Genomic DNA, 72089 nt, shown 5'->3' with positions numbered 1-72089 from the left:
CATGTCAAACCATCTCTGTTTCTTCCAGAACAGCTCTCTCTACAGTCCATCATGACTGACTCCACAGATGGGGGAGTCCATTCATTCAGGGCAAATTAAGACATCTCTTTTGGAAACTCTGTTGCCAAAATTAACCCTGAACATTTCCTTCAAGGTGTGGGTTTCCTGAAATGGAAGTAGCTCTTTAAACCACACTCTCAAATTCAGCATTTCAATTCCACAGGGGAAAACTGAAGACGGTTTAAACTTGCTCATACTGCACCCCATCAGTTTGGCAGCAGTGGGAGGACCTGACTGCAGGGTGGTGAGCTGGAGGGGTTGTTCCAGGTGCAGCTGCAGCCATGTCCTAAGCAGACTCGCCTGAAACAGGGTTCTCTGAGTGTCACAACACGCAGTGAGTCTCAAGGTAGTATGGTTGTGCTGCAACTTGTAGAAACCTCGGTAGACCTCTGCTTTCCACTGTGAAAATGAAGAAAACCCTGTGGGACAATGCTACACAAATCCAGGAATGGTCTCCCCAGTTCAGCTTCACAAATGGCCCCAATCTCCTACCCGCTCGTGCCCCAAACCAAAATGCCCTCCTGGACTCCCTTCCGGTAAACACCCATCTGCCCGGGTTGCTCTTCTCTGCCCATTCAGCTGGTGTCCCTGTGCAGGACTGAGTGAAAACTCCGCAATCCCTTGTATCCCACACTGGTCCTGCTCAGACCTCCTGCGGATTCAGGACACATGTTCCTCGGTCTACCGCACCCTCTACCTCCCCATGTCTGCATGTCACCCCCTTTCACTACCTATCTCCTCTGGAGTACTGCTCCCAAACTCCATGCACCTTGCCACTTAGGGTTGCTGCAGGCACTCCTCAGAGAACACCTCCCTCTACAAACTAGTCCATCGCCCAGTCCCCTCTGTCCATCCCCTGAGCTCACACACTCGTCCCAGGAGTCACCGACATTGCTTCACTGCACTGTGATCTTTCTCTCAGAATGCTACCTCCATGAGCCCAGGGACGGATCCCCTCCATCTGTTTAGTGTCCAGTAGGCCTTTGGCACCAGTGAATGCACTGCTCTCGAGGGAAGTCACATGGGAAGAAAGAATCCAACTCAATCTAGTTGTATGCAATATGGAGTAATATTTGAACAGTAGCTATCCATCCAAGAGTCCCACATGGACCCCCAAATCTTTACTAAGTGCTTCTTCCCTAAAGCATTGTCCTGCTGAGAAGGAGATAGTACTCCCTGGGACCCAGACTGAGCCTGCTTTGTTGCTGAGGAAACCATGCACTGAAACCAAAAGCAGATGAGAACTACAGCAGATAGAGCCTCAGGACAGCAGGACCATGGTAGGGGGCTGGGGACTAAAGCCACAGTGCTAAGAGACCCATGGCCCCACAAGTTGGGAACCTTTCACACCCTCGATGCTTCACACACACATGAAGCATGCACTGCCCAAACCCACCTTTCAGCCCATGCTCTCCTGGTCAGCAGGACTAGTGGGGATGAGGTGAACAATGGTGTCCTCATGTCCCTCATGAGGGTTCTGCAGCCATCCCCAGTTTCTGCATTCAGGGCCACTGCAGGCTTCTGCAGACAACTACTCTGCATAACTGTCTCATTACGCCTCTGGTCCAGGGGCAGAAGAGCCTGCCAGGTAGAGTGCATTCAGGGCACCCTGAGCCTCAGGCTGGCTGGCCGTGGGGAATGCAGGAGTACTTTGTGCCCAGAGCCCCTCAGCATCACATGGGGACCATGCACAACACAGCCTCTGGCTTGTCTTGCAGGTGCACTTGGAGGCCGTTGGGGAAACGGCTCAGTCAGCGAAGATGGCTGTGAGGACACTGCAGACATAGGATGAGGCTGGAGAAGTCTCTGTCCTGTCGAAAGCTGTCATGTCTCCACATCCCAGGCTTACTGGTTCCTTCTACACAACCCAGGGAGCAGAACAGGAACTTGGGATAAGGGGGGTGGGACAGCAGGTTAATTGGCTTCTCAACTTTTGTCATGAACAGGTAGCTATTTTTTTTTTTTTTTAGAACACCTTAAATTTTTAATCCTTTCTTTACAGGTTACCTAGACCACGACTGATTAAGAAAACTGTAGAAAGTTAGTACCTGCCACAAGCAAACGCCAGGCAGCAGTACGTGTCGATTTTCCGCAGAGTCCTGCTTTGCGGGGTCTCTGCTCACACTCCCTGGAATCCGTCGCGGCAGAGTTTAGTCCACAGGTCGCTTCTCCCCGTATTTCTTTGGAACCTCTTCAGCGTTCTTACAGAATTTTTTACGGTCCTCAGAGTATTTCTCAGCTAGGTCAGCTCGAAGTGGGTGCTCGGGCTGGGGGTCGTTCACCAGTGCTGTGAGGGACTGGATTACTTGGCCGGTTCTGGTTGCTGGCTTCCAGTTTTCAGCACTAATTCCTGGCAGACAGACCTGCCCCTTTTCATCGATGTTCCAGTGATAGATCTTTGTTTTAAATGTGATCTTCAGTGCTTTGAATGGGGACTCTGCTGGAAAGCTGATTTCCATTCTGAAAGCCCCCTTATCATATGGAGGGTTGTCAGGAATTATAAGCCCTCGCCAAGTCAATAAATTAGCTTCTTCAACCTGAATGTTACGGAAGTCTTTCATTCCACATTTGTGGATTTCTTCAGCTCCTTCATCAGCCTCCTGCTGGCCGCTATCTTGGATCTGGCGCGGCTTGAACAGGCAGCTATTTTATCTACTCTACTGCCTGTTTTACATAAGCTACACTTCCCCTGCTTGTCACCATCTTGGATCCCAGGTTTCTTCAACTGCATGATCATGTGGGAAAGTTCTTGGACACTCTGTGACCTTTCAGGCTTCAGCAGGCCTAAGGTCAAGTGGCTGTTAGCAGCTGTGGGGGTGAAGAGCTTGCTGGGCAGGGCAGCCAGCCCACATCCTGGGGGATCCACTGCCAAACCTGACCCCTGCTGAGCCCTGCTTCTGGAGGGAAGGGATCTCACAGCCCTGAGACCCAAAGACAGAAGCTCACATTCCCAGAGCCAGGGTAGCCCCCCGGCTCTCCTCATTCCTCACCTACACGTCCCCTAACAGAGCCAGCCAGGACCCCACGGGAGATCCAGCACCAGCAGCCTCAGTAGGAGGAGAGTCAACTACTGAATGAAAACTCTAGTCCCTTTCTCTCCACATCTGGAAAAGCAAACACCGTACCTGGGGTTATCGTGCAGTGGGCAGCGGGCAGAGGGTGCAGGTGGACTGCAGCTGAGACAGAATTAGCTGGATTTCTTGACATTGCCGTTTTCTTTGTCTCTGGAGGAAAAGAGAGGTGATTAACTGAGGTTTTAGCATTTCTCATTTCAGCAGATATAATCAAAAAAATAGTTGGAAATGGTCTTTTATGTGCACAAAGCTTTCCACATTTCTAGAAAGGAAAATGCTCAATTGACAGGGACTGGCCGAGCAGAACTGGATAGAGTCCAGGGGTCCTCAGGCCTGACATGCAGTCTGGATACGACAGAGCTTGGAACTGCTATGGAGTGACGTTGGAGACCTTTAAACTGTATTTCCAGGTGATAAATTTAGAGAGAAAGTTATGTTTCACAACCTAAGTTTGTGGGTATTATACTCTAACCCTGTTCACTAACCCCCTTTTTTTCAGTTTTAGAGGTAGAATTTACTGATTCATCAGTTGCATATAACACCAGCGCTCATTACATCACCTGTCTCCTTGACACCCATCACCCAGTTACTCCGTCCCCCACCCATCTCCCCTCCAACACCCTCAGTTTGTTTCCTATAGTTGAGACTCTCTTGGGACGCCTGCGTGGCTCAGTCCATTAAGCGCCTGCCTTTGGCTCAGGTCATGAACCTGGAGTCCTGGGATCCAGCCCCACGCTGGGCTCCCTGCTAAATGGGGAGACTGCTTCTCTCTCTGCCTCTGCCCCTCACCACGCTCATGCTCTCGCATATAAATTATTTTCTTAAGAGTCTCTTTTGGTTTGTCTACCTCCCTGACTTACTTTATTCCCCCCCTTCCCCGTGTTCATCTATTTTCTTTCTTAAGTTCCACATGACTGACATATAATTGTCCTCCTGATTGACTTATTTCACTTAGCATAAAAACCTCTAGTTCCATCCCCCTGGTTGCAAATGGCAAGATGTCTTCATTTTTGATGGCTGAGTAGTACTCCAAGTGTAGATAGAGCAGATCTTCTTTATCCATTCGTCTGTCAATGGACACCTGGGCTCTTCCCATATTTGAGCTATTGTGGACATCTCTGCTATATACATTCAGGGGGTGCAAGTGCCCTTTGAATCACTGTATCCTTTGGATAAACACCTACTAGTGCGATCCTGGGATTTGGGTAGCTCTATTTTCATTTTTGAGGAACCTCCATGCTGTTCTCCAGAGGGGCTGCACCAGCTTGCGTTCCCACCCACAGTGCAGGAGGATCCCTTTCCTCCGCATCCTCACCAGCACCTGTTGCCTCCTGTGTTGTTAATGTCAGCCATTCTGATGTCAGCCCCGTGTAAGGGGACCGGGACAGCTGCCTGGTAATTGGCTAGGCTGAGAGGGGCGGGGACAGCTGCCTGCTGATTGGCCAGGATAAGAGGGGCGGGGACAGCTGCCTGCTGATTGGACAGGATGAGAGGGGCGGGGCCAGCTGCCTGGTAAGTGGCCAGGATGGGAGGGGCAGGGACAGCTGACTGGAGACTGGCCAGGATGAGAGGGGCGGCGACAGTTGCCTGATGATTGGCCAGGATTAGAGGGGCGGGGATAGCTGCCTGGTGACTGTCCAGGATGGGTAGGGGGGGACAGCTGCCTGCTGATTGGCCAGGGTAGAGGGGCTGGGACAGCTGCCTGGTAACTGGCCAGGGTGAGAGGGGCGGGGACAGCTACCTGGAGACTGGCCAGGATGAGAGGGGCGGGGACAGCTGCCTGCTGATTGGCCAGGATGAGAGGGGCGGGGACAGCTGCCTCGCCACTAGCCAGGATGGGAGGGGTGGGGACATCAGCATGGTGACTGGCCAGGGTGAGAGGGGCGGGGTCAGCTGCCTCCTGATTGGCCAGAATAAGAGGGGAGGGGACAGCTGCCTGGTGATTGGCCAGGATGAGAGGGGCGGGGACAGCTGCCTGGTGACTGGCCAGGATGAGAAGGGCGGGGCCAGCTGCCTGGTGATAGGCCAGCATGAGAGGGGCGGGGCCAGCTGCCTGATGATTGGCAAGCATAAAAGGGGCGGAGACAGCTGCCTGGTGATTGGCAAGGAAGAGCGGGACAGAGAAAGCCGCCTGCTGATTGGTGAGGGAGAGCGGGGCCGCGACAGCCGAATGGTGATTGGCCAGCGAAAGCAGGGAGAGGACAACTGCCTGGCTCTTGGCCAGTGGATGAGGGCGGGGACAGCCGCCTGCTCTTTGGGCAAGGACCGCAGGTGAAGAAGGCTGCCTGGCGACGGGCCAGGGATTGGGGGACGGGGACATCGCCGCCTGCTCCGCCAGGACCTGGTGGTGACTTAGGGGTCCTGGTGCAAGCAGTCACCAAAGCCAGGACCCCAGCGCTCCGGGGGGAGCGAGGACTCCACCTCTGCGCCTCGCCCGTCCCCCTGGCGCCCGACCGCACACCCACAGCGAGGAGCAGCCCGGCCTCCCTCACAGTACCGAGCATGCCGGCCCACATCCCTGCTCCAACCCACGGTTTGCAGAACAAAGCCCACGCTCGTTAACGGGACAGCGTGACCCACACGGAGAGCCGCCGACACCCCTGCGCCCCTGCAGAAGCTCCCCAACGGAGGCCGCCTGCCCAGCCCACTCCCCGCCCTCTGACACCCGCCCACACACATCCTGGGCGCCCAGCCCCACGCTCTCCCTCGCTGGTCCCAGAGGCCGCCTCTGCCTGTCCACTCAGCATCCCCGCCTGGTCCAGAGGAGCTGGCTGCAAGCTTTGTGCACCAGGCCCTGAGCACCGCACCCCATACTGCCTTCCGAGAATGTGAGCCCGGAGGATGCAGACCGTGCCCGGGATGCAGAAACCTCCCCCTGCCTCCTGGCAACGCACCGTGACCACGTAGTTGGCGCCCAAGTGGTGCCCCCATTTCCAAACAGGGAAGAAGTGGCCGCATGGACCCTCCCAACCCAACACAGGCAGTGACTCTGTAAGACGCTTGGAAGATCAGGCCACGGAGCACAAAGAACCACCCAAACCAGAAAAGTAGGGCATCTATACCCAGACGTGGGAAATTTTAGGCTACTACCCAGGCGCAAATCCCCCACTCCGGTAGAGGGTCCAGGTGTGGGTTGTCTGAGAAGGGAAATGCCGTTCCCTCTGTTGGGGCCTTACTCCCTAATGTCAGTGATTCAAGGCTGGATGCCAAGACCTGGCTGGTGCTTGCCGCCATCCAGAGTGCATTACCCATGTAGGGTCACTGTGCCCAGATGCTGGTGCTTCCATGGCCTGCAGGCCTCTGGCCTGGGCTGGCTTCAGCCTGATGTCTTGGCTACACACCACCTGGGCAGCCTTTTATCATTTGGGGTATTTTCTCCTGAGTGAGCCAAGGATGCCAAGGCTAAAGACAAGAGGAAGACCAGCAGCCGGGAGAGCTCACCTTCTCCAGATACACCAATCTCCACCTATGTATAGAGCAGATCCTCCCGAAGAACAACTGAGGGCAGTCGGAACAGCTTCTGCACAACAGGAGAGAAACAGAGACATCGTAGCAGAGGACCCCAGCCTAGCAGCCTGCCAACTGCCGTGGGGAGAGTTAGTTCTGGGGCCCGTAAGCTGATCTGTCTGCCTGGGGCACAGAAATGAAGCTGCATTTTAATGCGCAACTAGAATGTAAAAGATCCACCCCAAAAGCTCCCCGAAATGGGGAGGGGTAGTGCTGGATGTCTCTCTCTGCCAAGGTCCTGGCAAACACCATGGTCACATTCCACTCCACCTTGAGAACGTGGAAAGAAGCAGGGTCTGAGCACCCCAGCCAGGGTACTACCTTGCTGAGCCCTGGGTCCCCAACACACTCTAGACCCAGCTGTGCCAACAAGGCAAACCCAGGTGGCACACACTGGGACACCCTGGTCAGCATTCAACACAGCGCGAGACCTCACACCGAGGGGACACAGGTGCTCGGCACCCCAGAACACTCCAGGCCTACACGACTTGGCTTCCTAGGGCACCCCTGCAAGGAGGGCTACGGGACCTCCTGGGTCACTACTCTTTCAGCTCCAGGAGCCCTGCCGAAGAGCCCCCTATGTGGACAGCCCAGGACCACCCAGCCCAAATGCTGTCGAGGCTCTCGTAGGGCTGAAGACCCCGGGACACCCCAGCTTTCGCCCACTGAGCTTCAGCCATCTTTCTAGGAGATCCTGTGCACAGAGAAGCCCCCCAGTCCTGAATTCACTTCTGCTATAGCTACCATCCCAAAGTGCCTTCCCTGCAGAGAGCACTGGGACACTCCAGCCCACACCCACCTCAGCTACAGCTGTTTTACCAGGCTACCCCTGTGCAGGGCACCCCAGAAAACCTCAGCTCCTGATCCATCTCCACTCCAGCCACCCTCTGCACAGAGAGCCCTGTGACGGCAGTCGTACCCAATTCAGCGTCAGCTCAACAGCGTGGGTGCCCTCGGTGTGAAGCTAAAGCACCTCTACGCTTCTTGTAGCAGGACTCCCAATAGCCAAGGTATGGAAACAACCCAGGTATCCATCCAGAGGTGAATGAATGAGGGCTACCTTTCAGCCTAACAACCACCTCCCTGCTTGCCTAGCCTGGAGTCCCTGCCTGCACCCCCAGGTCCCGCACTATGTGCACACACCCCAGGGTCGCAGGCCACACCCTGGTACCCCCACTCCCCTATGCCAATGAAGCACCTGGAAGTACCTGCAGACCCTGGTCCTCCTCCTACTTGGCAGCAGCTGGCTCAGGACTTGGTCCAGGAAGCCAACATGTGGGAGAAATTCCACTTGGAAGAAGATGCACAAGACTCAGAACGTGGGTTTCCATGGGCTTCGTGAGGTCACACAAAGATCACCACATCGTCCCAACCCCTTCAAAGCTTGCTGTCTCTGATACTACAAGTTGGAAACGCTTCTTTGCCTTAGCAGCCCAATCGTGGTCCAGCAGCACCACTGTGGGAGAGCACAAAACAAACTTTGTAGGAAAGCTAGGAATTACAGAGTTCATAAATACACCACAGAGATAGGATACGTCACCCCTGGTACATATTTCTGAATTAGAGGCACATAAGATTGAAACAGGGAATGAGCTTTATCCTCAAGAAACAGGTCAGCCTTTAGTGATTATAGCTCCAGAGGCAAGGCTCTTCCACGCTGTACACTCATGGATCAAAACTAAAATCCACACATAGCCAGTTATTGATCCTATCCGTGGAATGCACTTTATACACTTACCCACAAAAGAATTCTCAAGGTCCTCCAGAGAGGTGCTCTCTGAAGCCAGGGAGTAGATGGTCCTCCCCATGAGGATCCTGAGGAGAAAAGCATGAACACCAAGGGAAGGGGCGCACAGGAAAAAGCTGGCAAAGGAAGCTGAAGCAGAACTTAGCAAAGAAGGGAATTGGAAGTAAGTTGTGCAGAACTGGAGAGTGGAGTGTCCCCAAGAGACCAGAGTTACCTTCAGCCCTTAGACAGGCTGAGGGAGCCTAATTCCAGCTGGATTGCATTTGGGTTCCTGTCACTCCCAGACAAACTCAGTTCTCTTTTATATATATACTTTCGGACTCATTTTTTTTTTTAAATTGAAGCATATGATGTTAGTTTCAGGTGGACATCATAGTGATTGGACAAGATTTGCCTTATGCTACACTCACTACAAGTGTAGTTAACTCCATCACCAGAGATACAATTAAAATATCATTGACCATATTCCCTATGCTGTGCCTTTCATCCCCGTGACATGTTCATCCCATAACAGGAACACCTCTCTGCTCTTCCCTCTTCTCTCCCCTAAGTTCCAGACCCTATGTATCTGCTCTGGGAGGAGACAGCTCCATCTGAGCTCACTCTTTCAACAAGTACTCAGTGGAAGCTTGCTGTGTGCCAGGTGGGAACAAATACGGAAGGTTCAGGAACACATTGCATTTTTTTTTTTTTTTTTTTAGTTTCAGAGGCTAAATTTAGGGATGCATCAGTTGTATAGAAAACCCAGTGCTCATTCCATCAAATACCATCCTTAATGCCCATCAACCAATCAACCCATGTCCCAGCCACCTCCCCTCCAGCAACCCTCAGTTTGGTCCCAACACTTAAGAGTCTCTTATGTTTTGCATCCCTCTGTGTTTTCGTCTTATTTTATTTGCTCTTCCCTTCCTCTATTGTCATCACTTGTTTCTTAAATTGCACATATGAGAGAAATCATATGATATTTGCCTTTGGCTGATTTATTTCACTAGGCATAATACCCTCTAGTCCTATCCACATTTTTGCTAAGGGCAAGATGCCATTCTTTTGGTGGCTGAGTAATATTTGATTGTATGTATATACCTCATTTTCTTTATCCAGACTTTCAAAAGTTCTGATTTTGCAAACCAATGCTTATACTACTTTGCAGTACTCTCCTCAAGCAAGCCCCCTCTCCTCCCCTGTATCTTCAGCTATGTCACACCAGATTCACGTCTCCACACCTCCTACCTTCTAAATGGTGGTCACTTTTCTACTTGTAGACTGGTAGCATCTGTTTTCTCAGATCTCTGACTCATTTCTTGGGTGTTCTGAATGATTTGATAAGTATGTAGTCGGATTTGAGGGAGGAGTTCCCCCCATAACTTTCTGATTGGACGCAGGACACGAGGACTGTGAACATGGTGATAGGCTAGATTTTGATGTCGCCCTTCTAGGAGAGCTGAATGCTATTTTGACAAGCAGGTAATGAATTCTGATACACCTTCATCTTTTCGAGGTTTAGGTGTATTGTGAGAAGATATACCAAACATAACGCCTACCATTCTCTAAAATTCTATTTCAGCTTTGATGGGTTACTTGACAGTAGGATTTCCCTAGTGCCATGTTGTCCCCCTTACCCCACAGCAGTGATGTGTCATGGGGTCTAATGTCCCATGTCTTCACTAACATCGGTGTCAGCATTTTAGGGAAAGGTGACTCTGTGTGACACATTTAACTTTCTACTAGTTGAGGCTTTCAGCCTCACCATGACCTTCACTATGAATTCATCCCAAATAGGAATTTTTCATCTTGAAGGAAAGCTTATCTATTTTCCTTTAAAAGAAGGTTTCTAGGCAATGATGTCAGGAAGGTCACTGAGATAGCCATCAGTCATTGGCCAACCAAACTGCATGGTGATTGGCCACCCGAAGGAAGCCAACGTGACAGCGCCCTGGTGATTGGGCAGGGCATTGTGGTGACATCACAAGAAGGAATTCTCATGCCCCAGAGCTGTTTTAAAAGCTCGGCAACAGCCAAGACTGCACAGAGGAGAGAGATGGCGCTTCAGCTACAGCTCTTCCTGCTATTCCTAGCATTCTCTGACCTTTTTCTGCCCTGCCCATGGCAAGCCCTCTGCCCACTGACTGCTCTGGGCCGTTCACCAACACTCTGCAGTCCACCTTCATGTTTGCACCTACCTTTGCACCCCTGTGTGGTCCTGAGGTCCTCAAACCTTCATCTGGTGACTCCTGGACCCTCTTCCCACTATGAGGATGGCTCAGCTGCTCAGGAACACATCTCATTTGGCACATGGGAGTGGGACACTGGAAATCAGGTCACCATGGATTCTCAGCCAGCTGGTTCCCACACCTCTGGGTTCCCAACAGGGCTCAGCACAGGAAAGCTGAGTCCACATCCTGAGGGAGCACTGGGCACATTACTACTCTGGAGCCCTCCAAACCAGCTCAGCACAGGGACCATGAATGAATTGAACGTCCATCCGTCCCTGACGTCGACAATGTTTAGAACGCCTACAGACACCAGGGAGAGCGGGACTTTTACAAAACAAGTAAGTACTGGGGGAAGGAATCACCACATCATTGGACACAGTGCAAGTCCTTGGACCACAAGTCCTGAGACCACGAGCTGGCTGAACCAGCTCAGCAGTGGACAAAGTAACCCCCCAGACACCTGGCGGACCAGGAGCCCACAGACCACAAACCCTCCAACAAAGTATAACAAGCAGAAAGTCAGTCCCCGTAAGAGAGCACCAACCAGGAACCCAAAGACTGGGAGTCTTCTGAACCAATTTGATACTACTGGGCAGATGAGTCACACAGACACTGGGTGGACAGGAGTCCTACCACAAACAGGCCACTCCAGTGTAGCACAAGGCAAGTAAGTCCAGAGAATACCAGGCTTGCCAAGGGTCAAGAAACCACGAGTCCTGCATCCCAGCTCAGTATTGGGGAAAAGATTCACCTGAATAACACCATCACCATGTGCCCTTGGAACTGGAGTCCAAAAACTCAGCTTTCTACTAGGACAGGCAGGCCCCTGGAGAGTGGGCTTATCACGTGCCCTTGGATCTGGAAACCAACACCTCAGCTCTATCGTGGGCCTAGCAGGCACCTGAACAGCAGGCTCACCATGTGCCCTTGGACCTGGAGACCAAGAAAGGAGCCCTGGGCTAGGCCAAGCAGACAACTTGACGGTGGGATCACGATGTACCCTTGGACCTGGAGACCAAAAACAGCTCTGTACTAGGCCAGGAGGGTACCTAGACAGCAGGCTCAACATGTGTCCTTCGATGCCAATAACAACAACTCAGCTTTGCACTTGGCCAAGCAGGCAGCTGGAGAATGGGCTCATCATGCTCCCTTGGACCTGGAAACCAACAACTCAGCTCTATCCTGGGCCATGCAGAAACATTGACAGCGGGCTCACCGCGTGCCCTTGGATCTGGAGACCAATAAATCAGCTCTCTATTAGGCTAAGCAGGCACCTGGACAGTAGGCTCACCATGTGCTCTTGGAGCTGGAGAACAACAATGCAGCTCTGCACTAGGCCAAGCAGGAACGTGGACAGCAGGGGCACCAGGTGCCTTTGGGCCCGGAGATCAACAACACAGCTCTCAATTAGGCCAAACAGGAACCTGGACAACAGGGTTAACATGTGCCCTTGGACCTGGCAACCAATAACAGAGCCCTGGGCTAGGCCAAGCAGATACTTTGACAGCGGGCTCACCATGTGCCCTTGGACCTGGAGACCAACAATGCAGCTCTACACCAAGCCAAGTAGGCACCTGGACAGCAGTCACACCATGTGCCCTTGGACCTCAAGACCAACAACTCGGCTCTTTGCCTGGCCAAGCAGGCAACTGGGCAGTAGGCTCACCATGTGCCCTTGGACCTGGAGAGCAACTACCAAGCTATCTGATAGGCCAAGCTGGTGCCTGGTAAGCAGGCTCACCTTGTGCCCTTGGATATTAAGACCAAAAACTCAGCTCTGTGCTAGGCCAAGCAGACCCCTTGAGAGTGGGCTCACCATGTACCCTTGGACCTGGAGACCAACAGTGCAGCTCTGTGCTAGGCCAAGCCGGCAACTAGACAGTGAGTTCACCATGCGACCTTGGATTTGGATTCTTCCTTTCCCCCAGAGCATAGAGCACCCAAACAATGGGCTTGCCACTTGGTCTCTCATTATGAGACCTCCAAACCTGCTCAGCCTTGCACCGATGTGTCCACTGGATCCATGGAAACCTGGGAGTCTTCAAACTGTGATTCCTCCATTCCAACCTATCACTGCGCTACAGAGACACAGGGACACCAGCCTAACCCAAATTCCTCTGAAAGGGTGCTTTTCAACTCTGCAGACAAGGGGACATTGGAGTCCCTTCTCACCTTGGATTTACTTCAGCTTGATGTCCATGTGGCCTGCTATCTGTGCATTATTCATTTTGGGGGGAGTTCTCCTCCTCAGAAGAAAATGGCACCATGCCGTGGGAGATGAAATAGTCCAGTGGTTTGAAGACTTTGTATTAAAACTCAGGGCAGGAAAGGAGAAGGGGGGATGGGAGGGCATTGGGGAGACCCAGGCCTGGAGAACTATGGAGACATTGTCTGAGATCCTCCAGTTGAAGGAGAGGTGCTCCATCCTCAAGGGAGAGGTGGAGGTCTTAAAACAAGAGGCCAAGCAGTGCAGTGAGAGGCAGGCACAGCTCCATGAGGTGGAGAGGTTCTTCATGCAAATGAAAGTCTTCCTGGAAGTTTCTGCCTTACAAAGGGTGACGCCTGTGCACCCACCCAGGATAGCATAGAAGGGGAGTTGGGAAAAGTGTGGTCATCTCCAGGATTGGGGGTTGGTACAAATGTGAATATTAGTTTAATTAATAATAAAAATAGTTATTTTTAAAAAACAATTAAAAATGATCATTTCTGAATTAGTAATTTATGAGCACCATCCTTGGGGGATTGTAATGTGCAGCCTGGCTTGCAGTCACTCCTGTCCCTTATGAGTCATCACATTCTCCTGATGCTGGGCAGGGGTCTCCATGGCTCTGAGAAAGTGTTGGTGAATCATGCCCAGCTGACACAGCATAACCTGCCTGCCCCGTCAAAACATTCAGACATACTTATTTCTGGATCTCAAGCACAGCTGTTGAGGTCAGCACCGTTCTTATTGGAAGAAAACGAGAAGCAGTTTGTCTATATCCAGGTATTTCTGCATAAAGCGTTTCTGGCTGAGACCTCCCAGCACATTGTTGCTAAACTTGAGGTTGGACACTGATGTTATGGCTTCCAACTGTGGCCATGACAGCAGGTGTTTCTCCGCAACAGGTTCCTGTGTGATACAGGCCTTTGAAGAGCAAATGTTACAAGGCCAGGGAACCAGGGTGAGGCAGTCCAGAGGCATGGGACCATTCCCTGTCTCTCCGCGAGAAGGTGTGGGGTCTGGACGGTAGGCAGAGTGGTGTGAGGGGCCAGGATGGTGGGCTCTGTTGTGTCCAAGAAACACCGCAGGAATTGGGAGAGACATGCGGGATTCACATTGGGTGCTTTAGGTGCCTGGCTGTGTGCACAGAGTAAGGCACAGTGCGAGAGAGGTGGGGATAGGTGCACCTTGCAGACTGTAGGGTCTGCTTGGGTATGAAGGAAAGGGACCCCTTGCAAGAGGCAGAGCCGAGGTTCTATGATAAAGTGGACACTGGGCGTCAGAAGGGAGTAGGAAGGTGAGATTCTAGGAAGGTCCATCCTGAGAAATGTTGTTCCTTCTTAGCTGCAGGGATGTGCGCTGAAAGCTCAGGTGAGTTGCAAATCCCTTTGAGCTAGGGTCCAACTGTGGCTCCTGCTGAAGTTGCATGGGAAGAGCCTAGAGCTGTGGCCCCTGGGCTGAGCTCAGTCAAGGCAGTGTGCTCATAGCAGCTGGGCATAAATGGATGGAGCCATGCAGAAGCTCCCTCTGGCTCCAGACCCCAAGTCTCTGGTTGGGGGGGGGGCGGGGAATGATGATGTCCCTCTGGGGGGGACAAGGGATTGGGAGGGTTTTCTGTCGTCATGGAAAGCTGTGGGCGGTCCCCGCCCTGAAGGCCTGGTTTTAATCACTGTCCAGGCAAGTCACAGTCTGACTTTAGCATATGAAAGGAAGGAAGAGGGAAAATGCTCCTTGCTGGGGCCAGGGTTCTCCTTGGGTCCTGAGCCGGTTCCTGACCCTCCAGGACCCCTGGCAGTTCATTTTGAATCCTTAAGTTAACAAGCAGGGTTTACCTGAGCAAACACACATGGGCCTGGAGGTGAAGCTTCCTGCCTCTTGGGGCAGGCTCATGAGGCGCTCTCAGGGGCGTCACCGCGAAGGGCCAGGAGGCAGCGGACGCCAGCACCCAGGTGTCCCCCCAGCAGGCGCGCCCCCGCCGCTGCGCGGCTGCAGGAAGGGCGGCGCCTGCGCCCTGGGCAGCTGCTGCGTAGGCCCCGCCCACCGCGCCGGCCGTTACTGCGAGCACGACCGGAGGCAGAGGTGTGTGCCTGCGGGAGCGGGCTGAGCGTTGGGCGAGGGGAGCAGCGGGGCTTGACCTTGCGGAGGGGAGCGGGCCTGGGCGGAGGGCGCGGGGTAGGGGGTTGGGGGCGTGGAGGGGCGTGGAGGGGCGGGGCCGGGCGTGCAGGGGCGGGGCGGGGCGTAAAGGGGCGTGGACACGAAGGGCTGGGGGCCGGGCGGCGCGTGGAGGGGCGGGGTGGGCGTGGAGGGGCGCGGACACGAAGGGCTGGAGGGGCGCGGGTAGCGCATGCGCGTCCACCTCGATGATGCCGCCTCTCTGTCTGGGGGCGGGGCGGGGCGTTGAGGGGCGTGCAGGGGCGGGGCGGGGCGTGGAGGGGCGCGGACACGAAGGGCGGGGCGTGGAGGGGCGCGGTTAGCGCATGCGCGCCCACCTCGATGATGCCGCCTCTCTGTCTGGGGGCCGGGCGGGGCGGGGCTTGGATGGGCGGGGTGGGGCGGGGCGTGGAGGGGCGTGGACACAGAGGGCGGGGCTTGGAGGGGTGCGGGTAGCGCATGCGCGCCCACCTCGATGATGCCGCCTCTCTGTCTGGGGGCCGGGCGGGGCGGAGCGTGGAGGGGCGGGGCCGGGCGGGGCATGCAGGGGCGGGGCGGGGCGTGGAGGGGCGCGGGCGTGGACGTAGGGCGCGGAGAAGGGGTTGGAGGCGTGGAGGGGCGCGGACACAAAGGGCGGGGCTTGGAGGGGCGCGGGTAGCGCATGCGCTCCGAACCCGCTGATGCCGCCTCTCTGTCCGGGGGCCGGGCGGGGCGGGGCGTGGAGGGGCCTGCAGGGGCGGGTCGGGGCGTGGAGGGGCGCGGACACGAAGGGCGGGGCGTGGAGGGACGCGGGGAGCGCAGGCGCGCCCACCCCGCTGATGCCGCCTCTCTGTCTAGGGGGCGGGGCGGGGCGTGCAGGGGCGGGGCGGGTCGTCGAGGGGCGTGGACACGAAGGGCTGGGGGCCGGGCGGGGCGTGGAGGGGCGGGGTGGGGCGTGGAGGGGCGCGGGCACAAAGGGCGGGGCGTGGAGGGGCGCGGAAAAGAAGGGCTGGGGGCCGGGCGGGGCGTGGAGGGGCGGGGCGTGCGTGGAGGGGCGTACAGGGGCGGGGCGGGGAGTGGAGGGGCGGGGACATGAAGGGCGGGGCGTTGAGGGGCGCGGACACGAAGGGCGGGGCGTGGAGGGGCGTGCAGGGGTGGGGCGGGGCGTGGAGGGGCGTGGACACGAAGGGCTGGGGGCCGGGCGGGGCGTGGAGGGGCGGGGCGTGGCGTGGAGGGGCGCGGACACGAAGGGAGGGGCGTACAGGGGCGTGGCCGGGCGTGTAGGGGCGGGGCGGGGCGTGGAGGGGCGCGGACACGAAGGGCGTGGCGTGCAGGGTTGTGGTTAGCGCACGCGCGCCGACCCCGCTGATGCTGCCTCTCTGTCTGGGGGGCCTGCCTGGGCGGGGCGTGGAGGGGCGGGGCGAGGAGGGGCGCGGACACAAAGGGCGGGGCGTGGAGTGGCGTGGAGGGGCGGGGCGGGCGTGGAGGGGCGCGGACACAAAGGGCGGGGCGTGGAGGGGGCGGGTAGCGCATGCGCGCCCACCCGGCTGCTGCCGCCTCTCTGTCCACTCAGGGAACGCGGCGCCCGGATACACGGAGCCTGGACCTGCCGCCGCTGCCGCCTTTGCAGGTGTGTGTTCGCAGCTCTGCACTGTCTCCCCCGGCAGACGCCGGGCAGCTGCGGTAAGAGGAGCGCGTCCTGTGCGCACAGTCCCCGCTCGCAGGGCATTGCTCCTTGGTGCCCTCCAATCCGCAGAGGTGTAGCTGGGCCAGGCGACAGGGAAATGAGAAGCTGGGTTGATCGACCACTTAGGAGAGTCACACTGGTTGGGAATCACATAGCATATTATCATTATTATTTAAGGTGGTTCCTAGGTTTACTCTGCCCCGACTGCTGGGTGTAAGTGTGTTTTCCAAACGGTGTCCTTGTAGTGCGCAGACTTGGGGGAGCTCAGCAGCTGGTAAGCAGAGCCAAGCCTGGCAGAGAGGTTGCCCACGCGATCTCCAGTGATGGCCCGACACCGCGCCAACACCGTCTCCTTAACTTTGAAAGGAGGAGGGCACCGGAGCAGGACGGGGACCGGCGTGGATGGCCAGGCGCCGCCCTTTAGAGCCACCCAGGCAGTGCTCCCAGAGAAGGAAGGCACCTGGTAACCACCCTCAGACCTGCCAGGCATAGGAAAAGCCAGGGGGTGTGGAGAGCACATGGCGTGAACACTCATCTGTGAGAATTCTGAGCAGGGAGCAGACTCAAGGCACGTGTTTCCCTTGTTAAACTCAGGAACACGAATTTCCTGGGTCAGAAAACAGACTTAGGAAAAGGAGGCACAGCATTTCCATCCCACATCCTGCGCCCTCTCCCGTCTTCCGCATGCTCTGCCTGGACTCCAGTGAGAAGCACAGTGAATGAAGGCACACCCCTTCAGCCTCTTCATCAGCCCTGGGGGCCTTGGCTGTGCAGGGAGCAGTCAAAGCTCCCAGACCCCCTTTTCTGTTCCTCCGTCCACCTCTTCGACTCTGGCCAAATCCCACAGTTGAAGGGCATTTACTTCCTCATATCACAGCCCTTCAGCAGCACTCCCCACCCCTCTGTCCACTGTCAGGACTGCAGGGGAGGGGCGGCACGACGGGGGTGGACCCTCCAAACCAGCGTCCTGCCCCTGCCTTCCTGGTGGGCCCAGGAGTGGAGGAGCGCACTTAAGGACTGCTCAGCTTCCAGCCCACCTTCCTGCCCCTCCCTCCCTGTGCTGCAACCTTGGGGAGGATGAGCTGTCAAGAGAGGCTGAATGAAAGTACAGCCCATCAGATATTACATCAAAGAGAACATGCAGACGGAAAATTAGCACAAGAAAAAATGAACAAACTCACTAGCCATGAGGGAAATGCAAATGAAACCCTGAGAGTTATCATGACTACCCACCTGTTAGGACAGCTGGTAATATAAAATACACTACTACATTTCAGGTGGGAATGTAAATGGAACAGGAATGATGGTAGGACAGTTTGATAGGTTCTATAGAAGTGAAACATAAACCCTATAACCTCGCAAGCACTCTCCTGGACCTTCATCCCAGAAATGAAAATTTAAGATCCCATGACGCACTGTGCACAATAGTTCACTGCAGGTTTATTTGTAATAGACGAAAGACTAGAAACAAACAAAGGGGTGAAGAGTGCCTCTGTGAAGGGACGTTTCTGAACTACCGGCAGCTTTCTGTGAATCTATAAATCGACCCCTCTACCTCCCTACCTCTCTGTAGCAGGTGCTCCACCTGTCAGCACACCTCAGAATAGTCCCTAAGACTAGCAGTGCCACCCTGGCTCTCTGGATCTCCAAGTATCCCTAACAGCCCCAGAACCCTAAGATGTGGGTGTCAGGCAGCAGTGAAAGAAGCAGGAGGGGTCTGGGTCTGGTCTGTTACTGGGCAGGTGCTGGGCTGTGATGCGCTGTGACCCTCAGGGGCAGAAAAGGCCAGGTGTGGGACAGAGACAGCACGCAGAATGTTGTCCTCCCAGAGCTGATGTTTTGCCTTGGGAGAGGAAAGGCCGGCACAAGGACCTGGCTCAGAGTCTCCTCCCCTTCGTCTCTCCATTCCCTTGGCCTCATCTAACCCCTATCCTTGAGGATCACCTCCCCAACCCCACCTTCTCTGGCCTCCTGCTAAAAAACCACCACCCCAACCAAGTTGCCCCCATTTTAGTGATGAAGGAAAGGGGATTCAAGAGGCGAGCAACTCTGGGGTACCAGCCACCCAGGAGCCTGATGTTTGTGGAAACCAGGGTATATTGAGCAGGGTGTGAGCAGCAAACCACAGGAACGTCCAAGTGCTGGGATCACATAAGCGACCCATATCCCCCTTACATCGAAGTGACCTGGACTCCACCAGCCTCCACACTGGCTCCTGAAAGCACACTGTCAAATTAGCTCAGACACCATCCATCTTAGAAGTCAAGCCTCCCACTTCCTAAAGCCCCCTGATGTTCACTTCCCAACCCCAGGAGGAGCTTCTGCATGGCTCCATCCATTTATGCCCAGCTGCTATGAGCACACTGCCTTGATTAGCTCAGCCCAGGGGCCACAGCTCTAGGCTCTTCACCAGGAGCCACAGGTGGGCCCCAGCTCACAGGGATTTGCTACTCACCTGAGCTTCCAGCCCACATCCCTGGAGCTAAGAAGGAACAACATTTCTCACGATGGGCCATCCTAGAAACTCACCTTCCTACTCCCTTCTGACGCCCAGTGTCCACTTTATCATAAAATCATAGAATCTGCCTCTTGGAAGTTGTCCCTTTCCTTCATACCCAAGCAGACCCTACAGTCTGCAAGGTGCACCTATTCCCGCCTCTCTCGCACTGTGCCTTACTCTGTGCAAACAGTCAGGCACCTAAAGAACCCAATGTGAATCCCGCATGTCTCCCCCAATTCCTGCGGTGTTTCTTTGGACACAACAGAGCCCACCATCCTGGCCCCTCACACCACTCTGCCTACCGTCCAGACCCCACACCTTCTCGCGGAGAGACAGGGAATGGTCCCATGCCTCTGGACTGCCTCACCCTGGTTCCCTGGCCTTGTAACATTTGCTCTTCAAAGGCCTGTATCACACAGGAACCTCTTGCGGAGAAACACCTGCTGTCATGGCCACAGTTGGAAGCCATAACATCAGTGTCCAATCTCAAGTTCAGCAACAATGTGCTGGGAGGTCTCAGCCAGAAAGGCTTTATGCAGAAATACCTGGATATAGACATACTGCTTCTCCTTTTCTTCCAATAAGAACGGTGCTGACCTCAACAGCTGTGCTTGAGATCCAGAAATAAGTATGTCTGAATGTTTTGACAGGGCAGGCGGGTCATGCTGTGTCAGCTGGGCATGATTCACCAACACTTTCTCAGAGCCATGGAGACCCCTGCCCAGCATCAGGAGAATGTGATGACTCATAAGGGACAGGAGTGACTGCAAGCCAGGCTGCACATTACAATCCCCCAAGGATGGTGCTCATAAATTACTCATTCAGAAATGATCATGTTTTAAATTGTTTTTTTTTTAATAACTTTTTATTATTAATTAAACTAATATTCACATTTGTACCAACCCCCAATCCTGGACATGACCACACTTTTCCCAACTCCCCTTCTATGCTATCCTGGGTGGGTGCACAGGCGTCACCCTTTGTAAGGCAGAAACTTCCAGGAAGACTTTCATTTGCATGAAGAACCTCTCCACCTCATGGAGCTGTGCCTGCCTCTCACTGCACTGCTTGGCCTCTTGTTTTAAGACCTCCACCTCTCCCTTGAGGATGGAGCACCTCTCCTTCAACTGGAGGATCTCAGACAATGTCTCCATAGTTCTCCAGGCCTGGGTCTCCCCAATGCCCTCCCATCCCCCCTTCTCCTTTCCTGCCCTGAGTTTTAATACAAAGTCTTCAAACCACTGGATTGTTTCATCTCCCAAGGCATGGTGCCATTTTCTTCTGAGGAGGAGAACTCCCCCCAAAATGAATAATGCACAGATAGCAGGTCACATGGACATCAAGCTGAAGTAAATCCAAGGTGAGAAGGGACTCCAATGTCCCCTTGTCTGCAGAGTTGATAGATACCCATTCAGAGGAATTTGGGTTAGGCTGGTGTCCCTGCGTCTCTGTAACGCAGTGATAGGTTGGAATGGAGGAATCACAGTTTGAAGACTCCCAGGTTTCCATGGATCCAGTGGACACATCGGTGCAAGGCTGAGCAGGTCTGGAGGTCTCATAATGAGAGACCAAGTGGCAAGCCCATTGTTTGGGTGCTCTATGCTCTGGGGGAAAGGAAGAATCCAAATCCAAGATCGCATGGTGAACTCACTGTCTAGTTGCCGGCTTGGCCTAGCACAGAGCTGCATTGTTGGTCTCCAGGTCCAAGGGTACATGGTGAGCCCACTCTCAAGGGGCCTGCTTGGCCTAGCCCAGAGCTGAGTTGTTGGTCTTGATATCCAAGGGCACAAGGTGAGCCTGCTTACCAGGCACCAGCTTGGCCTATCAGATAGCTTGGCAGTTGCTCTCCAGTTCCAAGGGCACATGGTGAGCCTACTGTCCAGTTTAGCCCAGGGCTCTGTTATTGGTTGCCAGGTCCAAGGGCACATGTTAACCCTGTTGTCCAGGTTCCTGTTTGGCCTAATTGAGAGCTGTGTTGTTGATCTCTGGGCCCAAAGGCACCTGGTGCCCCTGCTGCCCACGTTCCTGCTTGGCCTAGTGCAGAGCTGCATTATTGGTCTCCGGGTCCAAGAGCACGTGGTGAGCCTACTGTCCAGGTGCCTGCTTGGCCTAATAGAGAGATGATTTCTTGGTCTCCAGGTCCAAGGGCACACAGTGAGCCCACTGCCGATGTTTCTGCTTGGCCCAGGGTAGAGCTGAGTTGTTGGTTTCTGGGTCCAAGGGCGCATGATGAGCCCATTCTCCAGGTGCCTGCTTGACGAAGTGTAATGCTGAGTTGTTGTTATTGACATCGAAGGACACATGTTGAGCCTGCTGTCTAGGTACCCTCCAGGCCTAGTACAGAGCTGTGTTTTTGGTCTCCTGGCCCAAGGGTATATGGTGATCCCACTGTCAAAGTATCTGCTTGGCCTATCCCAGGGTTCCTTTTTTGGGCTCCAGGTCCAGGGGCACATGGCAAGCATGCTGTCCAGGTTCACGCTTGGCCTAATAGAGAGTTGGGTTGTTGTTCTCCAGGCCCAAGTGCACCTGGTAAACCTGCTGTCCGGGTACCTACTTGGCTTCATGAAGAGCTGCATTGGTCTCCAGTCCCAAGTGCACATGGTAAGCCTGATGTCCAGGTGCCTGCTTGGCCTAGTAAAGTGCTGAGTTGTTGGTCTCCAGGTCCATGGACACATGCTAAGTTGGCTCCTCAGGTACCTGTTTGGCCTAGCAGAAAGCTGAGTTGTTGGTCTTCTGGTCCATGGGCACATGGTGATCCTACTGTCAAGTTGTCTGCTTGGCCTAGCCCAGGGCTCCTTTCTTGGTCTCCAGGTCCAAGGGCACATGGTGAGCCTGCTGTTCAGGTGCCTGCTAGGCCCAGGATAGAGCTGAGGTGTTGGTTTCCAGATCCAAGGGCACGTGAGAAGCCCACTCTCCAGGTGCCTGCCTGTCCTAGTAGAGAGCTGATTTTTTGGACTCCAGTTCCAAGGGCATATGCTGATGGTGTTATTCAGGTGAATCCTTTTCCCAATACTGAGCTGGGATGCAGGACTCGTGGTTTCTTGACCCCTGGCAAGGCTGGTATTCTCTGGACTTACTTGCCTTGTGCTACACTGCAGTGGCCTGTTTGTGGTAGGACTCCTTGTCCACCCAGTGTCTGTGTGACTCATCTGCCCAGTAGTATCAAATTGGTTCAGAAGACTCCCAGTCTTTGGGTTCCTGGTTGGTGCTCTCTTACGGGGACTGACTTTCTGCTTGTTATATTTTGTTGGAAGGTTTGTGGTCTGTGGGCTCCTGCTTAGCCAGGTGTCTGGGGGGTTACTTTGTCCACTGCTGAGCTGGTTCAGCCAGCTTGTGGTCTGAGGACTTGTGGTCCAAGGACTTGCACTGTGTCCAATGATGTGGTGATTCCTTCCCCCAGTACTTACTTGTTTTGTAAAAGTCCCGCTCTCCCTGGTGTCTGTAGGCGTTCTAAACATTGTCGACGTCAGGGACGGATGGACGTTCAATTCATTCATGGTCCCTGTGCTGAGCTGGTTTGGAGGGCTCCAGAGTAGTAATGTGCCCAGTGCTCCCTCAGGATGTGGACTCAGCTTTCCTGTGCTGAGCCCTGTTGTGAACCCAGAGGTGTGGAAACCAGCTGGCTGAGAATCCATGGTGACCTGATTTCCAGTGTCCCACTGCCATGGGCCAAATGAGATGTGTTCCTGAGCAGCTGGGCCATCCTCATAGTGGGAAAAGTGTCCTGGAGTCGCCAGATGAAGGTTTGAGAACCTCAGGACCACACAGGGGTGCAAAGGTAGGTGCAAACATGAAGGTGGACTGCAGAGTGTTGGTGAACGGCCCAGGGCAGGAGGAGTGGGCAGAGGGCTTGCCATGGGCAGGGCCCAAAAAAGGTCAGAGAATGCTAGGAATAGCAGGAAGAGCTGTAGCTGAAGCGCCATCTCTCTCCTCTGTGCAGCCGTGGCTGTTGCCGAGCTTTTAAAACAGCTCTGGGGCATGAGAATGCCTTCTTGTGATGTCACCACCATGCCCTGGCCAATCACCAGGGCGCTGTCACGTTGGCTTCCTTCGGGTGGCCAATCACCATGCAGTTTGGCTGGCCAATGACTGATGGCTATCTCAGTGACCTTCCTGACATCATTGCCTAGAAACCTTGTTTTAAAGGAAAATAGATAAGCTTTCCTTCAAGATGAAAAATTCCTATTTGGGATGAATTCATAGTGAAGGTCATGGTGAGGCTGAAAGACTCAACCAGTAGAAAGCTCAATGTGTCACACAGAGTCACCTTTCCCTAAAACACTGACACCGATGTTAGTGAAGACATGGGACATTAGATCCCATGACACATCACTGTTGGGGGATAAGGGGGACAACATTTCACTAGGGAAATCCTACTGTCAAGTCACCCATGAAAGCTGAAATAGAAGTTTAGAGAATGGTAGGCATTATGTTTGGTCCATCTTCTCACAATACACCTAAACCTCGAAAGGATGAAGGTGTATCACAATTCATTACCTGCTTGTCAAAACAGCATTCAGCTCTCCTATAAGGGCGACAACGAAATCCAGCCTATCACCAGATTCTCAGTCCTCGTGTCCTGTGTCCAATCAGAAAGTTATGGGGGGAACTCCTCCATCAAATCCAACTACATACTTATCAAATCATTCAGAACACCCAAGAAATAAATCAGAGATCTTAGAAGACAAATGCTACAAGCCTCCAAGTAGAAAAGTGACCACCATTTAGAAGGTAGGAGGTGTGGAGATGTGAATCTGGTGTGACATAGCTGAGGATACAGGGGAGGAAAGGGGGCTTGCTTGAGGAGGCTACTGCAAAGTAGTATAAGCATTGGTTTGCAAAATCAGAACTTTTGAAAGTCTGGATAAAGAAAATGAGGTATATACATACAATCAAATATTACTCAGCCACCAAAAAGAATGGCATCTTGCCCTTAGCAAAAATGTGGATAGGACTAGAGGGTATTATGCTAAGTGAAATAAATCAGCCAAAGACAAATATCATATGATTTCTCTCATATGTGCAATTTAAGAAACAAGTGATGACAATAGAAGAAGGGAAGAGCAAATAAAATAAGATGAAAACAGAGAGGGATGCAAAACATAAGAGACTCTTAATTGTAGGGACCAAACTGAGGGTTGCTGGAGGGGAGGTGGCTGGGACATGGGTTGACTGGTTGATGGGCATTAAAGATGGTATTTGATGGAATGAGCACTGGGTGTTCTATGCAACTGATGCATCCCTAAATTTAGCCTCTGAAACTAAAAAAAAAAAAAAAAAAAAAAAAAATGCAGTGTGTTCCTGAACCTTCCGTATTTGTTCCCACCTGGCACACAGCAAACTGCCACTGAGTACTTGTTGAAAGAGTGAGCTCAGGGGCGCCTGGGTGGCTCAGTCGGTTAAGCGACTGCCTTCGGCTCGGGTTGTGATCCTGGAGTCCCGGGATCGAGTCCCTCATCGGGCTCCCTGCTCGGCAGGGAGTCTGCTTTTCCCTCTGACCCTAACCCCTCTCATGTGCTCTCTCTCATTCTCTGTCTTAAATGAGTAAATAAAATCTTAAAAAAAAAAAAAAAAAAAGAAAGAGTGTGCTCAGATGGAGCTGTCTCCTCCCAGAGCAGACACAAAGGGTCTGGAACTTAGGGGAGAGAAGAGGAAAGAGCAGAGAGGTGTTCCTGTTATGGGATGAACATGTCACGGGGATGAAAGGCACAGCATAGGGAATATGGTCAATGATATTTTAATTGTATCTCTGGTGATGGAGTTAACTACACTTGTAGTGAGTGTAGCATAAGGCAAATCTTGTCCAATCACTATGATGTCCACCTGAAGCTAACATGATATTTCGTGTCAACTATGCTTCAATTTAAAAGAAAAACGAGTCCGAAAGTATATATATAAAAGAGAACTGAGTTTGTCTGGGAGTGACAGGAAACCAAATGCAATCCAGCTGGAATTAGGCTCATTCAGCCTGTCTAAGGGCTGAAGGTAACTCTGGTCTCCTGGGGACAGTCCGCTCTCCACTTCTGCATAACTTCCTTCCAGTTCCCTCCTTTGCTGATTTCTGCTTCAGCTTCCTTTGCCAGCTTTTTCCTGTGCACCCCTTCGCTTGGTGTTCATGCTCTTCTCCTCAGGATCCTCATGGGGAGAACCATCTATCCCCTGGCTTCAGACAGCACCTCTCTGGAGGACCTTGAGGATTCTTTTGTGGGTAAGTGTATAAAGTGCATTCCACAGATAGGATCAATAACTGGCTCTGTGTGGATTTTAGTTTTGATCCATGAGTGTACAGCGTGGAAGAGCCTTGCCTCTGGAGCTATAATCACTAAAGGCTGACCTGTTTCTTGAGGATAAAGCTCATTCCCTGTTTCAATCTTATGTGCCTCTAATTCATAAATATGTACCAGGGGTGACGTATCCTATCTCTGTGGTGTATTTATGAACTCTGTAATTCCTAGCTTTCCTACAAAGTTTGTTTTGTGCTCTCCCACAGTGGTGCTGCTGGAACACGATTGGGCTGCTAAGGCAAAGAAGCATTTCTAACTTGTAGTATCAGAGACAGCAAGCTTTGAAGGGGTTGGGACGATGTGGTGATCTTTGTGTGACCTCACGAAGCACATGAAAACCCACGTTCTGAGTCTTGTGCATCTTCTTCCAAGTGGAATTTCTCCCGCATCTTGGCTTCCTGGACCAAGTCCTGAGCCAGCTGCTGCCAAGGAGGAGGAGGACCAGGGTCTGCAGGTACTTCCAGGGGCTTCATTGGCATAGGGGAGTGGGGGTACCAGGGTGTGGCCTGCGACCCTGGGGTGTGCGCGCATAGTGCGGGACCTGGGGGTGCAGGCAGGGACTCCAGGCTAGGCAAGCAGGGAGGTGGTTGTTAGGCTGAAAGGTAGCCCTCATTCATTCACCTCTGGATGGATACCTGGGTTGTTTCCATACCTTGGCTATTGGGAGTCCTGCTACAAGAAACGTGGAGGTGCTTTAGCTTCACACCGAGGGCACCCAGGCTGTTGAGCTGAAGCTGAATTGGGTACGACTGCCGTCACCGGGCTCTCTGTGCAGAGGGTGGCTGGAGTGGAGATGGATCAGGAGCTGAGGTTTTCTGGGGTGCTCTGCACAGGGGGTACCCTGGTAAAACAGCTGTAGCTGAGGTGGGTGTGGGCTGGAGTGTCCCAGTGCTCTCTGCAGGGAAGGCACTTTGGGATGGTAGCTATAGCAGAAGTGAATTCAGGATTGGGGGGCTTCTCTGTGCACAGGATCTCCTAGAAAGATGGCTGAAGCTCAGTGGGCGAAAGCTGGGGTGTCGCGGGGTCTTCAGCCCTACGAGAGTCTCGACAGCATTTGGGCTGGGTGGTCCTGGGCTGTCCACATAGGGGGCTCCTTGGCAGGGCTCCTGGAGCTGAAGCAGTAGTGACCCAGGAGGTCCCGTAGCCCTCCTTGTAGGGGTGCCCTAGGAAGCCGAGTCGTGTAGGCCTGGAGTGTTCTGGGGTGCCGAGCGCCTGTGTCCCCTCGGTGTGATGTCTCGCGCTGTGTTGAATGCTGACCAGGGTGCCCCAGTGTGTGCCAGCTGGGTTTGCCTTGTTGGCACAGCTGTGTCTAGAGTGGTCTTGGGACCCAGGGCTCAGCAAGATAGTACCCTGGCTGGGGTGCTCAGACCCTGCTTCTGTCCACGTTCTCAAGGTGGAGTGGAATGTGACCATGGTGCTTGCCAGGTGCTTGGCAGAGAAAGACATCCAGCACTACCCCTCCCCATTTCGGGGAGCTTTTGGGGTGGATCTTTTACATTCTAGTTGCACATTAAAATGCAGCTTCATTCCTGTGCCCCAGGCAGACAAATCAGCTTACGGGTCCCAGAACTCTCTCTCCCCACGGCAGTTGGCAGGCTGCTAGGCTGGGGTCCTCTGATCCGATGTCTCTGTTTCTCTCCTGTTGTGCAGAAGCTGTTCCGACTGCCCTCAGTTGTTCTTCGAGAGGATCTGCTCTATACATAGGTGGAGATTGGTGTATCTGGAGGAGGTGAGTTCAGTTCTCACCTTAGGTCAACTGAGTTAGGTCCCCAACTTGGACTCCTATCTTTGTAAACTTGCTCAAGTTATTTCACTTCTCAGTGGCTCTATTTCCTGACTGTAGAATAGAATTTTTTTTTTCTTTCAGGATCCAATAGCCTTACTTGTCTAAATTGCCTGGCACTCTGTAGGTAGTCATTAAATATTTCTCCTACCTCTCGTCCAACAGTGCTTTCCAAAACCAATGTTCCTCGAGTTGGCAGACCAAATGCACCTCCCACCCTCAATGTCTGAAATTTCTGAGCAGTGTTGGGAAGAACCACCCTGCTCCTGGGCTTCGCACCTCACAGGTCACTCTGGCAACTTGCTTGCCACTTGCTTGTTTTCTCTCCACCTACTCAGCTGAGAGGTGAAAGGGCCTGGCTCAAGCCTCCTCCATAAATCCTCCTCCTTGGGGGGAGTTTAACCTCAGAATCCATCAAGTTTCATGAATACCTTAGCAGCCAAGGGAAATACTGAGCCACAGACAGTCTTCCCAGGGGTTTTAGATATCCATTGCTAATGGTTGGAATTTGCACAAAATTTCAGTGCAGGGCCTAGGAGGGTCTTAGTGGTTGAGTAGAGCAGTTTTAAGAAAGCTATAACTGTGGGCGCCTGGGTGGCTCAGTTGGTTAAGCGACTGCCTTCGGCTCAGGTCATGATCCTGGAGTCCCGGGATCGAGTCCCGCATCAGGCTCCCTGCTCGGCAGGGAGTCTGCTTCTCCCTCTGACCCTCCTCCCTCTCATTCTCTCTGTCTCAAATAAATAAATAAAATCTTTAAAAAAAAAAAAAAAGAAAGAAAGCTATAACTGTGGATTATGAGCATCACACCCTGAGGAAAGTTTCTATCAATCATTTAGCAGGAGTCTAATATGAAATGGAAAGAGTGGAAGGTTATAATCATTGCTGAGTGCCCTGAGTGCAAGCTTCAATCAGGCAATTGATATAGGACCTTTCTGTGAACGTGGTAATAATTCCAAACTGCCCATGCTCTTGTTTATCCCTATTTTGCAGATGAGAAAAGTGACATTGGTTGGACATACCTTAACATGTCGGGGTGTTAGAGCTTGGTGCAGGAAAGGAGGCTACGGAGCTTGGTGGGCCTGGGCTCACCTCACAACCCCATCTCCTCCCAGCTGTCTATAGCCTTGGCATCCTTGGCTCACTCAGGAGAAAATACCCCAAATGATAAAAGGCTGCCCAGGTGGTGTGTAGCCAAGACATCAGGCTGAAGCCAGCCCAGGCCAGAGGCCTGCAGGCCATGGAAGCACCAGCAGCTGGGCACAGTGACCCACCATGGGTACTGCACTCTGGATGGCGGCAAGCACCAGCCAGGTCTTGGCATCCAGCCCCAAACCACTGACATTAGGGAGTAAGCCCACAACAGAGGGAATGGCATTTCCCTTCACAGACACCCCACACCTGGACCCTCTACCGGAGGGGGGATTTGCGCCTGGTAGTAGCCTCAAATTTCCCACGTCTGGATACAGATGCCCTACTTTTCCGGTTTGGGTGGTTCTTTGTGCTCCGTGGCCTGATCTTCCCAGCGTCTTCCAGAGTCACTGCCTGTGTTGGGGTGGGAGGGTCCATGCGGCCACTTCTTCCCTGTTTGGCAATGGGGGCACCGCTTGGGAGCCAAGTAGGTGGTCACGGTGCGTTGCCAGGAGGCAGGGGGAGGTTTCTGCGTCCCGTGCACGGTCTGCATCCTCCGGGCTCACATTCTCGGAAGGCAGTATGGAGTGCGGTGCTCGGGGCCTGGTGCACAAAGCTTGCAGCCAGCTCGGCTGGACCAGGCAGGGATGCTGAGTGGACAGGCAGAGGCGGCCTCTGGGACCAGCGAGGGAGAGGGTGGGGCTGGGCGCCCACGATGCGTGTGGGCGGGTGTCAGAGGGCAGGGAGTGGGCTGGGCAAGCGGCCTCCGCCTGGGGAGCATCTGCAGCGGCGCAGGGCGGTCGGCGGCTCTCCGTGTGGGTCACGGTGTCCCGTTAACGAGCGTGGGCTCTGTTCTGTAAACCCTGGGTTGGAGCAGGGAGGTGGGTCGGCATGCAGGGCGCCGTGAGGGAGGCCGGGCTGCTCCTGGCTGCGTGTGTGCGTTCGGGTGCCCGGGGGACGGGCGGGGCGCAGAGGTGGAGTCCTCGCTCCCCCCGGAGCGCTGGAGTCCTGGCTTTGGTGACTGCTTGCACCAGGACCCCTAAGTCACCACCAGGCCCTGGCGGAGCAGGAGGCGATGTCCCCGCCCCCCAATCCCTGGTCCGTCGCCAGGCAGCTTTCTTCACCTGCGGTCCCTGCCCAAAGAGCAGGTGGCTGTCCCCGCCCTCACCCACTGGCAGGAGCAGGGCAGTTGTCCTCTCCCCGTTTTCGCTGGCCAATCACCATTTGGCTGTCGCTGCCCCGCTCTCCCTCACTAATCAGCAGGCAGCTTTCTCTGTCCCACTCTTCCTTGTCAATCACCAGGCAGCTGTCCCCGCCCCTTTCATCCTTGCCAATCACCAGGCAGCTGTCCCCGCCCCTCTCATCCTGGGCAATCACCAGGTGGCTGTCCCCTCCCCTCTCATCTTGGCCAATCTCCAGGCAGCTGTCCCCGCCCCTCTAATCCTGGCCTATCACCAGGCAGCTGGCCCCGCCCCTCTCATCCTGGCCAGTCACCAGGCAGCTGTCCCCTCCCCTCTCATCCTGGCCAGTCAGCAGGCAGCACTCCCTGCCCTTCTCAGCCTAGCCAATTACCAGGCAGCTGTCCCCGCCCCTCTCACCCTGGCCAATCACCAGACACCTGTCCCCGCCCCTCTCACCCTGGCCTGTCACCAGGCAGCTGTCCCCGCGCCTCTCATCCTGACCAATCACCAGCGGCTGTCCCCGCCCCTCTCATCCTGGCCAAACACCAGGTAGCTGTCTCCGCCCCTCTCATCTTGGCCAATCTCCAGGCACCTGTCCCCGCCTCTCTCATCCTGGCCTATAACCAGGCAGCTGGCCCCGCCCCTCTCATGCTGGACAATCAGCAGGCAGCTGTCCCCGCCCCTCTCATCCTGGCCAATCAGCAGGCAGCTGTCCCCACCCTCTCATCCTGGCCAGTCACCAGACAGCAGTCCCCTCCCCTCTCATCCTGGCCAATCGCCAGGCAGCTGGCCACGCCCCTCTCATCCTGCCCAATCAGGAGGCAACTGTCCCCGCCCCTCTCATCCTGCCCAATCAGCAGACGGCTGTCCCCACCCCTCTCATCCTGGGCAGTCACCAGGCAGCTGTCCCCGCCCCTCCCATCCTGGCCAATATCCAGGCAGCTGGCCACGCCCCTCTCATCCTGCCCAATCAGCAGGCGGCTGTCCCCACCCCTCCCATCCTGGCCAGTCACCAGGCGGCTGTCCCCGCCCCTCCCATCCTGGCCAATTACCAGACAGCTGTCCCTGCCCCTCCCTTCCTGGCCAGTAAATACCTTAGAAAAAGGGTGGTGGACCTGAGTGGCTCAGTTGGTTAAGTGTCTGACTCTTGATCTCACCTCAGGTTTGATCTCAAGGTTGTGAGTCCAAACCCTGCTTTGGGCATGCAGCCTACCTAAAAAATACTTTACTTAAAAAAAGAATTACTTCTCTTTTCACTCTATATTTATTTTCTTATGTTTTCGATTTTCCCTGGTATAATACATGCTTACTGACATAATTTTTATGAGTCTATGATAGTCCATTTAGAGGTTTGCACTATGTGAACTATTCCTCACATCCTATGTGAGAACTTGGTGGACCCAGGTCCTCTGGGGTCCTTGGTCTGTGTTCTCATCTCATTATGTCTTTTTCTCTTGTCTCTACTAAGGAAATCGTAGGAAACAGAAATTTGCACCTACCCTAGGGCTATGGTTCTGAGGAGCAGGTGAGAAACCTGTGTTTCTCTCTAGCCTGCTCCTCCTCAGGGTAACACATTTGCTGGCCAGCTCTCATCTCTTCTCAGTCTCTCATTTCCTGCCCCTCCGCATGGCCACCTGTGATTGTCAGTCTCTGACCTTTCTTTTCCCAAATGGTGGTTACTAAGGGCTCCCTCAGAGCACCGTCAGCACGTAAACAGAAAGAGAAGGAAGGTCACCCATGAAATCCAAAAGTCTCGGTGCTTCTTCAGAAGGAAGATGTACAGCCCATCACCTGGCCCATCCCCCAGGGAGGCAGGAGGTATTTGGAGGGATGGGAGAGCAAACCAAGGCTGCCCTTTTCCATGTGGTATCCCAGGCCTTGGACCACAGAGTTTTCTCTGTGCCCCTCCGTGTTGCTTTGTGCACATATCAGTAGCCTCGGCAATGGTGATGCCCACTGGCTGTGCTTACCAGACCTCGCTCCTCTGGGAGACATCTGAGCCAAGAGACCTGCCAGTGCGACCTCCTATTGACCATTTTCATCTGCAGAGTGAGCTCTGCTGCAGAAGCTGTGTGGCCAACAGGAGAATGGGTGTCCCGGGGTAGCAGAGAAGTTTTGCTCATGGATCATTGCCATGGGTCTTCTACTTCCTTTCAGTGACCGCTTCCGAATGTCCAATCAAGTTCAGATCTGTTGGGGTAAGAAAGAGAATTCACTTCTATCTATGAGGGAGGTTATAGTCAAAATAGCGACTGGGGTGCGTGGCTGCCCAGGCACTCGATAATTTAAAACCAACAGGTGATGCAGGCAATTCTCCCCTAAGCCACTCACCAGCTCAGTATGTCTGTGTGTCTGCTGTCTTTTGTGGCTAGGATATTTTTCAGTATATTTACCAAATCTCCTTTCTTAAGAGATGGCCCATCTTGACAGTTGTCTAGTCTGCTTTCATCACTGATGACCTAATGTGGCTCTAAGCTTGTATTGTTGACTTTGCTGGTCATAGACCTTCCTTCAGAAGCAGTACCTCAGGGTAAAAGGTTTGTTCCCAGTGGGCTGCAGGGTTCCACCTGGCAGTTTGCCTCCACAGGGCAATCCAGAGACAGAATCACAGATGCAGTTGTGTCTTCATCTCATGAAGTTTGTGAAAGTCAGGGTGAGTCTCCGTGACCCATCTGGTATCCACAGTAGACCAGCCTAGTAAAATGAACAAATAACCCACTCTGCCTCTCTGCAGAGCTTCACAATCTTACTAATCTCTCCCATCCCTCCAAGGATATTGCATGGCCTCTGATTTAGTCTGAGGAAGGGCATGGTCCCAAAGGCCTCTCTTTGGTCTCCTCTTTCCTAATAAACATCAGACCAAGGTTCAGAAACCAAAGTGGGAATTCCACCAGTGCTAATATGAGTATTTCCATTCCACATTCTTGACCTGGGGAAATGAGCACAGGATGACTCTCTGGTCTCAGTGAACAAACTGTTAAATGTAGGACAAGGCTTCTTCTATTTCCACACTTTCCAAAGCCCCTACTCCAACTGTTGGGCAGGTCATGTAACAGTCCTGGTCTTTGGGCATCAACCTATGTTTGGAATCATTCTATAAAAGTTCCCAGAAAAGGTAGTGTTTCCCTTTTTTCCAGAGTTGGTCCCACCAGTGAATATCTGTGTCTTGGGGGACATTTGGGGAAAGTTGGAGGTGGGAGATGAGATGCATGGCACACATGTAGAAGGTGGTAGGGTCATTTCCCAAAAGGGTCCAGTCTCTCCTTCACTCTAGGGGCTCAGAGGCCCACACTGGCTTAGGGCTCATAGCTGGGGAAGAGACCATGACTCTTCACTATAGTAACTACTCAATCTAGATATTTATTTTTTCTGCTACATTGCCCAACAATTTCAATCTGGACAGACCTGATCAACTGTCCAATAGCACACACCCTTGAGGTTCCCGTCCTCTGGTTACCATTCTGGCTCCGTGGCTCCTGGGTGACTGCACACACCTTGACTCTGCTCGTTGAAGCATCCTCTCCTGCCACTCCTCACCTCCCATCTTCTCCTGCAGTGTAGGACAGCTCCCCCAGAGCTCCTCAAGGACACTGGTACCTCCCGTACCCATGCCTCTGTAAGTGTGTTGATGAAGGTAGTGCATGGATGGCTGTGTCTTTCAGCAAGCACGATTAGGGATGGCTGAGCACACGGCACATCACAGAACCGTTTCAACATGCCTGATTCTTATGCTTCCTGACTTCTTCCTGCCTTCCTCAATGGTATACCCAAGGAAATCCCAACATTTGGCCCTTATTGACCCAATATAGCGTCCAGAATATCAACACCACATGCAAGTGGTCAGGGTCGTCCTTTAAATATCAACTCTTAACTGAGCATATTCCTATCAATGAATTCAGTCCAATCCATATCTTGATTTTGTCCCTTTGGTCTACCACTCTCACAACATATTCCAGCCCTGCCACTCAGGCTTTGGCCAACACAGAAGGGCTAGGTTCTCTAAGCTGTCAGTGTATCATCTCTCCTTCAGGAAAGGCCTCGGAACTTTCTAAATGGCTAATTTTCAAAATTTTTTCTTTTCTTTTTTTTTTTTTTTTGAGAGAGATAGAGAGTGACCATGAGTGGGGGCATGGGGAAGGGTGGGGTGGGCGAAAATCCCAAGTAGGCTCCATGCTCAGCATGGAACCCAATGCAAGGCTCAATCTCACAAGCCTAAGTTCGTGATATGAGCCAAAATCAAGAGTCAGACACTCAACCAACTGAGCCACTCAGTCGCCCACAAAATTTATCTTTAGATCAACTTCTATTATGAGCTCCTATCAATACAGAGCAATGAAGTCAGGCAATTCTTTCATCCTATAGAAAAACTTCTCCCTGAGGAAAGAGTGACTCTGCAGGGACCAACAGAAATTACACATCAAGCTAATCATGGACTATAAAACAAGGGGGAAAATCATTTTAGGGTGATGGATACATGTACATCACCTTCATTACAGTGATTGTTTTACTGGTATGTACATATATCAAGAGTCTTGAAATTATACACTTAGATCTATGGAAGTTCCGGTTACATAATTATACTTCAAAAGGCTATAAAAATATCCAAAGACTCACACACCTAGGAAGGTAAATACTCTGTACTTACTGATCTGAAATAGTTACGGAAATTGACAACTCATCTCAAAAGATCCAACCACATCATAATGAGGAATTCTGGTAGGTCAGAAGAATGGAAGGGAATAGAATAAATTCACTAAGGTACTTGAACTATAGGAAGCTAGAAGGTGATATATTGATGTCCTATATGCTCTCCAATTTCCCTCTTGACATACACTTTCCTTCTTAAAAATTTTATCTATTTCTTTGAGAGAAAGAGAGCGGAGCACACATAGAGGCAGGGGCGAGAGGGGCAGAGGGAGAGGCAGAAACAGACTCCCTGCTGAGCCCGATGTGGGGCTCCATCCCAGCACCCTGAGGTCATGACCTGACCTGAAGGCAGCCGCCCAACTGACTGAGCCAACCAGGTGCCCTAATATTCCCTTTTTTGGTTAGTTTCTACCTTCTTACCTATTTTATCCACTTCTTGCCCCTCACCTTGGCAAATCATGTATATGTTCTCTGTATCTATGAGTGAGAGTTACTGTGTTTTTTGTTTTCTGGTTTGCTTTAGATTCCACATATATGTGAACTCGTGGTATTTGTCTTTCTCTTTCTGATTTATTTCACTTAGTACGTCCCCTTGGCTGTTATGAATTATGTGGCAATGAATGCAGATGCGCACGTATCTTTATGAGTTAGCGATTTCACTTTCCTTGATTTTAACACCTAGGAGGGGAATTGTTGGATGATATCGTTATCCTATTTTGAAATTAGTTTCCCTGAAGTAATCTGTATCCCCAACGTGAGTCTCGAACTCACGACCCGCAATCAAGAGTGACACACTCTTCTGACTGAGCCAGCCAGGAGCCCCTCACATTGAATTTTTTGAGAAATCTTGATACCATTTTCCATAGTGGCTGCACCCATGGACAATCCCAACAACAGAGCTTTCCTCCACATTTTGGTTGACCCGTGTTATTTCTGGTCTTTTTACCACTAGCATTTCTGACGGGTGTCAGGTGCCATCTCTTTGGGTTTTGATTTGCATTTCCCTGGTGACACATGGTGTTGAACCTCTCTTTATGTATTTGTTCGCCATCTGCGTGTTTTCTTTGGAAAAATGTCTATTCTGAACTCTGCCAATTTTGTAACTTCTATTTGTTTTTGTGTTATTGAGTTGTATGAGTCTCTAATAATTTGGATATTAAGCCTTTATCAGTTAGGCAGTTTGCAAATATTTTCTCCCATTCAGTATGTTGTCTTTTCACTGCGTTGATAATCGGTGACCCTCACGAGTGTGTGCAGTTGGCCCTGTCTGTTCTTCTAGGTCACAGTGCCCTACATGCTGAAAGGAGACCCGAACTACAAAACACATTCTTCTCTAGCCTGACCATACCCCACATCCGGGTCAGAGCACCTCGAAAACCTGTCACCTGCTGCTCTACCTGGCCAAGAATCAGCCCCTCCCCTCACCCCCATGGGCACGGCTGCAACCCTCTCACGACCTTCAACACCCCTCAAAAGGCCCAGCCTGACAGAAACTCGGGGCTCACATGTCTCTTGGTGTCTGGCCCCTCTCTTCCCTGGGAGAGTGAACCCACTCTGTCCTGCTTGTGGCTCTACTCTTTGTGCAATTCCTTTTTTTAAATTTATTCTTATTTATTTTTAATTTTTTAAAAAAATATTTTATTTTTTTATTTGACAGAGAGTGAGATAGTGAGAGCAGGAACACAAGCAGGGGGAGTGGGAGAGGGGGAAGCAGGCTTCCCGCTGAGCAGGGAGCCCGAAGCGCGGCTCCATCCCAGGACCCTGGGATCATGACCTGAGCCAAAGGCAGACACTTAAAGACTCAGCCACCCAGGTGCCCCTCTTTGTGCAATTCTTTGCCGCCCGCCGCCCCGGCCACCCTGACCCTAACATCAGAATACATTACATCTTCCAAAATTAGAGAAAAATGATACTGGTCGTTAAGTCTGTTTAGAGTTTATTCTTTTCTCTTAATCCCCACTTGATCCCTAAGGGGGTCTTCATGACTTCCTGCATAAGCATCCAAGAGCTTCCCCATGGTCTGGCCTTTCCATGCCATAGTTCCTCCTGCATCACCTGGCTCCACCCACGGCTCCTCCTCCTGCCCTCCACCCCTCCTAAGGACCCTGGTGGTTCTGCTTGTCATTCCCACAAGACCTCCCTCAGTCTAGCAGGCAGTGCTCTCAACACTGCCCCCCAGAGCCCACGTCCTGTAACTTTGCCCTGTAACTGCCCCGTGGGGGTAAATCAATACTTCCTGCTCTAGAAAGCCCTGCCTTACCTGCAGAACTGGGGCAGTGACTCTCCACCCAGTCTTTTCCACTGTGCCCACGCAGAAGCCCTGAGCCCCCAGCAGGGGTCCACAGCACCCTGTCCTGGTTGCGAGGGGTAGCTCAGCTTTCACCGCCTGGGCCAAGGCTGTGAGGCACACTGTCCAAGCCCTCAACTCTTGAAACTTCAATTTTCTCACCTACAAAATGGAGAAATCAATGTCTATGTCATAAGAATGGATGCCACTAAAATAGAACAATCTGTGTGACTCAGTGAGAATAGTATGCCTGGTCCACATTAAACAATAAAATAAAGCAACTTGAATCAAACCAGAGTGTAGATCAGATGAGCCTGGGTTCAAGCCTCCACACAGCCAATAGTCACACATCCCCAGGCCAGTTTCTGAACTTCGCACGTCTCAATTCCCTCACTGAAAAATGGGTGGAGGTGTGATAATCCACTTATTCCTCTATTCATAAGAACACCACCAGATTGTGTGGTACCATACATCAGGCCCTGGGCCACAAGGTAGGAATGCAAGGACAAGAAAGGAGAACTCCCAGCCCTGGGGGCACAGAGCCACCTAGAACACAGACCGCAGAATCACATTCCGGCTAAACACTGGAGTCCCCTGAGCCCCGTAAACAATCCTGATGCTGGGCTCTGCCCAGGGATTCTGAGCAGGAGGCCTTGAGGTGTGGCTTTAGGAGGGATTCAGAGCTTCCCCTCAGACCCCAATAGGCAGTACACATTGAAAACTACTGCCTTCGCACTCTCAGAGAATTCCTTTACACCTGATTTGTTGCAGAACATTTCCCCCAGAGCTTGTTTGAAGTACTCAGGACACAGAGGTGGGGTGGTCTTCAGTCCTGGGACAGGGTGTCCCACTTCCCACACACCTTGTGTCAGCTCAAAGGGAGTCAGGAGCTCCACTGGAGGTCTGGTGGGTGGGTTGGCTCCAATCTTATCTGTTTACAGCTGATAACAAGGAAGAACCTTCCCCAGAGCCAGGGATCCGCTGCCCCACACCAGGCTTCCAGCCCTTCTCAGGCAGCTGCTTCCAGCTGGGCCTTGCTCACCAAGGGAACCCGGGCTTCTCTGCCCTGAAATGCAAAGCACTTTTGACAATACCTGTGGGTAAATGAGAGCACGTGACAGCTCTTTCCCTTCCTGGAGCTGCCTTAGGCAAACAGCCAGAGACAGGACATTCCATCCCTCTTTCTGGCTTCTCAATCCTGTCTTGCTGGCAAGACATTTCCTTTGCTTTTCCTACAGGTTCCTTGTAAAGTGTATATTTTCAGAACCTTATTTGACACAGAAGTTATCATGATTTCCGAGATTTGGTTTCAAAGACTCCAGAAAAAAAAAAAAAAATGGGCGGTGGGTGCTGAATAAATGAGATTGGCAAAGGTTGACACTTAATCTCTGAACCCCAGTTCAGTGAATTATTATCCTGCTTCTTGGGTATATTCAAAAGCGACCACAAACAAAATATAATGAAAGGCAGTATGGGAGGAAATACAATATGGGATACTACTCTTAGAACATGAATGTCATAAGAATGGTTTGAATTCGTTCGATATTATCATGTAAACTGAAGTTTTAAAATTTCTTATTCAAAGAAGTATAGCCCTTTAGACTACACATGGTTTTATTTTAGCGTACAACCCATTTTGCTCAAAAGAGTTTCTCTTGATTTAGAGTCATATACTTTTATATATAACTAAACTATGCAGCGAACAAGTAATAAGCATTAGGTTCAAAGGTATTTGTCATGCCTGCAATCACAGATGCTTGCCCGAAGGTGTGAGGGGTCCTCCTCCAGAGGGTTTGCCTAGCCAGGTCTCCTGGTCCTGCCCAGGTCCTGGCAGCTCACAGAACTAGTCCTTGGGAGGCCCACAGGAGCCAGCCTCACCAATTCCCTTGGCTCTATTGCTTTATTTATCAGCCTCTGGAGTAAATCTCACATTTAAAGGTTTTGAAAATTAAATCAGTATCAAAGACTATTTCATCCTTGGAGGAAGCAGGCTATTTCTAGAAAGCTGTTTTTATATTAAAATCGCAGGATGATTTGCCCCAGAGTGGCAAAGCATCCTCTTCAGTGATGATAAAAGGGCCCAAGGCCTGATTTTGGCAATCACTCCCTTCTTGGATCCAGAGCTTAACATCAGACAGTGACTGGGGGAGTGCCCTCCCAACTCTGTGGTCTTCACACACTGAAGAGCCTGTAGGCTTCTTCTCATAAAATTACCTATTGTTTGAAGATCTAACTGCCACAGGGACTTAAACTAAGCCTCTGTTGCCTCTCCTTTTACATGGGGGATAATATAAACACTGCCCCAGAGGCATGCTGTATTAAATGGGTAATGTATATGACACAGTCACCACTGTGCTGGGCAGAGAGAAAAGGCGCAGTCTGTGGAAGGATCGATACATCCTCAGAAATCATTCCTGGGGAAATGTCTCCCTTTATATTCATGCTCCCCAGTCAAGACTTTTGGGACCCATGTCCCACCCAAGGGCTCCCTTCTCTAGCTGGGCCCTCACCACCATACAGGGTATGCAGTATAAAATTTCCATTTTCCTGTGAAAACTTTTCTTGATGAGATTTTAATTGTGTTTTGTGTTTTGTTTTGTTTTTTTCGGTGAGGGAAAGGCTTGTTGCCTTAGCCACCAATGCTGACATCAGGGATTGACTACTCCTGTTGCTGTCAGCCCTGTTGACACCACTGAGGGGAGAATCAGCCCAAGTCTCCAGCCCTCACCCCACCCCACCAGGGCTCACTGAGGGGACAGTCCTGGAGGCTCAGCATGGGCCCTGCCTGTCACAGCAGCTCACTGCCTAATGGGCTTCCACAGCAGAACGCAGAGATCTCACTGCTCTTTCTCACGGCCTAGAGAAGAAGAGGAAAGATCTGTTTCTTCTTTCCTTACCCGTCTTATGTCCTAATGCAGTTATTCCACGACCTGGAGTAAAGATCCCTTCAAATACAAAACCCGGTAAGACTCGACTTCCTTGGAAACAGAGCTACACTTCCTTGGAAATTGATCTTCAATGTACTGAAGAGAGAAAGAGACGCTTATACCAGACCTGTCAGTGGGAAAGGACCCGGAGACACCCTGTTAGGTAAGGACACACATCATCCAGATCTCAGGGCCAAGAGGGGCATCCCAAAGCCTCCAGAATAAGTAAACTGCAGTGCATGCACAAATGTTCCTTCTCATTAAGGGACATGCACACTTCCTTGGTCTCAAAATCTAAGTCACAACAACATTAATTAAGTTACATCTACAAGTTACAAAATGATGGCATAATATTTATTATACATTACACATTGAATATACTTATGTTTATATATGATTGCTTTACATTTTAAGCATATGTACATTTCTACTTTTAATATTTTAAACTTCAATAATTCTCTTTAAACACTCTAGGCCTCTGTTTTTTGTCAGTTTGGCATTACACATCATCCCCTTGGGAGACAACAGTAAGAATCGTTTTATTTATATTCCCTTTTTATTGTATATTTATTGTTTGGTCATCATCAGTCTCATACTTTCAATGTTTTCAAAAGGTCATCACGGAGAGAAACATAAGGGTAACAGAGAAGAAATCAACCACGCTACAGCCCAGAAGCTCAAGCAGAAAACACTCAACTGGACCCTCAATAACTCTGGGGAGGGGAGTGAAAGCATGGATGGCTGGCGGCCCCAGGACTCAAGTCCCTACCTCAGGGCTTTCCAAGGTGGTAAGTCGCCTTGTCCCCCAAGTAGCTTTGTGGTCATCTCCGTCACTGGTCTCCCAGTTTAGGATCTGAGAGCAGCCTGGAATACATTAAGAATAAAATGAAAACCCCAACAGAGCTCATTTTATCATCTTCACATGATGAGGTACTATAAAGCGAAAACTGTGTCCGAGCGACGTGCTCCTCTGCTGTGAAAACAAGTCGTGCCCTTTCATGGATACAATGTTGTATTTGCACACAGGTCTAGAGGAGTGTGATGGAGAAAAGACATTTGAGAACCTCGGCAACAGGACCCTTCGCCAAAAGATCAGCAAGAACAGCCAGCCGAGGGGCACCTGGGTGGCTCAGTCGTTAGGTGTCTGCCTTCGGCTCAGGTCATGATCCCAGGGTCCCGCATCAGGTTCCCTGCTCCTCCGGAAGCCTGCTTCTCCCTCTCCCACTCCGCCTGCTTGTGTTCCCTCTCTCACTGTGTCTCTCTCTGTCAAATAAATAAATAAAATCTTAAAAAAAAAATCAGCCAGCCATGACCAAGTTTACCAATCAATGAGAATGGCAGATCTCCAGCACTAGGGGAATACAGCACATGGATTTCATGGCATTTTTTCCCATGATTCTTTGGTCTTTCAAAGTGAATATTTTTAATTTTCTTTTTTTTTTTCTTTTTTTTTTTTTAATTTTTCTTTTTCCCTTTTTCAACCAACAACTTATCATTCCCATTTTTAAAAAAAATATTTTTCATGTAAGAGTTATATTCTATCCCTTCATAGTAGTAGTTTAATATATATATATATATGTTGGTCTCTCTAAAATTCTGGGATACAGTTGCTTCTAACAGACCAAAATATACCCTAAATCTCTAGTGTATGGCTTTGTTCTAGTCTCCTTCCTGATCACATTCTCACCCTCCTTTTTTTTTTTATTCCTCTTCTTTCTTTTTTCAAACAACTTATCAATTCTTTTATAATTTTCATCTTTCGAGTCATATTCCATCCCTTCATCGTATTTAACCTTATTTTTGTACATATGTAAGTTTTTCTTTCTTTAAACTTTTGGGAGGCAGTTTCTCCTAACAGACCAAAATACACCCAAAATCTAGTGTGTGGCACTGACCTATGAACCAGCCTGATCATATTTGATCATATCCTGTTTTTTTTTTTTAATCTTTTTAATCTTTTTCTTTTTTTTTCTTTTTTTATTTCCCTTTCTTTTCCCCCAGTTTCAGGTCTTTTCTGATTTGTTTAGTGTATATGTTTCTGCGGTCATTGTTACCCTCTTAGCATTTTGTTCTCTCATTCATCTATTGTGCTCTGCACAAAATGACAAGATGAAAAAAATCACCTACTCAATACGGACATTAGTACGATGTTGGACCTAGAGTTCAGAATCATGATTTTAAAGATACTAGCTGGGCTTGAAAAAAGCATGGGAGATATTAGAGAAACCCTTTCTGGAGAAATAAAAGAACTAAAATCTAACCAAGTTGAAATCAAAAAGGCTATTAATGAGGTGCAATCAAAAATGGAGCTCTAACTGCTAGGATAAATGAGGCAGAAGAAAAAATTAGTGATATAGAAGACCAAATGTTGGAAAATAAAGAAGCTGAGAAAAAGAGAGATAACCAACTACTGGATCACGAGGGCAGAATTCGAGAGATAAGTGATACCATAAGAGGAAACAATATTAGAATAATTGGGATCCCAGAAGAAGAACAAAGAGGGAGAGGGGCAGAAGGTATATTGGAGCAAATTACAGCAGAGAACTTCCCTAATTTGGGGAAGGAAACAGGCATCAAAATCCAGGAGGGCACAGAGAACCCCCTTCAAAATCAATAAAAATAGGTCAACACCCCAACATCTAATAGTAAAACTTATGAGTCTCAAAGACAAAGAGAAAATCCTGAAGGCAGCTTGGGACAAGAGGTCTGTAACTTACAATGGTAGAAACATTAGATTGGCAACAGACCTATCCACAGAGACCTGGCAGGCCAGAAAGGACTGGCATGATATATTCAGAGCACTAAATGAGAAAAATATGCAGCCAAGAATACTCTATCCAGGTAGGCTGTCGTTGAAAATTGAAGGAGAGATAAAAAGCTTCCAGGACAAAGAAAAACTAAAGGAATTTGCAAACGCAAAACCAGCCCTAAAGAAATCTTGAAAGGGGTCCTCTAAGAAAAGAGAGAGCCTAAAAGCAACATAGACCAGAAAGGAACACAGCCAATATACGGTAACAGTCACCTTACAGGCAATACAGTGGCACTAAATTCATATCTTTCAGTAGTTACCCTGAATGTAAATGGGCTAAATGCCCCAATCAAAAGACATAGGCTGTCAGATTGGATTAAAAAACAAGACCCATCTATATGCTGTCTGCAAGAGACTCATTTTAGACCCAAAGAGACCCCGAGATCAAAAGTGAGGGGGTGGAAAACCATTTCCAATGCTAATGGACACCAAAAGAAAGCTGGGGTGGCAATCCTTATATCAGACAAATTAGATTTTAAACCAAAGATTATAAGAGATGAGGAAGGACACTCTATCCTACTTAACAGGTCTATCCAACATGAAGATCTAACAATTGTAAATATCTATGCCTCTAACATGGGAGCAACTACTTCTATAAGGCAATTAATAACAAAGTCTTAAAAAATATTTTTTTTCTTTGCACTAATTTTTAGGATAAAATGCTAAAAATGTTACAAAATGTAACCCTATATGTGTACCTAAAACAAGAAACAATTTTAATACACACATTAAATATGTTGTGTTTGCTTCTAGAAAGGATGAGTACTTTCATTGTACCACAACTAATGTATATATGTAAGTGTATGTATATATATTTCTCACTTCAGTAACAAAGGTTTCAAAACAAACTATTCAATGAACAATGGATATTTCAAGTGGAGTTCCGAAAAGTTTTGTTTTGTTTTTCGAAACTTCCAGATGAGGGCAGAGTGATGCATGTCGTTGTGCTGGTTTGTGATTTAATGTAGTTCTGACATTTTGTTTCCCAGATTCCCTCTCAATTAAGTTTGAAAGGGAGCAAAAACAGAAATTGCTTGTGCCTGCTAGATTGTTTTTGGCCCCTCTACCTCACTTTCTCTATACAGAGGTGTAGCCCTCTCACTCAGACATTCACAATACAAAAAAGATCCAGGGGTACCAGGACAGGGATGCAATTGATGTATGGAGGTTCTTGCATGCAATGTTTGTTTACATCATTGTGCAAGAAAACAGGGATTGTGGATTTCAAATGGAAGTGTTTTCATGATTTAGAACTCATATTAATAGAAACTGAATGCTAGTTCTTAAATAACTCTTAATAAATGTTATTCTTACTAAATAATATTTAATGCATTGAGTATATCAAATAAGTTACATAATGTATTAGTATATTAAAATACATAATAATATATGATTTATTAAATACTAGAATACATTGGTTTATGTTTCTGTTTTATTGAGGTATAATTGATATAATTCTACTGTTCTTAGGTGTACTGCATAAAAATTTGATATATCTATATATTATAAAATAATTATCAAAATAAGTTTAGTTATCATCTGTCACCACCCAGAGCTACAATTCATTTTGTTATGATGAGAACTACTAAAACCTACACTCTCAGCCACTTTCTTATATACAACAGACCATTGTTAACTACAGTCACCATGCTCTACATTACATCACAGGACTTACTTATTTTTAACTTATGTATCATATAACTAGAATTTTTACCTCTTGAACACCTGCACCCTTTTTGCCTATAATTTTTTATGAATTTTTGATAACTGCTTGTAACCTTGGAATTATAATTTTACTGTTTCATGAAATACAAAAGTTATATGGATAGATCCCATATAACGTGATTGTATTATAAAAGTCAATTTTTATAAGTTCTTAGAATTTTTCATGGGAGGGAACAGTACATTTCTGGATGTATGTATTTATAAAACAAATACCTGTAAAACTTTTTTTTATTTTCATTGGAGGTTTGGAAAAATCCACTTTCCACTCTTGATGGATAGAAACTTTGATTTTCTTTCTAAAGATATGACTAATGGATAGTCTCTAATCATTGAATATTGATATAGAAAACACATGCTTCAAGCATTTTTATTACTATCTTTAATGGAGAAAGTGACTTTGAGCATATTTTTCATTGCCTTCAGAACATCTCTTTATTCCTAAAACTGTAGATGATAGGGTTCAGTGTGGGTGTGAGGATGGTATAGAATATTGCCAAATATTTGTCCTGGCCCGGAGTGTGGTATGATTTGGGTCTCATGTATGTGAAAATAAATGGCCCATAGTACATTGTGACCACAATCATGTGGAAGGAACAGGCAGAAAATGACTTTTTCCGTGCTTCTGATGATTTCATTTGAAGAACAGTAAGGAGAATTTGGACATAAGAAGCAAGGATTAGGGAGGAAGGGACAAGGAGAAAAATTAAGCCACTTACATAAACTCCTCATTCATAGAGTGTTGTGTCCACACAGGACAACTTCAACATGGCAGGGACTTCACATAAAAAGTGATCAATGGCTCTTGGGTCACAGAAGGGAAACTGGAGTGCATAAGCTGTGTGGACTATGAAGTTGACGGTCCCAACAATCCAGGACCCTCTAGCCATGAGAATGCGGACATAGTCATTCATAAGAATGGGATAGTGCAGTGGGTGACAGATGGCTACATAGTGATCATAAGACATTGCCGCCAGGAGAAGGCACTCACCACCCAGGAGGGTGAGGGATAGAAATATCTGGAAGCCACAACCTGTGAATGAAATAGTTCTGCTGCCTGACAGAAAGTCAGTGACCATTTTGGGAACAATGTTGGAAATATGCAAGATGTCCATGAAAGACAGATGGCTGAGCAGGAAATACATTGGAGTATGGAGTCTTGAGTCCCTGAGGTTAAGGAGGATCATGATTGTGTTTTCTGTTATAGTCATAATAAAAATGATGAATATAAAGGAGATGAAAACTAGACTTGATTGAGAAGAAGAAAAGAGTCCTAAAAGAATGAAATCACTGGTGAAACTGTGATTCTCATGCCCCATCATGAACTCCACTCTTTTCCTAAAATAGAAAAAAATAGAGCTAAAATGCAGTGGCGTAAATCTCAAACTCATTTACATTTAGAAGCATAATAAAATGAGAGTGATGCAGATTTTGCAGTTCAAGTCAACAGACTCAACCAGCTTTGGAAGTGGGCTTGGTTTACAACATGGCCATTTATTTGTTTGAATCAACTGATGATATTGGTCTATTGAGAAAGCTGTTAGCTCCATGTAGTCTTAATTCTGTATTCTTAAATGCACTTCAATCTTTTGTCAAAGGTCACTTTTTAAATGAGACCTACCCTGAACAGTGTACTTAAAATCTCAGTAACCCCCGACTTGCCTATTTCTCCTTACTGTGCTGTCCTTTGATGTATTTTGCAAATCACTTTTCATCTTTTACATATTCAATAAACTTATGAACTACATTTATTTTTTATGGTCATTCTAACTCATCAGAACTTAAACTTCCCAATGTGAAATCGTTGTTTTGCCTTTTGTATAAACTGAATGGCTACACAATGCCTGGTATATAGTAGTTGCTCAATAATATCCTTTATACCTGAATAAATGAATAGCATATGGAACTCAATTTTCTGTCTCATTTTTTATTTGGATAAAGCTTAAAGAAAATGAAATGTATTATTTATACATCTTTCTAAAATAATAAGTAATGATATACTATAAAAACTAGCTTAATCTGTATTTATAATTTAATCTGTAATTTGTAAATATCAGCATTTAAATGTAAAAAATGAAAATTTTATTCAGTTAAAATGAGAATATATTTTAATTGGGCCAGTTTTATTAACTCCTCAAAATTGAATTATATTTCATTAATTCTTTATATAGAGAATCATATTGTTTCCTAAATAATGAAATTGTTTAGATGTGGGTAGTGACTTAAGTGTTCCCTTTACTATATGTGCACAAATTCACTATGTATGATCTATCCCTCAATAAATAGATATACATGCATACATACTTATACACACAGAGAGAATTTAAGAAAACACTGCTGCAAATCCTGAAAAATAAATAACATATAAAACAAGTTATTTGCCTTCTTCAAGAACTATTCATAAGTTTGGGGTTCCTGTCTGGCTTAGTCAGTAGAGCATGTGACTCTTGATCTCAGGGTTGTAAGTTCAAGCACCATGAATCTTAAAAACAACAACAAAAAAACTCTTTTAAGTTTGAATGGAATGTGTTTTGGTTTTCCCTTTGGGAAGCAAATGTACAAATATGTCCCTGATAAAATATAAATAATGTGTATTTTTCTGTTTTATTGTAGTGATTATTGAGATTCTTCATTATGAAATAAACCTCTACACTCTAGTTTGATGGCCTGGAATGTGACCACTGTTTTGCTATAACGTTAGGTATATGAAAAGATTAACCTTTGAATGACGTTGCAGATATATACATGTTTAAGTAGGTCTTGCTGTTTTGACTGGTTTGACCAACAGCTCAGTAAAATTCGGTAAGGACATGGATTGAGATTTAAGGGCATCGATGCCTTCCATGAACTGGTGGATCATAAGTTACTCTTTAAAATCTATGAATAAAAAAATCAATGAATATTATTGACAACTCAAATTCAATATATCATTATCCAAAGTTGTTGACTGTTTTTCTCACTGCCAAAAATAATTTTGTCATTCTGGTTTTCCATTTTCCATTAATGATTTCAATTGTTATGCTCATTCTCATTAAAAATCCATACTCGATTTTAGTGTTGAGAAGTGTGGGGGCATCTGAGAGACACAGTCAGTTAAATGCCCAGCTCTTGGTTTTGCCTCAGGTTGTCATATCAGGGTCATGAGATCAAGCCCCAGGTCAGGCTGTGCACACAGGTACAGAGTCTGCTTAACACTTTCCCTCCCTTTCCCTGTCTCTCTTTCTCTAAAATAAATAAATCTTAAAAAAAAAAAAAAAGTATATGTAATGTCTATTTTCTGCAGAACCCCATCACATAGTAGTCCCTGGCCTATTGTAGGTTCTCAGTAAATGTTTGTTCAAGGTATTTTTGACTATGGACTCTGATATCCAAAGTTATCCACAATATATCTATTATATTTACATTTTTAAAGAGTTCGTGCTGCCTCTACAAGAATATTTTGTCTACATTTTGTCTTCAGATATTAGAAGTACTCCATAATAAATTCAACAACTACTTCATCTTCTAGGTTCTGCTACTTTCTTTCCACTTCCATGGGGCACCTGAAGTTCAAGAGCTGAGCTGAGATCGAGTCCACTGCTTAACCAACTAAGCCCCCCAGGTGTACAACCATCTTTTAAGAATCTTTGCCTAACTGGTCAATCAGGCATCTGGAATATCCTTCCATGATGCTAGAATGATAGATAAAATGATACCTTCTATGCCACCCAGAATGTTGAATGAAATCTGTTCTTGAATCCGAAGAGGTATACTCTAATGGTGAGCTTCCTAACACTATGTTTAAAATTGGGAAGACAAATGTTACATATCCTGTAAAATCTTCCAAATCTGCACTACCCTTATAAAGTTATAGTCTCTTTCTCTCTATGTGACATTAAATATTCTCTGTCTAATAATACTAAATGTAAGTAAAGAGATGTAACATGCAGTTTACACCATCCTAACCTCTAGAAGTTTGGAGACTAATTATAGAAGATGCTGTCATCATTAGATACCAAGTCTTTAGCTATAAACACAGTCATATCCCAAACTTGCCTCCCAGGTAAAAGAAAGGCTTCCATGCACTTTACCTAGTGAATGCAATATGCTCAAATATTTTTTACCCTTTTACATTTGTCAAGATTTTGAAAATTCATTATGCAGCACTAATTTGACTTAACTAGTTTGAAAAATACTCTTCATTTTTCTGTCACATCTCTCAGGACATGAATAAAACATTCAGAATATCTCCTTAAATTTAAACAGAAGGCAAATTACATTTAAATAGAAGGAAACTATTCAATAAAATTAGTAAGACTACACATCTATTCAATTATTTATATGTTCCTACATTACATCTTTATATTAAAATTTTGACTGTAAGATGAAAGACAAAAATAATAGATCATTACTTCCTGAGTAATATTTATCTTGAGGTGTTTAATGTAGAAATCCTGGGAATATTAAGTCTGATATACATGCTTATATTTATACTAAAAGATAATGCTACTTTGAATATCTTTTATTTTTTCCTTGCTTAATTGTTCTGGCTAGAACTCTCAGTACTATATGGAATAGAAATTTTAAGATGATCATTCTTGTGTTGTTTCTGATCTTAGAGAAACAAAGTTTTCAGCATTTTTAGTATTGATTTATTATGTGTTTTTTTTTTTTCTATAACTAATGTTTGGAGAGTTTTTATCAAGACAATATGTTGCATTTTATCAAATGTTTTTTCCTGCACCTATTGAGATGATCATATGATTTTTATATCATTTTGTTAAATATATGGTTTATCGTGTTTACTGATTTGTATATGTTGAATCATGTTTATATCCCAGGGATAAATCCCACTTGGTCATTGTGTATGATTCTTTTTAATGTGCTCTTGAATTGGGTTTGCTAGTATTTAATTGAGGCTTTTTTGCAACTATCTTCATTAGGGATATTTGTCTGTAGTTTTGTTTTTGTGGTGTCATTTTCTGGCCTTCGTTTAACAGTAACAGTTCCCTGGTAAGATTGGTAAGATTATTTGCAAGTGTTCCCTGCTCTTCTTTGATTACTGTTTCAGTCTTCCTGTTCTTTCTTCATTTAGATTTTTTATTTCTTTATGATTCAATCTTTGTAGGTTGGATATTTCTAGGAATTTTTTTTTTCTTTTTCTGTTAACAAATTTTTGTAGAGTAACTCTTAATAGAAGTTTCTTATGATTCCTTGTAACTTTGTATTATCTGTTGCTATGTCTCCTCTTTCATTTTTAATTTTGTTTATTTGATTTTTGTCCTTGTGTATCTAACAACAACAAAAAATTTATCTTTTCAAAACCAGCTGTTAGTTTACTGATGTTTTCTATTGCATTTGTGTTCTTGATTGCATTTCTTTCTTTCTTTCTTTTTTTTTTTTAAGATTTTTATTTATTTGACAGAGAGACACAGTGAGAGAGGGAACACAAGCACGGGGAGTGGGAGAGGGAGAAGCAGACTCTTTGCGGAGCAGGGAGCCCAGTGTGGGGCTCGATCCCAGGACCCTGAGGTCATGACCTGAGCCAAAGGCAGATGCTTAACGATTGAGACATCCAGGCACCCCGATTGCATTTATTTCTGAGGTAATTTTTATTTCTTCTTTCTTCTGGTAACTTGCGGTTAGTATGTTCTTCTTTTGTTAGTTTTTGAGGTATATAAATTTATTTATTTGAAATATTTATTTTTTTATTGATGTAGCCTTTTAAAAAATATTGTATTTATTTATTTGACAGAGAGAGCACAAGCAGGGGGAGTAGCAGAGGGAGAGGGAGAAAAAGGCTCTCTGCGGAGCAGGGAGCCTGATGTGGGACTTGATCCCAGGACCCTGGGATCATGGAATCATGACCTGAGCTGAAGACAGAGGTTTAACTGACTGAGCCACCCAGGCGCCCCTTAATGTAGACTTTTATTGCAAGAAACTATTCTGTTAGAAATCCTTTTGCTGCATTATGTATATCATATTATATATTATATATACATATACATTATATATAATCTCAAATTATATTTTTGACCCATAGGTTGTTCAGGAGTGTGTTTGTATTTCGTATATTTGTAAATATTGCTTTGCTATTGACTTCTATTTTCCCACCCATGGGATCAGAAAATATACTTGATATAGTCAGTTCTTATATGAGTTAAAACTTGTTTTATGGCCTAATATATAATATATCCTAGAGAATGTTCCATGTGGATTTGAGAAAAAAAAAATCGTGTATTGTTCTGATGTAGGACTGAAAATTCTTTATATGTCTGTTAGGTCCATTCTGTCTAAAGCATTGTACAAGTCAGTGGTTCCCTTAATGATTTTCTCCCTGGATGATCCACCCATTGCTGAAAATGGGGTTTAAGTCACCTACTCATATTGTATTATGTCAATTTCACTCTTCATATCTGCTAATATTGGCTTTCCATGTATATCTGTGTGTTTCTATGTTGTGTACATACACACCTCTTTATTATTAGCTATTGACCTTTTTTCTCTTGTGCCAGATTTTGACTCAAAGCATATATTCTCTTATATAAGCATATGTTTTCCTGCTATGTTTTGACCATTATTCGCATGGAAACTCTTCCGTCACCCTTTCAGTTTTACCCGATGTATGTCCTTAGAGATCAAGTTTGTCTCTTATACAGAGCATATTGTTGGATATTGGTATTTTGGTACTTTATCCATTCAATCACTCTACATCTTTTGATTGGAGAATTTACTTATTGGGGCACCTGGGTGGCTCAGATGGTTAAGTGTCTGCCTTCGGCTCAGGTCATGATCCCAGGGTCCTGGGATCGAGCCCCGCATCGGGCTCCTGGCTCAGCGGGGAGCCTGCTTCTCCCTTTCCCTCTGCCTCTCTCCCTGCTCATGCTTTCTCTCTCCCTCTCTGTATCTCTGTGTGTCAAATGAATAAATAAAATATTTTTTAAAATTTACTTATTTATTTATTTATGAGAGAGGACACAAGCAGGGGAAGGACAGAGGGAGAGAGAGAATCTCCTGATGAAGGGCTTGATCTCATGATCCTGAAATCATGACCTGAACTGAAATCAAGAGTTGGACGATTGAATGACTGAACCACCCAGGCACCCCTTGACTGAAGAATTTAATACATTTTTATTTACAGTAATTACTGGCAGTGACAGCCTTACTATTACATTGCAATTTTGGTAATTGTTCTCTGTTTTGTAGTTTGTTCCTGTCTTCTTCTTTTGTTGTCTCCTTTGTGATTTCTTGATGTTTTCTACTTATGCTTAGATTCCTTTTTCTGGGTCTTGGTATAGAGCCCCATATCAGGCTCCATGCTCAACACTGAGTCTGTTTGAGGATTCTCTCTGCCTGCCCTCCCCCTCTTTAAATCCATAAATAAATCTTTAAAAAAATGTTTGCTCATGGAAGAAAGAAATTTATAAATGAGAATAATTTTGGAGAGGAGAGAGGTTATGTGGAGCCTCAAAGGCTGAGAATATCTACAATTTTGAGAAACTTCCTACATTCCATGATCACTTCCTGTCTCTCATGGGGAATTTATTGAAGAGGGGCATAGTCAACACAAGTTAAAAGCCTAGTTTATTTTGATAGACTCAGTGTCTATTTTGAAAAGCTGAAAAGATAAAATTTGTTTACACTTCAAAGCAACAGTGTTAAAACTAATATACAGCACATGGACAGATACCTTAATGAAAATTATGATTTTGGGGGCACCTGGGTGGCTCAGTCAGTTAAGCGGCTGCCTTTGACTCAGGTCATGATTCCAGGGTCCTGGGATCCAGCCCCGTGTTGGGAACCCTGCTCAGCAGAGAGCTTCTTCTCACTCTCCCTCTGCTGCTCCCCCTGCTTGTGCACTCTCTCTGTCAAATAAAATATTTTTAAAAATATGATTTTTCAAATTCCTTTTTATTCTTGTACTCCTCATTAATTCAAAAAATTTGAGAAAAGTGTATGAATTTTTTCTTCCATATATGTAATTTTCTATTATATCTCACTTCAGTATGTTCACATATTTTATGTCAGAGACTATGTGCGAATTGGCTTTATATATAAAAATATATATTTACATATACATATATTTATATATATACACCCGCACTTTCTCATTGAAATGACACAATGTCTGAGCCAGGAATAAGTCAATGAATGTGTAAGTGTCTAGAGACTGGAAAACATATAGTCTATGCTGCTTAACCAACAATGGCTTAAAAGTCCCCACATCATAAAATAAAAAAGATGGAATTCGTGATCATGCCACATATCATCTTGGAACTTGCATCTCTTCAGAAGCAGCTAATGATACTTCTCTTGCTGTGAACATCAGCAGTCTGTGACATGTGAAAAGAGGACATGGAAGGACAGTTATTTGATCTTAAATCATCTAGCCAGGTGTTACACATGCTTATTTCCCTGATGTTTTACAGACCATCCCATACTTCAAGGACAAGGGAAGTGCAATACGATTCTTAGTCCAGAAGAAGGAAGTCAAGATTATTAACCATCATCACGAATCAACAAGCTCTCCTTGTTTGGTTCACTTAATTTTCTCCAACAAAATAAGTTCAACACCCCCAAAAGGAGACAACCAAAAGTTGCATTTAGCCATGTTATGAGGATGTACGAAGCAGGTCTAGAAATGATTTTTCTTATTACATGACCTGTGAAATGCAAGTCATCAAAATACGCAAAATATTTGGTGTTTCAAGGTCCTGATAACATCAATTAACAGTCCTATAAAGAAGAGCAGGAGAAACACAGGAATTTGTTCTCAGATATTCTCAAATCTCAATGGGCAGATTTGTGGGTGCCTTTTATATTGTAGATGAAGAACATTCATAAGTAAAGGCACTTTTCTATTTCCTTGGAGCATATTTTTGATTTTTTTACCATTCCTCTTGGTTCATTCCTCTGGAATGTTCCCCCCCTTTCCAATATCTCATTGCTTGCTTACCATAATTGTAGAAAATTATCTTCTTGTGGCTAAGTGGTTTTCTCAGTCACCTTCTTGAGGGTATGTTTTTGGAATCTTTTGGAATCTTTGCATAAAAGAATATTATTTTACAAATATTCACTGATTTCTTCTGATCTGTATGAGAGGAGTGAAGTGTCCACTCCAAACGTATGAGCCAGGAAATGTAATTATTTGCTTTGTTCAATGCTGTGTGGCTGAAATTGTCTTTTTATCAATTCCAAGCGAAGGACGTTAGAGATAGCTTTGTTGTTGTCGTTGTTGTTGCTTCTTCCATAACCATGACAAGTAATGCTTGAGAAGCTTGTCACTTTCAAAACATTTTTTTCTGTGCTTGATTCCCTCATCCATAAGAACAGAAGGTTCTTATGAAATGTCCAGTTACAAAAGTGGAAACCACTTTATGTATTTTTAAGCAGAGGTAAAGAGGTTCAGAAAATTAATTTAATAGGAGGTGGGAACACCAAAGAGCTAAGTAGAGAAAAATGAGCAACCACAGCAATTTTCCATCACTTTGAGAAGTGGAGACATCTGGACAATGTGCCTTCCTGGATCTCATGAATGGGACCTTCATGTAAGATATGAAAGCAAGATGGGGACTGGCAAGCACTACATAGATCCATAGTTGTGTCTCACAGGAACTGGAAACGTGGAAAGTCTCAACCACTTCCAGGAACCCCAATGAAAAGAGACTGGGTGGTAAGAAAGAACACATAAGCTGAATTATATCCTATACAGCTTCTTTTTTTATCATTTATATTTTAATTCCACTGTAGTTAACACCAAGTTATATTAGTTTCTGATGTACAATATAGTGATGATACAGTTCTAAACAAAACAAAACAAAAACAATTCTGTATATTACTCAGTGCTCATCAAGGTAAATGTACTCTTAATTCCTTTTGCATATTTCACCCATCCACCCACCCACCTGTCCTCGGGTTACCGTCAGTTCGTTTCCTATAATTAAGTCTGTTTCTTTCTAATTTTCCCCTTTGTGCATTTTTTTTTTATTAAATTCCACATATGGGTGCAATCGTATGATACTTCTCTTTCTCTGACTGACTTAATTTGTTTAGTATTATACTCTTTAGCTCCATCCATTTGCTGCAAATTAAAATCAATTAATTAACAGATAGTGTATTATTAGTTTCAGAGGTAGAGTTTAGTGATTCATCAGTTGCATATAACACCCAGTGCTCATTCCATCAAGTGCCCTTCTTAATGCCCATCACCCAGTTACCCATCCCCCCACGCACCTCCCCTCCAGCAACCCTCAGTTTGTTTCCTATTGTTAAGTCTGTAATGGTTTCTCTCCCTCTCTGATTTCATCTTATTTTATCTTTCCCCTCCCTCTCCCTATGTTCATCTGTCTTGTTTCTTGAATTCCACATATGAGTGAAATCATATGGTATTTTCATTCTCTGACTGGTTTATTTCACTTAGCCTAATACCCTCTAGTTCTATACAGTTGTTGCAAATGGAAAAACCTCATTCTTTTTGATGGATGGTAATATATATATATATAACAACAACAATATATGGTATATACCATTTCTTATTTATCCATTCATGTGTTGATGGACATCTGGACTCTTTGCTTATTTTGGCTATTGTGGGCATTGCTACTATAAACATTGGGATGCATATGCGACTTTCAATCACTTTGTATCTGTTGACATTCATATTTATAGCTGAATAATATTCTATTGTATCTATACACCGCTTCTGTATCCGTTCATCAATCGATGGCCATTTGGGCTGCTTCCATATCTTGGCAATTATAAATAATGATGTCGTAAACAAAGGGGTACATGTATCCCTTTAAATTAGTATTTTTGTATCCTTTGAGTAAATACCTAGTGGTGCAATTGCTGGATCATAGAGTAGTTCTGTTTTTCCCTTTCTGAAGAACCTCTATATTGTTTTCCAGAGTGACGACCCCAGTTTACATTCCCACCAATACTACATTAGGGATTCTTTTTCCTCCACAGCCTCGCCAACAATTTATACTTCTTGTGTTATTGATTTTAGCCATTCTGACAGGTGTGAGGTAACATCTCATTGTACTGTTGATTGGCATTTCCCTGATGAAGAGTGATGTTTTTATTCTTTTTTTTTTTAGTTCAATTCAATGAACATTTAGCGTTATATTAGTTTCAGCAACTGTTTTCTCAAGGCCCTTAATTTTCTGCTAACAGTTTGAGTTTTGTTTTGTTTTGCTTTTGGCTTATTGGTTTGTTTTTGAATTCTGACTGCAAACTGATCCTATGGAAAAAAAATGACACAATTTTAGTATTAGTTTTGGGTCCATGCCTCTTCCAGGAATGAAAATATGCTGTAGTTAATATTGTTGTATAGCAAGAAGTGCAAATGGCAGTGGTTCAAAATAACAATACTAAGTTATTTTCCTCCTAAAGCTTGTTAGGCAAAATTTGACAGACACCTCATTTTTGTGTCAGTTGGGGCATCTCAAGTGGGATCTGGAGATTCATCTCCAAGATAAGTTATATATACTTTATATATAAATATAAATGCATATATATACATCTATAACAACTTATCTGCATAAACTGTTTCATGAACTCATATATTCCAATATGTGAGTAATTCAGCTACACTACCACAAATAATTTTCAAATGATTGCAGCCTAAAGCATATAATTTTACATAGCCTGGAATTGGGTATCTATTTTTACATTGTATTCTTTTAGAATGAATTATGTTTGAGACTGATGTGCGCTGTCATAGTTGGCATATCATTCTCCAGTAATTTAATTTGTTAATTTTAATTGAGAGAATGATGATGGAACAAAGAATTTTATTCTAACATTTCAGTTTCAAGGACCTGGCATTCTCTTTGGGACAAAATCTTGTACTTATCAATATGGAACAGCATTTTTTTTTAAAAAAAACCTTGAATATATATAGATATGTTCTTTTGTTTGAGATGATGTGAGATAACTGCAGAAATAGACTCAGTAGTTCATTCAGATGTTAAAATTCATATTTTAAGAATTTTGGCAAGAGACCATTTAAATTTGATATTCTTCATTTTAAATGTGCCACTTCCTTAGAATCAAAATATGTAGGGTATAGGTCCTTCTTTTTAAAAATTTTTTTTGTATCCTGCCACATTACTGAATTGCTGGATGAGTTCTAGTAATTTGGGGGTGGAGTCTTCTGGGTTTTCCACATAAAGTATCATGTCATCTGTGAAAAAGAGAGTTTGACTTCTTCTTTGCCAATTTGAATACCTTTTATTTCTTTTTGTTGTCTGATTGCTGTTGCTAGGACTTCTAGTACTATGTTGAACAACAGTGGTGAGAGTGGGCACCCTTGATGTGTTCTTGATCTTAAGGGAAGGCTCTCAGCTTTTCCCCATTGAGGATCATATTCGCTGTGGGCTTTTCATAGATGGATTTTATGAACTTGAGGAATGTTCCCTCTTTCCCTATACTCTGAAGAAAGGGGAACCCTCTCACACTGTTGGTGGGAATGCAAGTTGGTACAGCCACTTTGGAAAACAGTGTGGAGGTGCCTCAAAAATTTAAAACTAGAGCTACCCTAAGACCCAGCAATTGCACTAGTGGGTATTTACCCCAAAGACACAGATGTAGTGAAAAGAAGGTCCATATGCACACCAATGTTCATAACAGCAATGTCCGCAATTGCCAAACTGTGGAAAGAGCCGAGACACCCTTCAACAGATGAATGGATAAAGAAGACGTGGTCCATATACACAATGGAATATTACTCAGCCATCAGAAAGGATGAATGCCCAACTTTTACATCAACATGGATGGGACTGGAGGAGATTATGCTAAGTGAAATAAGTCAAGCAGGGAAAGTCAATTATCATATGGTTTCACTTATTTGTGGAACATAAGGAATAGCATGGAGGACATTATTAGGAGCAAGCAAAAAATGAAGGGGGTGAAATCAGAGGGAGATGAACCATTAGAGACTATGGACTCTGAGAAACAAACCGAAGGTTTTAGAGGGGAAGGGGTGGGGGGATGGGTTAGCCCGGTGATGGGTATCAAGGAGGGCATGTACTGCATGGAGCACTGGGTGTTACACAAAAACAGTGAATTGTGGATCGCCACAACAAAAACTAATGATGTATTGTATGGTGACTAACATAATAAAATAAAATTAAAAAAAAAGACAAAAAAAATTTTTTTTTGAAAATTAATTATCCTAAAACTTGCAACTCAACAGTTGCAGAAAGATTATAAGACTTCTCCCAAGCCATTAGATTTATGTCCCTTATTGAAACACAACGATGAAGCCTTCAGCCCTAGGGCATTCATTGGGAACAAAGATGATTTCTTATCTATATAAGTCAATAGAAAATATTTATTTTAATCTGTGGGAAAAGGGACTTTTTTATCTTAATTACTATTATGAATAAATCTATTGTCTGTGTTGATTTATGTGGTTAATTCTATCATGTGTGAATTATTTTTTAATTAATGTTACTTATTTTCAGAGAGAGATGTTCACTTCCACTCTTCATGATTACTCTATGTTTTTTTAAGTAAGTTGTATGTCCATTATGGGTCTTGAACTCATGACCTTGAGATCAACAGTCATATATTTTACTGATTAAGCCAGCCAATGATTGCTACATATTTAAATGTACACAGGTCAATCTGCTTACCTTGTACATAATGATTTTTAACTCACATATACCCTCAGAAAATCCTCTTCTAGCAAAAATTATGACAATATTTCCTACAAGATTTTTATATATTTTTCATATTCATTTAACTTTATTTGAAATTTATTTTATCAAAATTATATAAAACTGAGCTATACATTGCTTTTTTCAAATAAATTATTCACTCTTTAAATAATCCATCCTCAAAATTGCACACACACACACAGAGTTGGTGTTGTTGACACAAAATGAACAAACTTTTTAGAATCTCTAAAAGAAAGGGTTTTTTTTTTAGTTTTTGTTCTGTTTTTGGTTTTGTTTTTCCAGCCCAGGTTAGGACAACTGCCTGGGATACCGTCTTTACTAAGGACATAAAACATGAAATGTTCAAATCATTAGGTGAAAGGTATTTCAGAAAGTTATAGACCTTATCTTAGGACTGTAAACTTAGGACTTAGTTTATCTGCAGGACTGTCTGACTTCAGTCTCATGGGAACCAGGGAGGTTCTACACTTAGCCATATGCTTGGAATATGCTCCATTTTAGGTTATTTATCAATGACTCAGATGTACAATTGTTGCCAAGGTCAGAAATTGAATTTGCTGACTCTGGTAATGGTTAAAGTTTGGTTTCCTTGAGATCCAATGAGCAGGGCCCATGCACATTAAAAGTTGAAAATCTCCTTTATTTTATCAATGTCTAGCATATCTTTTACTTACAGTGCCTCAGTCATTTACTCTTATTGCTGAGGTCCAAAGTCCAGAACAAAAATACCATAAGGATGTATGGAATCACGACAAATGTAAATTTTAATGTACTAAGTATAAAATAAATATATTTTTCAATAGTGAAAACTGGCCAAGTGAGAACAAAATATATTGATATAACAAATTTCATAATGGATCCCGTTTGGCTGCTGCCAGTTTATCCAATTCCTCTCGCTATAGACGTCCCAGAAAATGTTTCTCTAGCCATTTTCTCAAAGCCCCCTTGACGTCTTTGTTCCTCACACTGTAGATAAGGGGGTTCAACACAGGTGTGAAGATGGTGTAAGAAGCAGAGACCACCTTGTCATGGGCCACTGAGCGGTAGGATTTGGGCCACACGTAGATGAGTAGGAGAGTGCCACAGAAGAGCCCCACCACAGCCAGGTGAGAGGAGCAGGTGACAAATGCTTTCTTCTAAGCTACAGTGGACCGCATGCGGAGCCCAGCAGCCAAGATGAGACTGTAGGAAGCCAAAAGGAGAGATAGAGGGATCAAGAGCATCAGGAGGCAACACACATACATGAAAAACTTTAAAAAGGTAGTGTGGGTACAGGCAAGGTGCGTGAGTGTGGGTGCTTCACAAAAGAAGTGGGTGATTTCTCGAGAATGGCACCAGGCTGCATCAGCCCATCCACCCCTCCCGGAAACCAGGAGCCTGTGGTCACGTGCAAGCAGAGCTTCTGATTCATGAGGATGGGGTAGTGCAGGGGGTGACGTATGGCCACATAGCGGTCATAGGCCATGGCTGCTAAGATGAAGCACTCACTCTCTCCCAGCATGGGAAACAGTAAACTCTGGGCTCCACAGCCAGCAGGAGAGATGGACTTGGTGCCCATTAGGTAGTTGGTTGCCATCTGGGGGACTATGGTGGAGACCAGCATCATGTCCACGAGGGAGAGCTGGCTAAGCAGGAAGTACATGGGTGTGTGCCGCTGGGGTCCTCATGGATGAGCACAATCATGAGGGCATTGCCCATCAGGGAGATGAGGAAGATCATGGGAAACAGTAAACTCCGGGCTCCACAGCCAGCAGGAGAGATGGACCTGGTGCCCAGCAGGTAGTTGGTTGCCATTTGGGGGACTATGGTGGAGACCAGCATCATGTCCATGAGGGAGAGCTGGCTAAGCAGGAAGTACATGGGTGTGTGCCGCTTGGGTCCTCATGGTTGAGCACAATCATGAGGGCATTGCCCATCAGGGAGATGAGGAAGACCATGAGCACCATTGAAAAGAGGAACAGATGGGTCTGAGTGCAGTTAAAGATCCCTAAAAGAATTAAGTATACTGTGTGGTGTCATTTGCATCTTCCATGGTTCCATTCATACCTGGAAGACAAGGAATGAGAGTTGCTTGGAGCTAAGTTTAGGCATTTACTTAAGAAGAGGTGGTCAAATGACATAGAAAGAAAAATGAGACTTGGAGGAATAATTACATCTTTAATCTTTCACTTTGTGACAGGATATTTGCCTTAGCATCCTATCACACTGCTCTGCTGTTATTACACAGTATTTTTTAACCCTAAGATAGTTGCATAACAAGTATCTATCGCAGTACACATTACATTTCTATTATTTCTCTATGTCTTGTTAGTATGCCTCACATAATTTACTCATGATGTTAGGAAGTATTACGAAATTCCTGTTTTCTAAAGTTTGTGTACTTCTGTGTTGAAAGAGCCTCATAGTCCCACATTTTAGTCCATATTGATGTGATATATCTCTTAATTATGACTTTTCCATGTTTCTCATATGCTCAAAGTAGTTTCTCAAGATTTCCTTCAGTGCCATGAGGAATTGTTTTAATATCAAAAATACACAAAACTAAATGTAAAACTACTATAACTCAGATTGCAGGTGAGGTACACAAAATGGGTATATTTCTCTATTTTACATGTGCATTCAGCATATGGTTTCAATATACCAGGCTCCCAGCTACCACAGATACTGCTCTGGAGCACCTATCACCATATGGGCCATGTCATCATGGTGTGTACTTGTGATTACAGGGAATTTGTCTCAGTTTAGAGACCTTGCAACAATTAATTTTTATACCTAATATGTACTCACAGAATGCTGATTTTAATTAAATGTGTGCATTGTAAAAATAAATTTCATAAATGAATATAAACCTAGGGAACATAAAAAAAATGTTTTAATTTGCAGCCTTAAACACTTTGTTACCAGTAATCACACATCTTTAAAGATAGGAGATAAATTTATTTATTAACAGATTAAATTAATTAGCAAATTGATTACATTTTAATTATCTGGTTTGTTGGTTAATGATCTAAATGGTTAATTAAGACATGTTCAAATAAGTTTTTGCCCCAAATTACTTTGAAGTACAGCATCACCTGTGAATAAAATAGGAAACATCTCCTTTAATTGTAGGGATTAATTGTCTTTTCCCTAAAGCCTCAAACTTTAATTTTTCTTATCTATAAGTATCTATGGTAGTAGAATTAGATGTACATGCAAATGACTTTCTCTTTTATATTTATGTGACATTTGTCTTTTCCTTACAAATTCACTCTTTTAAAGACAGCAATAGATTAATGCTTACCAAGATGATTATGTTTGGGATTTATTCATAATCTATACAATATCGACTCCTTATTTTGTTTTTATGTAAATTAATTGGTAATCAGGGCAAAAAATTTAAATGGGAAGTATCTTTTGTAAATATTAGCACTGTTTTCAGTGTCTAGCATATATGACCACTAACCATTATATCACTAAATGATATAGAGGTTCTTTTCATCAAAATAGCTATAAATAAGACATTATAATAAGCTTATGAGTTTAGTAAGTTATTAGTTAACTGCTCCATTTTATTACACAATTTATGTATAGCATAACATATTAATGAGTAGGATATTTCTAATTTTCTGTTAATATAATTTATGGCCTCATGCATGCAGCAAGACTTTAGTAAATAAAATAAAGGTAGTACATTTTGGCTCTGAGATAACTGAATCCATAACTTTATAACTCTCAACAACTGTTGATTTTTGTTTCAGTTCTTCCATGGGATACTATTAGTTATTTTAGGGGCAATAATTAGAGTCAATCACAAAAAGGTGAAAATTAATTTTGTTTAAATTTCAAGTTTATTAATGGTACTGAGCAGAAACTCTTTTAAACTTTTGGATTAATTCTGCAAACTCACTGTTCAGAGGGATCACAACCAACACCAAGGAAATACAAATAATTATAAGAACATATACAAGCAGCTATATGCCAACAAATTAGGCAATCTGGAAGGAATGGATGCATTCCTAAAAACATATAAACTACCAAAACTAAAACAGAAGGAAAGAGAAAACCTGAACAGACCCAAAAGCAGCAAAGAAATTGAAGCAGTAATTAAAAATCTCCCAACAAACAAGAGTCCAGGGCTAGATGGCTTGCAGGGGAATTCTACCAAACATTTAAAGAAGAACTTATATCTCTTCTTCTGAAGATGATTCCAAAAATAGAAATGGAAGGAAAACTTGCAAACTTACTCTATGAGGCCAGCATTATCTTGATCCCAAAACCAGGCAGAAACCCCAACAACAAGGAGAAATACAGACTAATATCCCTCACGAGCATGGATGCCAAAATACTCATCAAGATACTAGCCAATAGGATCCAACAAGATCTTAAAAGGATTATTCACCATGATCAAGTGGGATTTATTCCTGGGTTGCAAGGGTGGTTCAACATTTGCAAATCAAGAAACATGATATATCACATTAACAAAAGAAAACATAAGAACCATATGATCCTTTCAAGTAATGCAGAAAAAGCGTTTGAAAAATACAGCATCCTTTCTTGATTAAAACTCTCCACAGGGTAGGGATAGACGGAACATGCCACCATATCACAAAAGCTATATGCCAAAAGCCCACAGCAAATTTTATTCTCAATGGGGAAAAACTGAGAGCCTTACCCCTAAAGTCGGGAACATGGCAGGGATGCCCACTCTCACCGCTGTTGCTCACCATAGTACTAGAAGTCCAAGCCTCAGCAATCAGAAAACAAAAAGAAATAAAAGGAATTCAAATTGGAAAAGAAGAAGTCAAACTCTCACTCTTAGCAGATGACATGTTATTTTATGTGGAAGACCCCAAAGACTCCATCCCAAAATTGCTAGAACCCATACAGGAATTCAGCAAGGTGGCAGGATATAAAATCAACGCAAAGAAATCATTTTCACTTCTCTATACTAATAATGAGACCGAAGAAAGAGAAATTATGGAATTGATCCAATTTACAATTGCACCAAAAACCACAAGATAACTAGGAATAAACCTAGCCAAAAAGGTAAAGGATCTGTACTCTAAAAACTACAAAATACTTATGAAAGAAAGGAGGAAGACACAAAGAAATGGAAAAACTTCCCATGCTCATGGGTTGGAAGAATATGCGTTGTTAAAAAGCCTATGCTACCCAGAGCAGTCTACACATTCAATGGATTCCTTATCAAAATGCCACCAACACTTTTCACGGAGCTGGAATAATTAATCCTAGGTTTTGGATGGAACTGGTTAAGACCCCAAATAGCCAGAGGAATGTTGAAAAAGAAAATGAAAGGTGGTGGCCTCACAATACCTGATTCAAGCTATATTACAAAGCTGTAATCAGCAGAACAGTATGGTTCTGAAACAAAAACAGACTCATAGATCAGTGGAACAGAATAGAGAGCCCAGAAATGGATCCTCAACTCTATGGTCAACTAACCTTCACAAAGCAAGAACTGATATATAATGGAAAAAAGACAGTCTCTTCAACAAATGGTGTTGGGAAAATTGGACATCCCCATGCAGAGGAATAAAATTGGAGCATTTTCTTATACCATACATAAAGATAAATTAAAAAGGGATGAAAGAGCTAAATGTGAGACAGGAATCCATCAAAATCCGAGAGGAGAACACAGGCAGCAACCTCTTTGACCTCGGCTGCAGCAACTTCTTTCAAGACATGTCTCCAAAGGCAGGAGAAAGGAAAGCAAAAATGAACTATTGGGACTTCTTCAAGATAAAAATCTTTTGCACAACAAAGATAAGAGTCCACAAAACTAAAAGGCGACCTACAGAATGGTAGAAGATATTTGCAAATGATATGACAGATAAGGGTCTCGTATACAAGTTGTATAAGGAACATACCACTCTCAACACCCAGAAAACAAGGGAGTCCAATCAAGAAATGGGCAGAAGACATGAGCAAACATTTCTCCAAAGGAGACATACAAATGGCCAACAGACACATGAAAAAATGTTCCACATCACTTGTCATCAGGGAAATAGAAATCAAAACCACAGTGAAATACCACCTTACACCAGTCAGAATGGCTAAAATTAACAAATGCTGGTGAGGATGTAATGAAAGGGGAAACCTCTTACATTGTTGGTGAAAATGCAAGCTGGTGCAGCCACTCTGGAAAACAGTATAGAGGTTCCTCAAGAAGTTAAAAAGAGAGCTTCCCTACAACCCAGCAATTGTGCTACTAGGTATTTACCCCAAACACGCAAATGTAGTGATCCGAAGGGGCACCTGCACCCCAATGTTTATAGTAACAGTGTCCACAATAGTCAAACTATGGAAATAGTCGAGATGTCCATTGATGGATGAATGGATAAAGAAGATGTGGTATATCTAAACAATAGAATATTACTCAGCCATTGGAAAAGATGTGTACTTACCATTTACATCGACATGGATGGAACTGGAATGTGTTATGCTAAATGAAATACTTTAATCAGAGAAAGACAATTATCATATGGTTTCATTCATTTGTGGAATATAAGAAACAGTGCAGAGGATCATAGGGGATGGGATGGAATAACAGAATGGGAAGAAATCAGAGAGGAAGACAAACAATGAGAGACTAACTATGGGAGAGAAACTGACACTTGCTGGAGGAGAGGTGGGTCGGGGGATGGGGTAATTGGGTGATGGGCATTAAGGAGGGCACATGATATGATGAGCACTGAGTGTTATATGCAACTGATGAATTATTGATCTCCACATCTGAAGATGTTGGCTAATTGATTTTAAATTTTAAAAACCTTATATTCATATTTTATTAGATTGTTTGAATTTTTCTTAAAAGATTTAAGTAATTTCTTTGCATTTTGTTATTTATGTACATTGTCCTAAATTTTTGTTTATATACTTTGCAAATATATTCCTCAGCCTATTTAAACTACACAGATAAAAAATTCTGTTATGTCATTTTTGCGTTGATGTTTACGTTTTATATTACATATATTTGGGATGCTTATAAGTTATTATTCATTTCTTCTTAATGGGCTGGATTGCAGTGATTGATTTTCTCACAATAAGTCATCTGTATATTATTCAGATAAAACTACTAGTTTTGATACATAAATTGTTTGAAACTGTGACCATGGTAAGATTGGTATTGTTTTTAAACAATTTTTCATCTATGTCATCAAATATATGAACCCTACAATATGCATTCTAGAGTTCTCCTCTTTATTTTTTGGTGTGAATAGACAGATCTGCGCCTTTATGGATTTGCTGAATGACAGGAAAGTGATATAAACAGTCTTCAATTCAGTCACCCCAGAGTCAGGACATTTTGGAGAAGAGATATGAATTACAAATTGCTTCAATAACAAGAATAAGGAGATAAAACACTAGTCATCTAACTTACTTGGTATGCAATAGTAAGATTTGGACATGTTATCATCACTCTTAAGTCAGTCTCCTTGTTTCTAGATTCAGGTAATTCATAGGTTGCTAGACAGTTTTCTAGCACTAGCTTCGTTTGTTCTGTTGTGGTTCATTTTGTTTTGTTTTGTTTTTTTCAATTTTTTATAAGAACATGATATTTAATTTCTTTCGTAGACTGCTTCCTTGTATGTACTTAGGCTAACACTAAGTGAACTGCTAATCTCCGCACATTCACATTTCCTGGAAGAAAAAAGCCATTAAGTGTTGTCACTTAGTGGCAGATGCAGAGCTGGGAATAAATAGCTGGGACTGAAAATTCAAAACATAGTTATCAAGAGTAGGGACTCTGATTTTCTGTTTTTGACACTTTTTCCCCCCAAAGTACCTTAGCTGTATCCACAGGGTTTGATATTCACAGATGTTTATGAAATGAATGATTATACATATAATTACAAGTGCCAATTGGCACACACATGTTAAAAACTGATGTCCAGTAAGTTTTATCAGCTATTAAGTTATCTCACGATGATGCGATCAAACCTTTTCATGGCAGGTTCTGATCAATAACCAGTTCATGCGCGCCCAACACATCGGTGGCAAAGCCCAAACTGAACTCCATCCTCTGACTTCATTTGAGCTTTGCTTCCAACAAATTCCACTGAAGTAAGGCCAGAGCAGGTCTTAGTTTCAAACTCACACGTCAGTCCCCATACCCCTTATCTGCCCCTTGTCTCTTCCTCCATTGAATGAGGTCAGTTTCAAAAGGAGTATATGTGGGTAAACAACAGTAAGTCCTGAATGTGAAGAATTCAGCTGAGGGTCTTCGACCAGGGGAATGGGTTATTACCATGGGATTCTTGGGTGGACTTTGAAGGAGAACATAAGGCGGAGGGACACCACTGAGTCTTCCAGGTGTCCCAAACTCCACCAAAGCGAATCTCTCCCAGGTCAAATCCCATCGTGCTGACTGCTTATTTCAAGAGATTTGTGGAGATTAAAAGGCAAAGTAGAAAAAGAAGGGGACAGTCTCGGAGTTTGCTGAATGAGGTGAGGGCCGATATATATGTGATGTGAAGGGGCAAAAAGAGGCCTCAGGAAGGGTTGCAGGGATTCAGAGCATCCATGGGCCAATATAAAGCACTGTGGTTCACTTTGTGCTCTATTCTTGTATTTGAAACTATCAGCTAATGCCCATGCTTAAAACTACCTTTAAATATATTTTTTTCAGATGATAAGTTACTTTAATTATGATTTTGAAGGCCCTGTGTCGATTTATGATTGAAGAAGAAATGATTTTAGGCTAACAGCATTTTAAATAAAAATTGTGATAACGTCAGACATTTCATTCATTCTATCTTATGTTTCCAAATGAAAAGTCATGCTAAATGTCTTTACAACAAACACTTCCCCAGCGGGAAATTAAAGTTCAGAAAGTTATGTGACTTATTTAATAATGCACATTTTGAAAATTAGAGAACTGATAGCACTCTTGTTCTCCCTGATCCTTCACTCAATACAATGGTTTTCTCTAACTTTATGAGTATAGAAGTACAGATTTGAGGACTAGACTTCTTGTGCTTGAATACCTATTCTACTGATTAGTAGTTGGGTAAGTTTAGATAATTTAAATTTAAATCTGTTTTAATCTCAGCCTTATTATGTGCAAAATGGAATGCAATATAGAATCCTTCTCTTTAAGAAGAGATAATACCATAGCACGACACAATACAATATCTCTACAAAGATTAGCCTTAATAATTTTCTTACTATTACATTTATTAGCTATAAATAGATATTTCCCACCCAAACATTTTCAAGTAAAATGAATATTTATTTGAAAACTAACATGTCATTTAATTATACATTTTTTTAAAGTCTAGGAATAGTTTCAGTGACATAATATTTACAGCACGTCTGGATTGGACAATGCATTCAATCCACCAATTATGAATTTCTTAAAACCTAGAACACACACATAACTATGGTAATTCTAATCATTCTAAGGCAATAGGTTCTTTGATTATTAATTTTGAAACAGTTTCTTATGTTTTAATATAACATTTTTTTAAGTTGTACTATAACATGGAATTTGATACATAAAACAAGGTCTCCCATTTAAAAAAAAAAAGTAAGCACAAAGAGTAAAAGATAAAAACTTATTCTTTGGTGTTTCCTGTCAACAATTTAATTCAATTGTGAAGGTAGATTTACAATTCAAGAGTATATCTAATCATGTGTTGTTTTATTGCACATTAAAAATAGGAGGGGAGGTGGGTGGGGGGATGGTGTAACCGGGTGATGGGCATTAAGGTGGGCACTTGATGTAATGAACACTGGGTATTGTTTGCAGTTGATGAATCACTAATTTCTACCTCTGAAACTAATAATAAAACAGGATAAAAATCATAGTATCTTATATTCTGTTTGTATAAAATCTATGATTACACAGAATCCAATATCCTTTTAGATTCGTTCTTTTATTTCTATCCACGCTTCAATGTGGTTTTCTCAGAAATAGCAAAGCTTCAACATTCCCATCTGTATGTTCTATGTTAACTGCCTCATTGACCAATATTTCGGGCTGGTCCTTTTCTCAATTAGATCCGAAACATTAAAGCTGAATGACCCTGATTCTCATACACATGCTACATGTGTAGCAAGTCAGACACAACGAGGATGATAAAAAGTTGTAGAAGATAGTATTCCAGACTATGAGAAACCCTTAATATGCAATGTCTTATCCAATATAACAACAACTAAAACAAGTAGACACTAGTATTATTTTGGAATTGCACATGAAGTAGCTGAAACGTGAGAAGATGATTTGTATCTGGAAAATCAAGGGGGAGAAACCAGGTACCAAGGAGGTAACATCAATCCCAAACCCTGTTTCTGGAAGTTAACTTCCAAAGTTCATATTAGTTCTCTCAGTTTTTTATCCCAACTATAATATTGATAGTGAGAAGGTTGACATATTAACAAACAAAATAAAATACATAATGGACTCTCAAAGTCATAGGCTACACTAAATGATTATCTTTCATGTAACTGATAAATGGATTCAAAAAAGTGAACTATTTTTTATGCTTTTCTGGATGGATCCATTCCCAGGCTTGGTTTGCCTACAAAATAGATCTCATTACAAATGGGAAATACAGAATAAGTATATTTTTTAATAAATCTGTGAGTGCATTAAAACACATAAAATAACTGTAGGAATGTTGACTGAACCAAGGGAACACATGAACTCCTGTCCTCTCTACAGTTCAAGCTACATTAAGGACCCTCTGCGTAGGTTCCAGGTCATCCACAATTCCAGCAGGGAGAAGTGAGGAGGTGAAGTGCCATGAGCTTGTGCTTCAGTCAGAGCACAATTCTAAGATGTATTCCAACAACTGCAAGTTCTGTGAAGTAAAGCACATCCTTACATCCTATGGGCCTCAAGTTTGTGTTTTAAAAGTATGTCCTTAAAAATGCATAAAAATAAATAAAAACGAGTCATTAATTATGTGGTTGATGCAAGAAGAAAATAAGATCGTGTATAGTGAGTACTTAATTGAGCACTTGAAATTAGCAGGTATCAGTAAATAGTAGCTAGTACTGCTTTCATGTACTCAGATAATTTTTCCTAGGGGAAACGGATGAATAGAGGAGGTAAATGATGAAATCAAATACATCCATCTAATTTGGGGTTCGAGCAGGAACCAAATTTCAAGTTTCTTGGAAATTTCATCATATATTCTGCATAACTAATATTTGGTAGAGAGATTTACATAATTATAGAAAATGTACATGCTCAGAGGAAATTAAAGAAACAGATTAAACAAAGTAATTATTTTGATATGGACTGGATTACGACTGGATTTATTTTTTCTTTGTAACATAAATTACCAGTTAGAATATGGTAATAAATAATTGTAGGATAATAATGAAAATTGTCTGTATTTCAGTTTGAAAATTTTAAGCGAGAACAGTAAGACTACCATTATCCCTCAGAATCACTGATATATGTTCTTCCAGATATCATTCTACAATATAACCCAAAAGAAAATGAAAAACACCCTATTTCCACAAAATATTTTTCACATTTTTTTCAATGAGTAAGAAGAAGTTATATCATGAAAGTGTTAAGATTACCACTATACAACACAATATAACAGCAAAATGGTATTAAATTGAGAGAAGCAAATCCATGTTTAAAAATTTATTAAATCCTTTTGATGGAGTAAAAGAAAAAAGTTTCGGTGTCATTGAGTGATATCCTCATATTTGAATTTCTCTGTTTCTCTATGGATGCTTTTCCATGGGTTATTACTCCTTAAAATGACAGAACTAAATAGACAAAACCAGAAGCACTAGAGAACATGTTTTATGCACCCAGTTTCAAAGTCCTGGAACTCACCTGTTTCAGCGGAAGCCACCATAAAGAGGTGCCTAATGGTCCATAGCTCCCCCACCCAAATCACTATTAGGAATTCAGAAAGTGCTTCCGTTCTCATATAAAGTGTGTGTCACCTGGCTAAACCCTAAGGAGTTCTGAGTTCCAGGCTCTGGAAATGCCCGTAGGAAGGTATTTAAAGTAATACAGATGACCAAACACCTTCTCCATTTATTATGTCCATGTGGCTTATTTTAAAATCTCAGGATAGTTGATCCCTGAAGAAATGTCCTGTTTGACTCACATAATGCTAAAACCAGGATATGACGAACCTAAAAGTGGCAGCTGCTGCATAATAGTCTTAAAGGAGGGGACGTATGCAAACTACCCAGGAATGCCTTCAATCCTGCCAGCCTATATTTTAGCAATAACCAATGCGTCAAGAAAATCTGGCAATTACATAGGGGACAGAGTGAAATATATCCCCCCCTAAAAAAAATCTTCCAAAAAGGGAAGACTAAATTCAACCTTTATGTTCTTCAAACTTTCAGATATATGATTTGGGATAAGTTACATGTGCAGTCTAAGCTCCAGCTTAATCATCTATAAAAGGGGGATAATAATGTCTCTTTATAGTGTTATTTATTGAGTTAAATTATACAGTGAATAGGAAGCACTAGATATATCAAATATACATTTGCTTTCTTCTTTCTTTTTGCTCAAGCAGAGATTTGTGGGTTTTTTTTTTTATTTGATTGATAGATAGTAATGAGGGAAGGAAATAAAAAAAAATATACCTGGCAACAAATGCTTTCATAAAAGTTGGAGATCATCACAATGGTTTACTAATGACCCAAACATAACTCTTCAGTATTACCTTAAGTTAATTAAATTAAATTCATTAATTTTAGTAGAATTACCCAAAACAATATATAAAGGGTTTTTTAAATTTTATCTTTATACAGGTATTTACCAATAGATACAGTCAATGAAGTGAGACATGAGGGGAAAAAAATATATATATATTATATATGTATATATATGCATATATATATGACTCATACATATATGAATCAAAGGCTGGCAATTCTGGATAAGTTACTTAAATAAGAGAAAACAGCAATATTGACTAATAATGATATAAATAACAGCACTAACAATTATCAAAAGTTTATTTATTGAAGAATTACTGAGTGATGTGCACTGTGCTTAAAGGTGTATTTTCATGATTCTACTTAAATAGGACTAAGGAAAAACCCTCTATTACATAACTCAACAGCACCCTATACTTCACTGCAATCATTATAAACTTTCACTTCTTTAATTAATTAGTTGTAATACATTTTAAATTTTTATTGAAGTGGTAATTAATTTTACTGGAGTGTACAAATGGAATCAAAAACATGAAAAATTTATACTAATACAGTAAGATAGATTAACCCAAAAAATCCACCCACCAAATGTAATAAAAATGGTCTAATAAAATGAGGAATGAAAGGGGAGAGATCACGACTAACACCAAGGAAATAGAAACAATTATTAGAAATTATTATCAACAACTATATGCCAATAAACTGAGCAATCTGGATGAAATGGAGGCCTTCCTGGAAACCTATAAGCTGCCAAGCCTGAAACAGGAAGAAACGGACAACCTGAATAAGCCAATAACCAGTAACGAGATTGAAGCAGTGATCCAAAACCTCCCCAAAAACAAGAGTCCAGGGCCTGATGGATTTCCTGGGGAATTCTACCAAACATTCAAAGAAGAAATAATACCTATTCTACTGAAGCTGTTTCAAAAAATAGAAAGAGAGGGAAAACTTCCAAACTCATTCTATGGGGCCAGCATTACCTTAATCCCCAAGCCAGGCAAAGACCCCATCAAAAAGGAGAAGTTCAAACTGATATCCCTGATGAATATGGATTGCAAAATCCTCAACAAAATCCTAGCTAATAGGATCCAACAATACATTGAAAGGATCATCCACCACGACCAAGTGGGATTTATCCCCGGGATTCAAGGGTGGTTCAACATTCACAAGTCAATCAATGTGACAGACACATTAATAAGAGGTCTATATAAATAAATAGAATATTGTTCACCCGAGATAAGCAGCCCCTAATATTCATAGTTGACCAGGTATTATAAGAATACATTGGTATTGCTTGGAGCTGACCTTGCTGTTCCTCTATTAAACATACACAAGGTCACAGAAAGCCATGGTGACCATAAAAATGGAAAAATGGGGCAAAAAGATGTCTGCATTCTATTCCCCGTACACTGTGGATATGTTGGTTTATATGGCAAAGTAAAGTCCAGGTTACAGATGGAATTAAGGTTGCTAATCACTTGACTTTAAAATAGAGAGATTATGCAGGATAGCAATGTGAACCCAAACTAATCACGAGGGTCTTTAAATGTGGGAGCAGGACACTGAAGGAATCAGAGAAATGACAGTGTGAGGTTTCAGCTCAATGTTGCTGACCTCAAAAGTCAGGGAAGGAAGGCACCAGCCATGGAGCTCAGGAGCTATCTAGAAAGTGAAAGGCAAGGAAACTATTCTATTCTAGATTTTCCAGAGGAAATGCAGCCTGACAATGACTAGATTTTAGCGCAGTGGGACCAATTTCAGACTTCTGACCCCATGAAGTGTAAGGAAATAAACTGGTGTTTTTAAAGCTAATAAGGGTAGAGTAATGTGTTCTATCAGCAATAGGAAACTAATACCGTCAATATTGAATATTGAACACAGC

The 72089-nt window shown here is 44.8% G+C and overlaps 3 pseudogenes; all 3 read right to left on the bottom strand.

Moving 5' to 3' along the window:
• Nucleotides 1-2204: 2204 nt before the first annotated feature.
• On the bottom strand, nt 2205-2797 carry LOC123842503 (ubiquitin-conjugating enzyme E2 L3-like; annotated as a pseudogene).
• A 41452-nt stretch (nt 2798-44249) lies between these two features.
• Nucleotides 44250-45211, bottom strand: LOC135365303 (olfactory receptor 2AJ1-like; annotated as a pseudogene).
• A 13238-nt stretch (nt 45212-58449) lies between these two features.
• Nucleotides 58450-59562, bottom strand: LOC135365302 (olfactory receptor 2T33-like; annotated as a pseudogene).
• Between the last annotated feature and the right edge of the window lie 12527 nt (nt 59563-72089).

The sequence above is a fragment of the Mirounga angustirostris genome, unplaced genomic scaffold (assembly GCF_029215605.1).
Source record: "Mirounga angustirostris isolate CCGP_5_RB_7025 unplaced genomic scaffold, mMirAng1.0.hap1 SCAF_7, whole genome shotgun sequence".
Lineage (NCBI taxonomy): Eukaryota > Metazoa > Chordata > Mammalia > Carnivora > Phocidae > Mirounga > Mirounga angustirostris.
The sequence above is the reverse complement of the archived record's forward strand: the minus strand, read 5'-3'. Positions and strand labels throughout refer to the sequence as shown.